The 72,089-nt window shown below is 38.3% G+C and overlaps 1 protein-coding gene and 1 pseudogene across 1 annotated transcript; both read right to left on the bottom strand.

Annotated features, from left to right (window-relative positions):
• Window positions 1–27,424: 27,424 nt before the first annotated feature.
• On the bottom strand, window positions 27,425–28,444 carry LOC118931250 (olfactory receptor 2T29-like). Its single transcript, XM_036923531.2, has one exon. It carries the CDS (start codon window positions 28,442–28,444, stop codon window positions 27,425–27,427), a length of 1,020 nt encoding a protein of 339 aa, XP_036779426.2.
• Window positions 28,445–38,224: 9,780 nt separating this feature from the next.
• On the bottom strand, window positions 38,225–39,195 carry LOC118931249 (olfactory receptor 2T3-like; annotated as a pseudogene).
• Window positions 39,196–72,089: the final 32,894 nt, after the last annotated feature.

Below are 72,089 nucleotides of genomic sequence, written 5' to 3'. Positions count from 1 at the left end.
AATGCCATATCTACCAGGTCTCTTAGAGGGGTCTGGGTACCATCAGCAGCCTTTTTAAGCTTGCGCCCGATGTCGGGAGCTGAATGAGTTATAAAATGCATGGCCAGGAGAGGAACCCAATGCTGAGGCCGGGTAAATCTTAGTAAAGGACCCTAGGGTTTCCTTGAGGCGCTTGAGGAATTCTGACGGGTTCTGATCAGGCCTCTGTGTAATCTCCCTAAGCTTATCATAATTGATGGCTTTTGAGCGGTTGAGTTCATACCCGCCAACAAGTAGTGAACTATGCGATGTCGGCCTGCCTTACCCTTGGGAGAATTATAATATTACAGGGGTTCTTGTAGAGGAACAGCTTCCCTGCCCATAGGTTTCTGTTCCTCTGTGGCATGGGCCTCATTGGCACAGTGCTGTGCGGCCACCATGACACAGTCATTTTCTTCCGGGATTAGAGTGGATTGGAGGACTACATGTACATCTTGCCAGGTGAGCTTGTAAGCTCGAGTGAGATATTTAATCTGTTCAGTGAACATTATAGGGTTGGAGGAAAAGGACCTCAATTTCTGTTCAACTTGGGACAAGTCTGCCATGGAAAAGGGAACGTGAAACTTCACGACCCCTTCAGCCCCTGCTACCTCTCTCAGAGGAGCCATCACATGAGCCCGAGACCACTATGACTTAGAGTGGGTTACAGGAGGGCTAGACCATTTGGGCACCAGCCGCAGTGAGTAGGACAGTGACGGGTTTGATGGAGGGGACAGAGGAGGTGACAATGGCAATGGGGGATACAACTTGGGAATCGATGCAGAACTTGAAGGCAAGGGACCAGGATATGGGGGAGTTTTATCCGTTTTTTCTGAAGTGGAGTCGGCACCTGTGGAGCAAGATGGTGGTGCAACCAGAATAGAAGGGGAACATGATGGTGGAGAAACTGAAAGAGAAGGGGAACAAGATGTTGGAGAAACCAGAAGAGAAGGGGAACAAGATGGTGGAGAGAGAGAGAGGAGGGGTGATCACATGAACATTGACGAAGGGAGCTGGACCCCATGGTGGGCCTGGAGGAGCAGGAAGGGGTAGCTGACATCCTCTGCTGAGTCCATCAGAGAAGATCCTCCCAGTAATAGGAGTGGTAGAGATCGGCGGTCCTTGGCAGAGGCCTGGGCTAACAAAACTTGGGAAGTAGTACACTTAACACATAGATCTGGGTGGGTGGGCAAAGTCCAAAAGGCCTGCACATATGGAATTTTTACTTTCTGCTCCAGTGGCAATGATTAGTCAAGTCAGTGAGGAGGCTAAAATCAAAAGTTCCTTCAGGGGGCCAGCGAGACTGGTTGTCCAAGGGATACTGAGGCCAGGTCTGAGAGCAAAGGAAGACTAGCTTCCATTTGTGAACTTCCTGGGACAAATATAGAGTAGCCAAATTAGAAATGAGACATCACAATGGGGTCTGAGTCTCTGCCTTTGAGGGCTGGTTCCCCATGTCTGTGCCACTTCCCAACTAATCCCACTGAGAGGAGCACCTAGCATCTCAAGCGCGCCAAGTTAGGGGAGATGGCCTGGGAGCCTGGGTGAGGGATGTCTCCCAGACCGCAGGGCCAGGAGAGAGTATCCCAGATTCCCGCAGCGGATGGGCTGGATGCCCCAACCTAGACATAGCTTCGATTTTGGATGGACCAGGTGAAACGGAGTTAGGAAGGGAAACAGACCGGGGGAACCTGAGGGTTTCACCAGAAAATAGTCCACACAGTGAAGAGCAGGCTGAGGTCCCAGGTCAGGGAAGGATGGGGCAGCTCTGCCGATGGCCAGTTGGGGCCCCACGCTCACGCTCCTTCCCGGGTTTCAGCACCAAATGTAAGATAAATTCTAGCCGAAATAAGCAGGTGATGAGAGGCAACAAAGGGCCAGGTAGTTTATTTGAGCACAGTCCTGGGCGAGGATCAGCAGTCTATGAAAATCGAGACTGGGGAAGTCACGCCTGGTCAGTTAGGTGAGGGCTTATAAGGGGTTAGGAGGGATAGGACTGGGCAAGCTATCCTAGGGGGTGTGGAGAGGTATGATTGACTAAATGTGACATAATAGACAACTAGAAACTTTCTTTCCTTCCAAGAGGAAGGAGGCTGAAATCCAGGTCTTTGTTGGCACATCAGAAGGATGGAAATCAGGAAGAGCTGTCCCCTTTCCATATAAGGCACGGACCTTGGAGTCTTGTCTGTTCTCTTTTTATAGTATCTCTCGGTTCTGTTTACATGTTTGCATGTCCTTGCTTTTCCTTCCTCTAGCTTAACAATTTCTGATTCTGTTTATGTGTATAGATTCTCCTTTTCTCTTGATAAGTCTGGCTAGGGGTTTATCTATTTTGTTTATTTCCTCAAAGAACCAGCTCTTGCTTTCATTGATTCTTTCTGTTGTTTTATACTTCTCAATTTTATTTATTTATGCTCTCATATTTATTATGTCCCTCTTTCTACTGACTTTGGGGCCTCATTTGTTCTTCTTTTTCTAGTTTCATTAACTGTGAGTTGAGACTGCTTATATGAGATTGTTTTACTTTCTTGAGGTAGACTTGCATTACAATACACTTTCCTCTTAGCACAGCCTTGGCTGCATCCCACAGATTTTGTGGTGTTGAATTTTTGTGATTTGTCTCCATATATTGCTCAATCTCTGTTTTTATTTGGTCACTGATCCATTGGTTATTTAGGAGCATGTTTTGAAGCCTCCATGTGTTTGTGTGATTTTTCATTTTCTTTGTGTAGTTTATTTCTAGTTTCATACTTTTGTGGTCTGAGAAACTGGTTGGTGCAATTTCAATCTTTTTCAATATATTGAGGCTCTTTTTGTGGCCTAGTATATGATCTATTCTTGAAAATGTTCCATGTGCACTTGAGAAGAATGTGTATTCTGCTGCTTTTGGGTGTAGAGTTCTGTAGATGTCTGTTAGGTCCATCTGTTCTAATGTGTTGTTCAGTGACTCTGTGTCCTTACTTATTTTCTGTCTGGTTTATCTGTCCTTCAGGGTGAGTGAAGTGTTAAAGTCTCCTAGAATAAATGCATTGCATTCTATTTCTCCTTTTAATTCAGTTAGTATTTTTTTCACATATGTAGGTGCTCCTGTGTTGGAAGCATAGATATTTATAATGGTTATATCCTCTTGTTGGATTGACCCCTTTATCATTATGTAATGTCCTTCTGTCTCTTGGGACTTTCTTTGTTTTGAGGTCTATTTTGCCTGTTATAAGTACTGCAACACCTGATTTTTTCTCCCTATTAGTTGCATGAAGTATCTTTTTCCATCCCTTCACTTTTAGTCTGTGTGTTTCTTGGGTTTAAAGTGAGTTTCTTGTAGGCAGCATATAGATGGGTCTTGTTTTTTATCAATTCAGCGACCCTATGTCTTTTCATTTGTGCATTCAGTCCATTTACATTTAGGGTGGTTATCAGTAGGCATGTACTTATTTCCATTTCAGGCTTTAGATTCGTGGTTACCAAATGTTCAAAGTTAACTTCCTTGCTATCTAAGAGTCTAACTTAACTCATTTAGTATGTTATTACAAACACAATCTAAGGATTCTTTTCCTTTTCTTCTCCTTCTTTGTCCTCCATTCTTTATATGTTAGGTATCATATTCTGTACTCTTTGTCTATTCCTTGATTGACTTTGGGGATAATTAATTTAATTTTGCATTTGCTTAGTAATTAGTTGTTTTACTTTCTTTACTATAGTTTTATTACCTCTGGTGACAGCTCTTAAACCTTAGGAACACTTCCATCTGTAGCAGTCCCTTCCAAAATAGACTGTAGAGATGGTTTGTGGGAGGTAAATTCTCTCAGCTTTTGGTTATCCAGAAATTGTTTAATCCCTCCTTCAAATTTAAATGATAATCTTGCTCGATAAAGTAATCTTGGTTCCAGGCTCTTCTGTTTCATTGCATTAAATACATCATGCCACTCCCTTCTGGCCTGTAAGGTTTCTGCTGAGAAGTCTGATGTTAGCCTGATGGGCATTCCTTTGTATATGATGTTATATCTCTCTCTGGATGCTTTTAGTAGTCTGTCCTTATCCTTGATCTTTTCCATTTTAATTACTATATGTCTTGGTGTTGTCTTCCCTGGGTCCCTTGTGTTCGGAGATCTGTGGATCTCCATGGCCTGAGAAACTATGCTTTCAGAAATTACCTAATCAAAACACTTTCTATCCCTTTATCTCTCTCTTCCTCTTCTGGTGCCCCTATAATGCAAATATTGTTCCATTTGAATTGATCACCCAGTTCTCTCAATATTCTTTCATTCTTAGAGATCCTATTTTCTCTCTGTGCCTCAGCTTCTTTGTATTACTCTTCTCTAGATTCTATTTCATTTATCATCTCCTCAACCATATCCAGTCTGCTTTTAATACCCTCCATTGTGCTCTTCAATGATTGGATCTCCAACTGGAATTCATTCCTGAGTTCTTGAATATCTTTCCATACGTCCATTAGCATGTTAATGATTTTTATTTTGAACTTCCTTTCAGGAAGATTCATGAAGTCCATGTCATCTTTTACAGGGGTTATATTTATTTTACTCTGAACCAGTTTCCTTTGACATTTCATTTTGTGTATGGTGCCCTCTAGTGTCCAGAAGCTCTACTGTCTGGAGCTCTTCAGCCCCTGAGGCAATGTTGGTGTTCACAGGGGAGTGGGATTGGTGCCTGGGGGGAAGAAAGAGCTATTTCTTGCTTCCTGGCTGCTATGCCTGTCTCCACTGCCTGAGCCAGTGGGATGAGCACACAGGTATAAACTTTCGCCCCAGAGCAGCTGGATATGGTTCCCTGCTTTCCACAAGTGGCTCAAATCTCAGTCTCCCCAGGATTTCTGACTGTCTTAGCTTTCCAAACCTGTAATCGTGAGAATATCATGAAATCACCATGAAATGTAGGTTTGTGCTTCCAGAGCAGATCTCTGCAGTTAGGTATTCAGCAGTTCCAGGCCTCCACTCCCTCCCTGCTCAGTTTCTCTTCCTCCAGCTAGTGAGCTGGGGTGGGGAATGGCTTGGTTCCCGCCAGGCCACAGCTTTGGTACGTTACCCTGTTCTTTGAGGTCTGCTCTTTTCTCCAGGTGTATGCAGTCTGCTGCAGTCCCCTTTCCTGTTGATCTCTCAGGATTAGTTGTATTAATTATATTTTTGAATTATATGTGGTTTTAGGAGGAAGCCAATGTCTCACCTCTCACACTGCCATCTTTAATCTTCCTTCTCCTTGGTTTCTTTTTTATGGCTGAATAATATTCCATTGTGTATGCATACATCTTCTTTATCCATTCATCTACTGATTTGCACTTAGTTTGCTTCCATATCTTGGTTATTGTAAATAGTGCTGCAATAAACATAGGGGAACATATGTCTTTTTGAATCAGGGATCCTGTTTTCTTCAGGTAAATTCCTGGGAGTGGAATTACTGGATCAAAAGGTATTTCTATTTTTAGTTTTTTGAGGAACCTCCATATTGCTTTCCACAGTGGTTGAACTAGCTTACATTCCCACCAGCAGTGTAGGAGGGTTCCCCTTTCTCTGCATCCTCATCAGCATTTGTTGTTTTCTGACTTTTGGATGTTGGCCATCCTAATTGGTGTGAGGTGATATCTTATTGTGGTTTTAATTTGCATTTCGCTGATGATTAGTGATGTAGAACATCTCTTCATATGCCTGTTGGACATTCAAATTTCTTCTTTGGAGAATTGTCTGTTCATATCCTCTGACCATTTTTTAATCAGGTTATTTGTTTTTGGGTCAGGTTGTTTTTGGGTGTTCTCCCTCACTCTTTTTTTTACAGGTTTTGCTTTAAAGTGTATTTTGTCTGATACAAATATTGCTACTTTTAAAGGGTTTTTTTATTCTGATTTGCCTGGAATATATTTTCCCATTCCCTCAGCTTCAGTCTGTGTATGTTTTTAGGTCTAATGTGAAACTCTAATATCAATTAGAATAGGTCTTCTTTCTTAATCCATAAATCCACCCTATTAATTTTGAAGTCTTTTGATTGGAGCATTTTGTGCATTTACATCAAAATGTAATTATTGCTAGGTATGTAGGTTTTGTTATTTTTAAAAATGTTTACTAGTTGTTTTGTTCTCTGACCTGTTCCTCCTCTTTTGTTCTCCCCTTGTATGTGATGAGTTGGTGGTCACTTGAGTCTGAACTCATTCTGACAATATTACATTTGTCACTACAGTTTGCTCTCATCCACACTTTATGTATATGTCTTTTATAACTTTTTATCTAATGATTCCCTTAACTAATTTTTAGATGTAATTAATTGTAGTACTTTTGTGGTTTTGACCTTCATACTGGCTTTTAAGTGATTGATCTCATACCCATGGTTCATTTAATTTTATCTGAAATTTTCACTTTCATTTCTTCTTGTTTCTATAGTCTTTTTCTTTCCTCTTAAAAAAGACCCTTTAGTATTCTTGCAAAGCTGGTTAATGGTGGTAATTTAATTTATATTTATCTGGGGAGTATTTTATTCCCTTCCTCTCTGAAGGATAAACTTGCTGGGTAGAATTTTCTCTTTTAGTACTTTGTACATATCATCCCACTCCTGTCTGGCTCACAGAATTTCAGATGAACAGTGTATAGCTTAGGTAGTTTCCTTTGTATCTTGTTCCTTTTACAATTCTCTGTTTTCCTCTGATCTTTTCCTTTTAATTATGATCATCTTGGTGTGGACTTCTTTGGTTTCATTTGTTTGGTGCTGTATCTGTTTCATGAACATGGAATTTGTGTCTTTCCCTAGAATTGTGAAGCTTCAGTTTCTATTCTTCAAATAAATTTTCTTCTCCTTCTGGGACTCCTATAAAATGAATTTTTAGAACATTAATATTTTCCAGAGCTCCCTTACCTATCTTCTACCTTTTTTTTCTGATGCTCAGCTGATGGCTTTCCACTATGTCATTCAAGCTGCTTATTTGTTCTGCAACTTTCACTCTGCTATTGATTCCCTCTAGTGTATTTTTCATTTCATTTATTGTTTTCTTTATCTCAGGTTCTGTATTATATTTTCTATCTTCCTGTAGATCTTCTTACTGGATTCCTCTACTCTTCTCTCAAATCTTGTGAGCATCTTTATAATCATTAATTTGAGATCTTTGTCCATCAGATTACTTAACTCAGTTTATTTTAGTTCTTTCTCTAAAGTTTCATTATGTTCATTTATTTTAGCATATTCCTCTTTCTCCTCATTTTGTTTGACTTTCTGCACTTGAATGTATGAATTAGTAGAAAGAGCTACCTCTCCCAGTTTTGAAGGGTTGGTATTGTGAGCTGAGGTTCTCTGTGTAGACTCATGTGTATGAGCAAGGGTTGTCTAGATTTTAAGGCTCTCAAGTCATGGCTGGAGGTGTGTTCAGTCACTGGGCCTGCTGAGTGGGTGCAAGTGATGTCCATGCTGGCAGAGAGGGAGCAGCCTTAGGCACAGTGCCTAGCAGTAGGCAGTGATTAGCTCCACACCCACAGTGTGGCCTTGAGGCTAGGTATGGCCCATAGGAAAGCCCACCTCTGTAGCTATCAGCTCCATGCCCATGGTGCATAAGTGACTGAAGTGCATCATTCAGGTGTGGGAAGCAATCAGCTATTCTGTGATGCAGTCCTAGGGTCTCATACTGTCCCCAAGAAAGCCCCATTCTCACAGTCACTGGTTCGGAGCCTGAAACCATGGTGCAGCACTGGCTCAGCTCACAGCAATAAGTGACTCATAAATTTTTTTCACTTTTAGTCTAGATGCACTTTAAAGTTGGTTTTTCTTAATCTGCTCCATGGCAAGGGACCTATAATATCCCTCCCCTCTGGAGGTCACTGTGTTGTGGGTGAGATTCCCTCTGTTACTGTATCTCCATCTCTCCTGTCATTTTTATGTAATCTTTCTATCCTTCATTTTGCAGAAGGTGCTCACTAAGTCCTCAGCTCCTCCTCAAGATAATATTGCAATGTGTATGATGTAGATTTGCTGTGAAGTTCGGAGGAGGTGGGTTCAAGCTTTGTGTACAATAACATCTCCCTAGAGTTCCCCTGCAATGCTTACTTTTTAAATATTCTTATTTTTGAAGAAAATATATATTCTCTATTTTGTATAAGATTGCATTGTTTTTTCTGTATAAATACATTATGTATGTTTAATAACTTGTACACTTAAAAATTATAAAACAGTGGTAATATAAATTAAAGATGATGCAAAAAGAAATGGAAAGATATCCCATGTTCATGAATTTGAAGAGTTAATAATGTTAAAATGCCCATACTATCCAAAGGAACTTATGGACTCAATGATATTCCTATCAAAATCTCAGTGGCATTTAAAAACATAGAAAAAGGTATCCTTTAATTCATATTGGAACACAGAAGATTCCAAATAGCTAAAGCAATTTCAAACCATAAGAACAAAGCAGTAGGCATAACGCTTACTGATTTCAAACTGTATTGCAAAGCTATACAGTAGTAGTAAAAACGAATATGGTACTGGCATAAAAACAGAGATTTAGAGCAATGAAACAAAACAGAGAGCCCAGAAACAAATCTATGCATATACAGTCAACTGATCTTCAACAAAGATGCCAATAATACTAAATGGGAAAGGGTAGCCTCATCAGCAAATGGTGTTGGTAAAACTAAATATCCTCATGTTAACAGAATGAAATTGGACTCATTTTACCCTACATATAATTAACTCAAAATGCATTTAAGACTGAAAATGTATAAGATCTGAAATTATAAAACTCCTAGAAGAACCCAGGGGAGAAGTTCTGAACACTGGCATTACTGGAGGCATCATAAAATAAACCATTAACAAAGTGAAAATTCAACCTAAAAAATGGGAGAAAATATTTGCAGGCCCTATATCTGATTAAGAGTTAACATATATAAGGAATCCATAAATTCAATAGAAAAAAGAAAACCAAAACACAATAATAATAATGATCTTATTTTTTTTAATGGGCAAAGGAACTGAATACGTACTTCTTCAAAGGAGACATGCAAATGCCCCACAGATGTATGAAAGATGCTGAACATTATTAGGGAAATGAAAATCAAAACTACATGAGATATCATTAATACTGCTTTGAATGGCTACTATAAAAATTACAATGGACAACAACTGTTAGTGAGGATTTGGGAAAAGAGGGTGTGTATATTGTTGGGGGGACTGTAAAATGGCCCAGCAACTTTGGGAAAAATATTTGCAGGCCATATATCTGATTAAGAGTTAACATATATAGGAATCCATTAAGTCAATAGAAAAAAGAAAGCTAAAACCCAATGTGAAATTTTCTCAAAAAATTAAAAACAAAATTACCATTTCACACACTGACACATTTCTGGGTATATCCAAAGGAATTTGTATCTGGATCTCAAAGAAATATCTGCACCCATGTTTATTGCAACGTTAGTCACAATAGCCAAGACATGGAAGAAATATAAGTATTCTTCAACAGGTGAATGGGTAGAGAAAATGTGTATTATACATAAGAAGATACACTATTCAGCTTTATAAAAGAAGAAAATCCTGCCATTTTACATGTAAAAGCCTGAAGGACATTATGCCAAGTGAAATAAGCCTGACACGAACTACATAAGAGTACTTACATGAGGAATCTAAAATACTCAAATTCATAGGTACAGACAGTAGAATAGTAATTTCCAGGAACTGTGGGGAGGGGAAAACAGGGTGTTATTAGTCAAAGGGTATAAAATTGTGGTTATGTAAGATTAATCAATCCTACAGCCCTAGTGTATATCATAATACCTATAGTTACCAATACTTTACTGTATACTTAAAAATTTTCTGAGGGTAAATCTTAAGTTTGATTATCACATCATCATCATCATTTCCATAATAATAATAATAATAATAAATAATAAAAAGTAATAAGTAGTATTAATGAAACTTTGGAAGATGGTTTTAGGGAGTATATTCATCTCCAAACTCATCCAGTTGTATTCACTAATTATTTACAGTTTTTTATCTCAATAAATAAGTAAATAAACATAAGAGGTTAGATCTCATGTTAAATGTTCTTAAAAAAAATTTAAAATGAGTGAGAGTTAGTGAGAGAGAGATTAGTCAGTTGTACCTAAACCTTTAAAACACAGCTTAGTACAGACATCGTTAGCCATCTGTGGGCACTGTTTGTGCTTGGGTTGTTTTTTTTTTTCTGTAGATAATTATTTTTTATTGAAGAGTAGTTGACACACAGTATTACATTAGTTTCAGGTGTACAACACAGTGATTCAACATTTATATACATGATAATTATAGTTACCAACTATCACCATACAAAATTGTTACAATATTTTGACTATATTCCTTATGCAATTCATTACATCACGGTTACTTATTTATTTTACAATTGGAAATGTGTACTTTTTTATTTGTTTGTTTTTGAGAGGGCATCTCTCATATTTATTAATCAAATGGTTGTTAACAACAATAAAATTCTGTATAGGGGAGTCAATGCTCAATGCACAATCATTATCCACCGCAAGCCTAATTTTCGTCAGTCTCCAATCTTCTGAAGCATAACGAACAATTTCTTACATGATGAACAAATTCTTACATAGTGAATAAGTTACATGGTGAACAGTACAAGGGCAGTCATCAAAGAAGCTTTTGGTTTTGCTCATGCATTATGAACTACAAACAATCAGTTCAAATAGGAATATTCATTTGATTTTTATACTTGATTTATATGTGGATACCACATTTCTCTCTTTATTATTATTATTTTTAATAAAATGCTGAAGTGGTAGGTAGATACATGATAAAGGTAGAAAACATAGTTTAGTGTTGTAAGAGAGCAAATGTAGATGATCAGGTGTGTGCCTGTAGACTATGTGTTAATCCAAGCAAGACAAGGGCAATAAAAGATCCACGGATGCAGAAGACTTCTCTCAGAACAGGGGGGTGAGGTTCTAAGCCTCACCTCTGTTAATCCCCAGTTTCTCACCTGATGGCCCCCCTGCGACTGTGCCTGTCTTAGGTTGTTCCTCCCTTGAGAAATCTTACCCGTCTCTGGCTAACCAGTCATCTTCTGGGGCCATACAGGGAAATGTAAAGTTGGTAACTGAGAGAGAAGCCTTATTGTTTGAAAAGGATAGCTTTTTACTTCTTTGCAGATTTATGCCCTGTATCTTCTATGCCCAGCATTTGTCTTGAGGTATCTTTACCACTTGGAAGAATTATGATACTTAGTAAATTAGATATGAGGCACGAATTCTATTTAAGGGTTGTAATTAGGAAGGAAGAAGAAAAGCTGTAGAAGTAGCAGGCGGAAGAAAACTTGGGAAATTGATTATTTCTTTGACATATCTTCTTGTAGAGTAACTTCAGCATGTATAGGTTTTAAACTAGTAATTAAATTGCGCACACACCTTAACATAATAGGAATACAGTTACATAACCAAAGCAGACCTATAATTACAAGCCATCTCCAGTGAAACCAAGAAAACCAGTTAAGCACCTTAGGCATTTGTGAAAACTTATCTATGATATAGTGGATATTGTCCAACTGAACTTGAACAGTCTGAGAGACATCAGACAAATTAAAACAACCCATTCCTGGGGAATGTTCACATCCCATATATTCTTTTAACAGTAGATAGTCTGTATTTGTAAGATTTTGGAGCGCTACAATTTGCACTTCTCCTAATTCTTGGTTGAGATCCAACAATATAGATCCAGTCAAATTTGTTGTTTTACTGTAGGCACAGGCCAGCTTAGATATCTCCTTCTTCATTCCCATGTCAAGTCCAGGAACTGGTGGGATGAGTGCATCTACAACTGTAGCAGCGTGTGGATCTTTGTTGGGGTTTTTTGATGATCATATTCTGGTATGAGTCTTCCAGAGATTGCTGATGTTGGAAGTTCTTTTTCATATCATGTCTTAGTTCATTTTCGGGGTAGCCAAATTAGGATTTGATCCTCTGTATAAACAAAAACAGGCCCTTTGCCTACACTTTTATATGCCCTTTGTAACAGTGTGTAGAACTCATTGGATGTCACACACAGGAACTGCTTTTTTTTTTTTTTTTAACATTTATCTACACTTACATGACGAATAATATGTTTACTAGGCTCTCCGCTATACCAGGTCCCCCCTATAAACCCCTTTACAGTCACGGTCCATCAGCATAGCAAAATGTTGTAGAATTACTACTTGTCTTCTCTGTGTTGTACAGCCCTCCCCTTTCTCCCACCCCACCATGCTTGCTAATTTTAATACCCCCCTTCTCCTTGCACCCATCCTCCCCAGTCCCTTTCCCTTTGGTACCTGTTAGTCCATTCTTGGGTTCTGTGATTCCACTGCTGTTTTGTTCCTTCAGGTTTTCCTTTGTTCATATACTCCACAGATGAGTGAAATTATTTGGTATTTCTCTTTCTCCTCTTGGCTTATTTCACTGAAAATAATACCCTCCAGCTCCATCCATGTTGCTGCAAATGGTAGGATTTGTCCTTTTCTTATGGCTGAGTAGCATTCCATTGTGTATATGTACCACTTCTTCTTTATTAATTCATCTATCGATGGACATTTAGGTTGCTTCCAATTCTCGGCTATTGTAAACAGTGCTGCAATAAACATAGGGGTGCATTGGTCTTTCTCAAACTTGATTGCTGCATCCTTAGGGTAAATTTCTAGGAGTGCAATTCCTTGGTCAAATGGAAAGTCTGTTTTGAGCATTTTGATGTACCTCCATAATGCTTTCCACAATGGTTGAACTAATTTACATTCATAGCAGCAGTGTAAGAGGGTTCACCTTTCTCCACAGCTTCACCAACATTTGTTGTTGTTTGTCTTTTGGATGGCAGCATTCCTTACTGGTGTGAGGTGATACCTCATTGTAGTTTTAATTTGCATTTCTCTGATAATTAGCGATGTGGAGCATCTTTCCATGTGTCTGTTGGCCATCTGTATTTCTTTTTTGGAGAAGTGTCTGTTCAGTTCTTCTGCCCATTTTTTACTTGGGTTTTTTGTTTTTAGTATGTTGAGGCGTGTGAGATCTTTATATATTTTGGACGTCAAGCCTTTATCGGATCTGTCATTTTAAAATATATTCTCCCATACTGTAGGGTTCCTTTTTGTTCTATTGATGGTGGCTTTTGTTGTACAGAAGCTTTTCAGCTTAATATCATCCCACTTGTTCATTTTTGCTGTTGTTTTCCTTGCCCGGGGAGATATGTTCAAGAAGAGGTCACACATGTTTATGTCTAAGAGGTTTTGGCCTATGTTTCTTTCTAAGAGTTGTATGGTTTCTAAGACTTACATTCAGGTCTTTGGTCCATTTGGAGTTTACTTTTGTGTATGGGATTAGACAGTTATCCAGTTTCATTCTCTTGCATGTAGCTGTCCAGTTTTGCCAGCACCATCTGTTGAAGACACTGTCATTTCGCCATTGTGTGTCCATGGCTCCCTTATTAAATATTAATTGACCATATATGTCTGGAATTATGTCTGGATTCTCTACTCTGTTTCATTGGTCTGTGGCTCTGTTCTTGTTCCAGTACCAGATTGTCTTGATTACTACGGCTTTATAGTAGAGCTTGATGTTGGGGAGTGCAATCCCCCCTACTTTATTCTTCTTTCACAGGATTCCTTTGGCTATTCGGGGTCATTGGTGTTTCCGTATGAATTTTTGAATTATTTGTTCCAGTGCAGTGAAGAATGTTGCTGGTAGTTTCATAGGGATTGCATCAAATCTGTATATTGCTTTGGGCAGGATGGCCATTTTGACGATATTAATTCTTCCTAGCCATGAGCATGGGATGAGTTTCCATCTGTTAGTGTCCCCTTTAATTTCTCTTAAGTGTGAGTTGTAGTTTTTCAGAGTATAAGTCTTTCACTTCTTTGGTTAGGTTTATTCCTAGGTATTTTATTTTTTTTGATGCAATTGTGAATGGAGTTGTTTTCCTAATTTCTCTTTCTATTGGTTCATTGTTGGTGTGTAGGAAAGCCACAGATTTCTGTGTGTTGATTTTGTATCCTGCAACTTTGCTGTATTCCGGTATCAGTTCTAGTAGTTTTGGGGTGGAATCTTTAAGGTTTTTTATGTACTGTATCATGTCATCTGCAAATAGTGACAGTTTAACTTCTTCTTTATCAATCTGGATTTCTTGTATTTTTTTGTTTTGTCTGATTGCCGTGGCTAGGACCTCCAGTACTATGTTAAATGACAGTGGGGAGAGTGGGCATCCCTGTCTAGTTCCCGATCTCAGAGGAAAACTTTCAGCTTCTCACTGTTCAATATAATGCTGGCTGTGGGTTTATCATAAATGGCCTTTATTATGTTGAGGTACTTGCCCTCTATTCCCATTTTGCTCAGAGTTTTTATCATGAATGGATTTTGAACTTTGTCAAATGCTTTTTCAGCATCTACGGAGATGATCATGTGATTTTTTTCTTTCTTTTGGTTGATGTGGTGGATGATGTAATGAACTTTCAAATGTTGTACCATGCTTGCATCACTTTGTTGAATCCCACTTGGTCATGGTGCACGATCTTTTTATGTATTTTTGAATTCGGTTTGCTAATATTTTGCTGAGTAGTTTTGCATCTACGTTCATCAGGGATATTGGTCTGTAGTTTTCATTTTTGGTAGGGTCTTTGCCTGGTGTTGGTATTATGGTGATGTTAGCTTGATAGAATGAGTTTGGGAGTATCCCCTCCTCTTCTATTTTTTGGAAAACTTTAAGGAGAATGGGTATTATGTCTTCCCTGTATGTGTGATAAAATTCCGAGGTGAATCTATCTGGCCCAGGGGTTTTTTTCTTTGGTAGTATTTTGATTACCACTTCAATTTCATTGCTGGTAATTGGTCTGTTTAGATTTTCTGTTTCTTTCTGGGTCAGTCTTGGAAGGTTGTGTTTTTCTAGGACGTTTTCCATTTCTCCTACGTTTCCCAGCTTGTTAGCATATAGGTTTTCATAGTACGCTCTAATAATTCTTTGTATTTCTGTGGGGTCCGTCATGAATTTTCCTTTCTCATTTCTGATACTGCTGATTTGTGTTGACTCAATTTTTCCTCTTAATAAATCTGGCTAGAAGTGTATCTAATTTGTTTACTTTCTCAAAGAACCAGCTCTTTTTTTCATTGATTTTTGCTATTGTTTTATTCTTCTCAATTTTATTTATTTCTTCTCTGATCTTTATTATGTCCCTCCTTCTGCTGACCTTAGGCCTCATTTGTTCTTCTTTTTCCAATTTCGATAATTGTGACGTTAGACCATTCATTTGGGATTGTTCTTCCTTTTTTAAATATTCTTGGATTGCTATATACTTTCCTCTTAAGACTGCTTTTGCTGTGTCCCACAGTAGTTGCGGCTTAGTGTTGTTGTTGTTGTTTGTTTCCATATATTGCTGGATCTCCATTTTGATTTGGTCATTGATCCATTGATTATTTAGGAGCGTGTTGTTAAACCTCCATGTGTTTGTGAGCCTTTTTGCTTTCTTTGTACAGTTTATTTCTATTTTTATGCCTTTGTTGTCTGAAAATTGGTTGGTAGGATTTCAATCTTTTGGAATTTACTGAGGCTCTTTTTGTGGCCTAGTATGTGGTCTATTCTGGAGAATGTTCCATGTGCACTTGAGAAGAATGTGTATCCTGTTGCTTTTGGATGTAGAGTTCTGTAGATGTCTATTAGGTCCATCTGTTCTAGTGTGTTGTTCAGTGCCTCTGTGTCCTTACTTATTTTCTGTCTGGTGGATCTGTCCTTTGGATTGAGTGGTGTGTTGAAGTCTCCTAGAATGAATGCATTGCATTCTATTTCCTCCTTTAGTTCTTTTAGTATTTGTTTCAGTTATTTTATTGTTCCTGTGTGGGTGCATATATATTTACAATGGTTATATCCTCTTTTTGGACTGGGCCCTTTATCATTATGTAATGTCCTTCTTTGTCTTTTGTTACTTTCTTTATTTTGAAGTCTGTTTTGTCTGATACCAGAATTGCAACACCTGCTTTCTTCTCTCTGTTGTTTCCATGATATATCTTTTTCCATCCCTTGACTTTAATTCTGTGCAGTCTTTGGGTTTGAGATGAGTTCCTTGTATGCAGCATATGGATGGATCTTGTATTTCTATCCATTCTATTACTCTGTGTCTTTTGTTTGGTGCATTCAGTCCATTTACATTTAGGGTGATTATTGAAAGGTATGTAATTATTGCCATCGCATGCTTTAAGTTTGTGGTTACCAAAGATTCAGGGTTAGCTTCTTCACTATCTTACTGTCTAAATTAACTCACTTGTTGAGCTATTAAAAACACAGTTATGATTCTTTGTTTCTCTCCCTTCTTATTCATCCTCCTTCCTTGTTCTTATGTTATGTGTTTTGTACTGTGTTCTTTTTAGGAGTGCTCCCATCTAGAGCAGTCCCTGTAGGATGCCCTGTAGAGGTGATTTGTGGGAGGCAAATTCCCTCAACTTTTGCATTTCTGGGAATTGTTTAATCCCTCCTTCATATTTAAATGATATTCGTGCTGGATATAGTAGTCTTGGTTCAAGGCCCTTCTGTTTCATTGAATTAAGTATATCATGCCATTGTCTTCTTGCCTGTAAAGTTTCTTTTGAGAAGTCTGATGATAGCCTGATGGGTTTTCCTTTAAAGTGATCTTTTTTTTCTCTCTGGATTCCTTTAAAACTTTGTCCTTCTCTTTGATCTTTGCCATTTTAGTTATTATGTGTCTTGGTGTTGCCCTCCTTGGATCCCTTGTCATGGGAGTTCTGTGTACCTCTGTTGTCTGAGAGGCCATTTCTTCCCCTAGTTTGGAGAAGTTTTCAGCAATTATTTCTTCAAAGACACTTTCTATCCCTTTTTCTCTTTCTTCTTCTTCTGGTACCCCTATAATTCTTATATTGTTCCTTTTCGATTGGTCACTCAGCTCTCTTAGAATTCTTTCATTCATGGAGATCCTTTTATCTCTCTCTGCATTAACTTCTCTGCGTTCCTGTTCTCTCTTTTCTAGTCCATTAATTGTCTCTTGCATCTCGTCCATTCTGTTTTGATGTCCTTCCAGAGTTTGTTTTATTTCTGTATTCTCCTTCCTTATTTCTTGCATATTTTTCTGCAAGTCCATCAGCATGGTTATGACTTTTGTTTTGAATTCTTTTTCAGGAAGACTGGTTAAATCTATCTCCCCATGTTCCTTCTCAGGGGAAGATGTAGCAGATGCTGAAGCTGTCTGGGTTAGTCTTGTCTGGATCATATTTTTTTGCCTTTTCATGTTGACAGGTGCTATAGACTGTCAGCTGGGAGGGCCAAACTTTTCACTTGCTACTGGCCTTTCTTTACTGGGACAACTGCGACCCCTAATGGCTTGTGTTGGGTAATTGTGTGTAGGCTGGGTCTTTGTGTCTTGCCTGGCCGGAGTGGAGTAATTTCCCTTTCTGTGGGCATGGTCTGCCTTAGGCTCCTTCTCTTCTTTTGCAGCACCGGGAAGGGTAATGGACGGGGGGGCTGTTTGGCTTTTTACCTCCATGAAGTGTCTCAGAGCTGTTGCCCAGGGGGTTAGTGCACCCGGTTGTCCCTGTAATTTCCATCGACTGGGCTGTGACCTGTGTTGTTTTCATCCAGCTGTTATGTCTGTCCCTGTCCCTTTAAGACTTTCAAAAAGCACTTGCTTTTCTTTGTCACAGGGGCATCAGCCTTGGAACCTGCTCAGAGGTCTTGCTGCCCTGTTTCCCTAGTTTCCAGCCCTCCACACATGCACTGTGTCTGCGCTCTGTTGCGGGTGGCTGGGGCTGGTTGTTTAGCAGTCCTGGGCTCCCTCTCCCTCCTGCCGGGAGCTGAGGGTAAGCATGCTCGTGTCCCGCCATGCTGGTGGTTGTATCTTACCCCTTTCACCAGGCACTGGGCTCTCACACGCGTGGATGTAGTCTGGCTGTTGTCCTGTGTCTTCTGGTCTCTCTTTTAGGATTAGTTGTATTTGTTGTATTTTCAAAAATATATTTGTTTTTGGGAGGAGATTCCCACTGTCCTACTCACACCACCATTTTGGCTCCACCCCCGCTTGGGTTGTTTTTAAAAATGTTTCACAGTCCTTTCTCGTGCATTGTCAAATGGATCCCTAAAACAAACCTACTTATTACAATATGTGTATCCCTTTTATTCCTGGGAAACTGGAGCTAAGAGAGAGTAGTTTTGATCTTATTAATTTGAGAATAAGACATGCAAATGTTTTGCTAAAATTACCCAGCCAATCAATAGTAAATGCAGACTAGGAAGGCAAAGATTTAAATTCAAAGTCACTGAGTTAAGTGAAAACGGACCTCCATAAAACAACTGGAAAGTTGAAAATCAGATGGGAAGAGGCATAGAACTCTGAAAACTGCACCTGCCTGCACAAGAAGCACCTTCCTGAGGAGAGACGTATTGCATGGTTAGGGTTTCCAGTTCCCTCCACTACCACTAGGTGGCAGCGTGGGCAGGTCGTCATCTCGCCTGTGTCTCCTGCATGGGCCAGAGGCGGCTTCACTTCCAGTCTAAGCCAGTTTAGAACATGTTCTCACCAGGGGCTGCAGGAAGAGCAATGTGACCCCAGGGCGACCACTTCCGCTGAGATGCAGGGTATTCTCCATGTGTGGCTGCTCAGGATGCTCAGGGGTCTGCACTGGACACAGAGTCCTTTCCTGGTTCAGTCAGTGACCCATTAGCAGAGCCTAGCCTGTGACCCAAAACGACAAAACGATCTTTAACAGAACTGTCAAAAAACAAAGGCAAAGAGTGAAATTTAAAAGGAGGAAGTAAAAATTCCTCACATTCAAGGGAACCCTCTAAGGCTATCAACAGACTTCCCAACAGAAACACTGCAGACCAGGAGAGAATAGGATGATATAAGATCTGAAAGACAAAATAACTACCAATCCAGAATACTTTACCCACCAAAGTTATCCTTCAAAAATGCCAAGATACTTTCCCAAATGAAACCTAATGGAATTGTTCATCAGTATCTAACATTACAAATAATGATGAAAATCATTAAGAGGCAATGAAAGAAGGCTAATAACATGAAAATATACAGAAATATATGACACACTGTTAAATGTAAGCACATATTTTAATTCACACCAAAACTGAAATTGTAGTGTTAATCACTGAACACTTTTAAAAGGTCAAAGGATAAAAGTATTAAATGTAACCATAGCTACATTTTTAAGGATATACAATATAAAATATAAATTATGCATCAAAATCACTAACTACATAGAGGGTAGAGTTTTTGATTGTGATCAAAATTAGGTAGTTATCAGCTTAAAATACATTGTTATGTTTTCTTTAGTCCTCAAGATAACCACAGAGTAAATCCCACTGTAGAAAAACAAAAGATGAAAAGAAGAGAATCAAAGTATACCAATTCAGAATGATCAATTTAATAAGGCAAGAAATTAGAAGAGTGGAACAAAAGAATTAAAAAGAGCCAGGAAACAATTTATGGAATTAGTAAGTTTTTACCTATCAATATTTACTTTAAATATGATTGGATTTAACTAGCTAACAAATAAACATAGAGTGAATGGATTAAAAAGGAAAGGTCCCAACTGTATGCCGCTGTAGGGAGACTCACTACCTGATGTTTAAAAACACATACAAGCTCACATGCAAATGGAAACTGAAAGAAAGCATGGATACACAAAAGATGTAGATTATAACATCTTATACAAAAAAGTGTGGAGGAGGAAGAAGAATAAAAATAGTACTTTCAGACTGTTTTTGAAATAGAGCAACCACCAATGAAATATAGACTGTCACATATTATAAACTCACCATTGTGGTAACCACAAATCAAAAGCCTAAAATTTTGTATAAAGATACACAAAATATTTTTTCTAAAGATATTCAACCATAGCACCAAAGAAAACCATGAAATAAGAGGAAGAAAGGAACTGAGGAACTACAAAAACAACCAGAAAACAATTAAAAAATGGATATAAATACATATATGTCAATAGTTGCTTTAAATGTTAATGCCCTAAACACACAAATCAAAAGACATAGGGTGGCAGAATAGATAAAGAAATAAAACCCATTATATACTGCCTGAAAGAGATTCATTTCAGGTCTAAAGACCTACACAGACTGAATATTAAGGGATGTAAAAAGATATTTCATGCAAATAAAAGGGAGAAAAAAACAAGCAATAGCATTACTTATATCAGACAAAACAGACTTCAAAACAAAGAAATGAGAGACAAGGGCCATTTCATAATGATATGGAGATCAGTTATAGTTAGAGATAGAGATATAGTCATATTCCAACAAAAGGATATAATGACTGTAAATATCTAAGCACCCGCCATAGGAGCCCCAAATATATAAAGTAAATACTAAGAGAATTAAAGGAGGAAATAAACAACACAATCACCATAAGGGATTTTAACACCTCAACAACATCAGTGGATAGATCATCCAGACAGATAATAAATGAGGAAACAGAGGCACTAATAACACATTACACAAGATGGACTTAATAGATACATACAGAACATTGCATGCAAAAGAAGAAGAATACATATTTTCCTCAAGTGCCATGCAGGGTTCTCCAGAATAGATGAGAAAATAGGGCACAAAAAGTCTCTCAATAAATTTAAAAAGATTGATATTGTAGCAGCATCTTTTCAGAAGACATTGATATAAACCCAGCTACATGAAAAACAAAATGACCATCTAAGATGAAGAAAAGCAGGGATTTCCAGTCTCCCACTTTTATTCAGCATAGTATTGGAAGTCTTAGCCATGGCAATCAGACATGATAGAGAGATAAAAGGCATCCAAAATGGTAAGGAAGAAACAAATACTCAGTAGTTGGAGATGACATGGTATCATAAATCAAAAGACTCCACTGAAAAACTATGAGAATAAACAGATTCAGCAAAGTAGCAGAATGCAAAATCAATATACAGAAATCTGTTGCACTTCCATATACTAACAATGAACTAGCAGAAAGAGAAATCAGGAAAACAACTCCATTCACAATTGCATCAAAAATAATAAAACACCTAGGAATAAAACTAACTAAGTGAAAAACCTGTACTCTGAAAACTTTAAGACAATGATAAAAGAAATAAAAGAAGACATGAATAAATAAAGATATAGCCCATGCTTATGGATGGAAGTGGTATACAACAGAACATTATTTAACCCTAAAAAAAGAAGGAAGTCTTGATATTTGTGACTATGTCTGGATAGGTCTGGAGGATTTCATGCTAAATGAAATAAGTAAGATACAGAAGCAGAAATACTGCATTATTTCACATATATGTAGAATCTAAATTAATCAAACATATATGATCAGAGAGAATATTTCCCATGATCTGGGTATAAGGTAAAATTGGGAGATATTGGCCAAAGGGTACACAGTTTTGGTTACACAAAATGATTAAGTCCTAGAGATCTAGAAATCAAGAGTGAAACATAAGTGACATAATTAACAGCACTGTATTATAAGTCTCAAAATTTGCAGAGTATAGATCTATAGAACTAATGTAAATGCTCTTACTATAAAGTAAAATCAAAATAAAACAAAAACTTGAGGTGGATGGAAACATTTGTAAGTAATGGGTAAGTTTGTTAATTGTGATGATGGTTTCATAGATACATACTTACAGCCAAGCCCATCAAGTTGTACATATTAAATATCCATAGCTTTTGTTTATCATATATAAGATAATTTATTGAAGTACATCACACACTATGAAAATTCCCCCGATCTCAAAGCAAACCAGTGATTACGTAACAACACAAGACCCAGAAGTCCAAACCCACTCAAATCTCAGAAGCCTCTCATGCAGTGTCTCTTCTATTTATTCCACCTCCAAGGGAAATCGGTCAAAACATTAAATATATGAATGCAATAAATATCATTTAAATTATATTTTATTAATTATATTTAAAAATTTAAAAAATATCTTTCAAAGATCTCTTAGAATTGACCGATAAAATCTGTTCCAAGCTAAACACAAAATATTCATATGCAGGACCCAAAGTTACGAGAGAACTAGGGTTGCAAATTTGTCCATTTAACAAATTGAACTCTAGTTATTCAAAGTAAATAAAAATAAAAATCATCTGACAATAAATAAAGCAGAATATCCCTATAATATGAAGGGGGATCATATTAGATTGAAGACCTTAAGTACCACTATGGGTTCTCAAGGAAGGAATTCTACATAAAGACTGTAAAATTGAAATACTGCCTACATTTCAAGTCTGCTGGATTGTCCTGAAGACTTAATTCTCAAGTATGCATCAAATATCATCTTATTTCCCACAACTACCTGCACTCACAAATAGACTTTCTAGCTCCCATAATCTTGCAAGCCAATCCCTGAAATTGATATGCATCCACCCAGCCTTCTCTGTCTCTCTTTTATCTCTTCCTGGGAATTTGATATTGGTGTTGTTTGAACAGCATTGTGAATGTACTAAAAGCCACTCAGCCATACACTTTAAAATGGTTTAACTGTTTACTTTTATTGAATTTACCTCAATAAATAAATACTACTATGTGTACACCTCACCGTATACTAAAAATAAATTCATGTAGATCAATGAGCTGTACATAAAAATGTAGAAATAGAAAACTTTAGTTACTGGGCTAAACGAGGCCTTTCTAAACAAGGTGTGAAATTCCAAACCAGGAAGTTGAATGATATATTCAACACTTTTAAAAATATCTGTACAATAAGAAAACTTTAAACATGCTGTAAGTCTCATCTGTGGAAAAGCACAACATATATAATAAAGGATTAATATTAGGAATAGGCAAGAGGCAAACAAGCTAGATAGCAAACTAGTCAAAAAGTAAGCAAAGGTATTAAAGACTCACTCAGAGCTTAAGAAATGATACAGGCTGATGAATGTATGAAGGATTCTAAATCAAAATTCGAGAAGTGTAAATATAAATCCTTATGCAATCAATAATATTGGAATTGTCTGCCACATACAGCCAGTACTGATGAGTGATTTTATCAGGATTGAGACAGAAGAAGGGTGAGCAGGGTAAGGATTTTCACCAGCAGGTGGAGAATGACCCAAAGGCATCCACACAGGGAAGCTCTCTCCAGCCTTGTTCTCCAGGGGCTGAAGGAGGAGCAGTGGTTTCCAGGACCCATGGCAGCTGAAGCTGCAGGGGGATGACCACTGGTGACACCTGGGCCCCTGGTGAAGGGACTGGGCCAGGTCAGTCTCATCTGGGCAGAGGTGGTGCTGAGGGAGTCAATACCCAGACCTCAGTCTGCTCTACTGTCAGGCACCTGCAGGGGTCTGTCATTGGACAAACCATAGAGAAGGCAGAGGACAAGCGGTGCCCTGTGGTTGCAGAGCAGACATGGAGGAGCAGACACTGGAAGGGGAGGATAGGGCAAAATGGGATTATGGGAAACTTTTCTTCTTACTTCATAGATGGTGGGAACTAAATTAGTGTGGAATTTTATATTGTTCAATTTAGCACTATGTGTTAGATTCATTGATATTTAAACAATAAACACCTGGGAATCTGTGCTACAAAAATGATATATGTGAAAAACAATGGATATAAAAGATAAAGTTTTAGCTAAAAAATGATCATGAATTTATTAGACAATGTATTATTATTATTATTATTAATGGTCAATTTTTTAAAATTTGATGACATGTTTTCTATGAAATAGAACCTGGTCTGTATGCATGGAACTGGTAAGATACTCAAGATAGATTGTTGAATTAAAAAACAAGCTCTAGGTAAATACTTGATTTTGGCATTAAAAGAGAAGTATGAATTACACAGCTCCAGGGTTCTTAGCTGTAACTTTATAAGTTTATATTTTAGTTTTTTATTGAGATATAGTTGACACACAATATTACATTGGTGTCAGGAATAAAACAATGATTCAACAGTTACACACATTATTAAATCCTCACCCCAACTAGTTCAATTACTATCTGTCAACATGGAAAGAGGTTATAGAATGATTGGCTATATTCTCCATTCTGCACTTCCATCCCCGTAACCAATTTTTCACTATGACTGAGAATTTTTGACTCTTTATCTGCTTCACACACCACATATTCACAGATTATATCCTTCCTCATGGTAACCACCAGTCACTTCTCAGAGTCTATGTGTCTACTGGTATTTTATTCATTTTCTTTTTTCAGTTTCTACATGTAAGTAAAGTAAAGTGGTATTTATTTCTCTCTGCCTGACTTATTTCGCTTACTAACACCATCTATGTGCATCCATGTTCTCACAAATGGTAGGATTTCTTTCTTTATTATGGCTGAATAATATTCCATTGTGAATATGTACAACATCTTCTTTATACATTCATCTATTAATGAACACATTGGTTGCTTCCATCCATATCTTGGCCATTGTAAATAATGTGGCAATAAACATACGGATGCATAAATCTTTTCCAATAAAATATTTTGTTTTCTTTAGGTAAATTCCTGGAAGTGGAGATACTGGGACTTATGATATTTCCATTTTTAGTCTATTGAGGAGCCTCCATACTGTTTTTGACAGTGGCTGCACCAACTGACTTTACCATGAAAGGTGTAGAAGGGTCTCCTTTTCTCCACATGTCCACCAACAATTGTTGTTTCTTGTCTTTTGGATAGTGGCCATTTTATCTGGTGTGAGGTGATATCTCATTGTAGTTTTTATTTGCATTTCCCTGATGATTAATAATGTGGAGCATCTTTTTATGTGCCTTCAGGCCATTTGTATTTCTTCTTCGTAAAAATGTCTATTAAGATCTTCTGCCTATTTTTTTAATTGGGTTATTTAGGGTTTTTTGGTCTTGAATCATATGAGTTCTTTAGATATTTTGGATATTAACCCCTTAACAAATAAGTCATTTAGGAATATGTTCTTCCACACTGTAAGTTACCATTTTGCTTTGTTGATGGCAATTTTTGCTTTTTAGTTTAATGTAGGTGTTCACTTACTCATTTTTGCTTGTGTTTCCCTGGCCTGAGGAGATGTGTACACAATATAAATTGCTCATGTTTATGTTCAAGAGACTTTTGCCTACGTTTGCTTCTAAGAGCTTTATGGCTGTATGTCTTACATTTTGGTCTTTAATCCATTATGGGTTTACTTTTGTATATGGAGTTAGACAGTAATCCAGGTTCATTCTCTTGCACGTAGATGTCCTGTTTTCCAAACACCATTTTTTGAAAATACTGTATTTTCCCCATTCTATATTCATTGTTCCTTTATCATATATGAATTGACCATATATGTGTGAGTTTATTCCTGGGCTTTCTATTCTGTTCCATTGTTCTATGGGTTTGTTCTTGTTCTAGCATCATACTGTTTTGATTACTATAGCTTTGTAATATACTTTTAAGATGTTTTCATTTTCTGAACTCACTGTCACACTGACACAGATGTATAAATGTTATGTTATAATTTATTAATAAATTTAGTTATAAAATAATAAAGAGGAAAAATGGCAATCAAAATTACATTAAATATGAATTCCAGTGTATCTAATTGTTTTTATTAAACCTTACTTCCTGAATAATCCCTAGAAAACTGATTTTGCTACTCCTTTTTCTTAAGACTTTTGAACACCCTTTAAAAGAAAACATTTGTGAAAAAAGCAACACAGTTTTATTCACCTAAGCTATGTTGGTTTACTCCTATTTGGTACGAATTTCAGTCTTAGTCTTTAATGCCCTTTAGTATATATAGGAACACTAAGGGCTAAGGGCTTGTGTTTACAATTAGAAGTTACTTGTTTGACCAAATGGTGGTGAGCATAAACAGGAATGCATTGTGAAGTTTGAAAATTTTAAACCACTTCAGTTTACAAATATTTTGGTGTCATTGTAAGCAAGTACATTTGAATGCTGGAAACTTCCATTTATTCTTTTCACCCTATATTCAAGAAATGTTGACCTGCAATTGTTCCTTTATTTCTAGGAAGTCAGAGTATTAAATGCCATACACAGTTTGAGTTTTCCCAACTGCACAATTCTTGTGAACCTTTATTAATAGAGGATATGGAAAGTTATATTTTGATCACTTTATTTAAGAAATGATTTGTCATTCTAAAAATATTTTTATCACAATCTTTTTATTCTCTGAGATATAGTAAATGTCATCTTTTAAGAATATTGATCAATACCAGATTTTGTTTTGTTTTATTCCATTCTGGTCCCCATGTCTAGGGCATTTTAAATGGAATCATCAAATGTATGTGTCACTATGGTCCAGCAAACTGAGGGTGACATGGGCATTTCTCATCCTTCTAAAAGTTAAGGATTGTATATATTTTATTCATTCTGTTTCACTGTAACAAAAATATTGTAAACTCCTTTTCCAATTTTGTTTCCCCAAATACTGTGAAATACTAATTGAGCTTATGAAGTAATGGAATGTGTCAAGAGTAAACAAAATCTGTACTTTTGAAACCACTTGAGAAATCACAAGTTGACACAGCCAACTGGAAACTGGTAGATGTAACTGAGTTTTTGGTTATATGGAACACATTCAATAAGGCCCTGCTTGCCCCAGATACCCCTAATCCATCCTGGAATTAATGGACAATCCACTCCTCTGACACTGACAACATTCACCTCATCATCCCAAATCACCTGGCCTCCTCACCTCCCATTTTGCACTTCTCAAATTGATCATTCACTCTAACATTTCTAAAATGTAGTTCTTATCATTTTACTACTGGCTTTGAAAACCTGGATCATAAAGGTGCAAGAGATGAGGCTATAAAGTAAAGTAGGAAAGGAGGTACCATTCCCTGGAACAGTCACTGGAATGTCTTTCCAATGTTATCTTTGGGCCCTTGGGTCCCAAGTCTACACCCTCTCTGTGCCTCAGGGAAGGGCCACGAAGAACGAAGAAGCCCCCATAAAGGCAAGTAGGTGACTGTGCTGTAACAGGGATGCTCAGCCACAATAACAGGAGCATCACGTCTAAGGTATGTCATTTACACTGACACCAAACAGAAAACAGGAGCTAAGTGAGAGAGAAAAGGATGACACTTTATCCTTTATTTTCAAGTAATTTCAAATTTACAGAAAAGTAGCATGAATAATATTATGATTGACTCTTACATGCCCTCTACATAGTCTCACTGATATCATTATCCCCCTTTTGCTTCATTATATCTCTTTATCTCTCTCCCTCTTTTTCATCAGTTTCACACCTCAGGATATTTGCTCTCTAAATATTTTCATTATGTATTTCCTATGAATATTAATATGCTCTCACAGAATCACAATGCAGGTATCAACTTCTGAAAAATGTAACATGGACCCAGTACAACTGTATAAATATTTTGAATACAGGTGTGTACAAAGACCTTACCAGTTCAATGAAACAAGTCCTCCAAAAGGTATAAATGTGGGATGGCACATCGTGGTTTGAGAATCTGAGGAACACCATTGGCATAAGACCATTCTCATGTTAGAGTGAATAAAAAGAAAGCATCAGTACAAAAATGTCTAACTTTATAGTTTCCTGAAAGACAGGTCCCACCCTCAACATTTTCTTTCGAGCCCCTGTGACATCCTTATTTCTGAGAATATAGATTAATGGGTTTAACACAGGAGTGAGTATGGTGTAAAAGACAGACACCACCATGTCCTTCTCAGGTGTGCGGTAGGAACTGTGGAGCATGTAGGTGTAGACGGCAACCCCATAGAAGAGGGTGACCACAGTCATGTGGGAGGAGCAGGAGGCAAAGGCCTTCTTCCGGCCCTCTGCTGAGTTCATTCTGTGGATGGTGAGGAGGATGAAACCATAGGAGCCTGAATTGATGGTCACAGGGATGAGCAGCATGAGGATGCAGCAGAGGTACATGAGTGTCTCATACAGAGAAGTGTCTGAGCAGGAGAGCTTCAGTAGAGAAGGGACCTCACAGAAGAAATGATGGACCTCCCGGGATCCAGAGAAGGGGAAGGTCATGGTGACAGGGGTGAGCATGAAGCCATCCATGGATCCTAAGACCCAGCAGCCAGACACTAAGAGGAGACACACCCTGTGGTTCATGAGGACAGGGTAACAGAGAGGATGGCAGATGGCTGCATAGCGGTCATAGGCCATGGCGGCCAGGAGTAAATATTCTGAACCTACCAGTGTCAAATAGAGGAATATCTGCATCTCACATTCGGGGGCTGAGATCGTGTTCACACCCGTGATCCGGTCCACGAGCATCTTAGGCACAGTGACGGAAATGTACATCACGTCCATGAGAGACAACTGGCTGATGAAAAAGTACATGGGGGTGTGGATGCGGGTTTCAGAGCGTATCAGAAGGATCAGGATGCTGTTTACAGACAAGGCCATCAGGAAAACTATGAAAACAACCACATAAAGGAGAGCTGGATACTGGGATTGATTGAAGATTCCCACCAGGATGAACTCTGACCATCCAGATTTGGGGGCCATCCAGGTGTTGTCAGCCATCCAGTTGGTGTGCTCCATGAGGTTTCACTTACACCACGAACAGCTTTGCGATTAATAGGTCATTCATGCAATGTGACCGACTGAGATGAATGTTTGCTGAGTGTGTATATTTGCATTCACAACAAACCAGTTGTGCTAACAGGAAGAAATTTCATTGGCGGGTAAATTCTTGGATTATAAATTACCTGTAATTCAACTTTAATTACCAGAGATTTAATTTAATCTCAATTTTGATTACTTCAATTCAACCATAATTAACAGAGAACTAAGAATTCACAATTGTGGATCAAAAGAATTGGTAATATGCACTAAGTTTGCCATAGTTCAAGGTTATGTGATTTCCTGACGTTTGTCAACAAATACAGAGATCATCTCTATGCAGACATAGAAAGTGAATCATAAAAAAAAATAAAAGTCCTTATTGCTAGGGGCTAGTTTCTGTTGTCATTGTTATAGAAGTCAGACTTGAATCAACTTCTCTAGTTTAAAGATCCAACTGGATCTTCACAACTCTTGGAGATGTATCCCGTATAATAAAGATTTAGAAAGTAACTGAAAAATAATTTGGGGAAAATCCATACCGAAATGTGAATACCTTTCACCTATAGGACCAGGCCATGCTGTGAGACTCAGTGGTTGTGCAGAGCAAGCCACACACCCACGAGTGCAGAACAGGGTCAAGGGACCCTCACTTTAGATATCCTGGGAGCATGGGAAGCTGCCCAGACTGGGGCTGGCCTGCAGCTATGGCTCGAGTTTATCCTTTAGCCACCATTCCTCTGCCCAATGCTCATGAAAAGAAGTCAATACTATTTGATCTCAAGTATGGTCAGGATTAAATGAGTTGCAATAATGGAAGTCCTTGGGTTATTATCAGGTACAGATGAATAAACACACATATTATTAAAGGGTTAATATCTATAGCATTTATTGTGAGAATTGATCATTTCTATAGTGCCATACAATAGTTATATGTATACATATATATATATAGAATCACAAACTTTATATAAGTAACACAAGCTCTATATAAACCTGTGTGTCTGTCTATAAATATGTTTCTTTTTGTAACCTATAAGCAGAGCTTTACGGAGAATCCCATCTCAGTTCTGTCTGTCTAGCACATGCTTCTTCAGCTTCACCACCTGAAACCTCCTACCATTTGTTCTAAATCTCAGAGAGAAGAACTAGCATTTAGAAGGTCATTGTCATTTACAAGACAAAGCTTTACTTGTTTCCACAAACATCATCTGCTTCTGTCTATGGCAAATTTTTTATGGAAACTGAGATGCAGAGAGGAAACCTGAGCACAGATGTCCCTGCCTTCAGTTTGCTGCCCCTTCCTCTACCCCAGTGCTCACAGCCTACATCTGTGTGAGAGGATGAAGGCAAATTTACAAAAATTAAATTTGGTTACACTTAAGGAGATGTAACCTCCTTACACAGGAGGTTGATTTGGGGAGAAATATTATGTAAATGTGATTTAAAGTAGAATTTTTAAACAAGTACAAAATAAATAAAAAAGAACAATAGAAGCAAAACACACCAGGACATACTGAAGGTGTGTTTTGAAGCCTTTAGAAATGGCTTCTTCTCTATTTCTCTTATGGAAATCAAATCATTGAAACTCTTAAAATTTCTGTCATATTCAGTGTTGAATTTTAAAAGGTCTTACCAACAAGAAGGAAATATTGTATTCTCTCTCTAGAAAGAGTTTAGAAGTGGTTATGATGCAGGAGTATTTCAGAAAAAAATTGCAAGTTTCAAGTATATTTTATACTTTTTTAATATTCCAAAGACTAATAATTATAATATTCAGCTTAATAACAGCCCTAACTTCTGGAGTCCTGATGAAGCAGAGAAGACTGAAAATATATGTTATGCCTTAATATAAATATCCAAAAAATCTGGGAAACATTGCATGAAAATAAAGTATAACCTTATGCCAAATTTCACCCCCGCTAGGAGGTGAATGTTGCACTCTGTGCAAATATAAAAACAGTCCAATAAACGTGAAGCACTCCTGCTGACCAAGTCTATATTTGGGGTCAAGGTGAAGCAAGGACTGGTGCAGTGACCACCTCATGTGAAGACCTCAGAGATGTTTGCCATGTGAATGGAGGGAGAGCAGGGGGGCCAGGGGGAGGCACTGTGAAAGTCTCTGTGCACTTGGGTAAATGGGAATCACGGTGACCAAGCCACACCGAACAGCATGCCTGGGACCCCAGAGACACAGAGGAATGCTGTCGGCACCACATAAGGTGACTGCTATCCCTTTCCACTCTTATTTTCTCCACCCAGCTGCCTGAAGTTAATAGAAACTGAACAGTGTATACTTAACTTGGAGAATTAATAGGTGGTGGTAGAATGTCACATTTTCCTTGCAGCTGGCAGTATTGCAGGATCCATTCTTTTACTTTAGCATATTTTATCTTCCCCAAGAACCTATGAGGTACTCGCTCATTATATTTTATCCTTTCACAGATAAATAATTGAGGTTCCCAGGGAATCTGACAAGCATCACAATTCACCTGAGGGAGGATTTGGGCCTCAGCTCGAGCGCTGAGACCCGGAGTGTGTGAAGCCGCCTTAGATCACCGTCCCCCGGACACTGCCCTCCCTGCAGTCTGCAGCTTGGGCGCTAGTCAGCCCCTGTCACTTTCACATCGGAAACAAGAGTATGACTGACACATTTGTTTCAGTATTCTATCAGAAATAATCCCCACTCAAAGAAAAATGAGTCCTTTTTCTTCTGTAAAATTCCAGTATCAAGAAAACAAACTCATCATTCATTAATATAGGAAGAATGTATATTCTTTTGTCCACTGAAAAATGGAAATAAAAACCCGTATAATATGTTGCAGTAAGTAAAACAGTCAAGAAGAAAATAAGCGTATTTGCATTTCTCCATAAAAGTAGTTGATAGGGGAAAATGGAGGAAACATAATCGAAAATTAATAAGAGTGTGTCAGAAGCAAAACAAGTCAAAAACAGCGATTACCCTTCTGCTCCTGTGGCTCTGTCTTGCTGTCTGATCGAAAGGTCTCCATCAGACACCACAAACCTCAACCAAAGGGGCTAGCGGAGCACAGCCATGGTTACCTATATAAAGACAGACAGGAGGGTGACCTCATCCTGATTTTAACTGGTTTTACTGTGCTCATTAGGGAAGTGGCTGAAGGTGTTCTGTTAGTAAATCCCCTCTGGGAGTTGGAAGAAGAATGCAATTAAGAGGGCTAAAAAGTAGGTAATAGATTCCTCTGTTGCACTTTTCTGGTTTTCTACTCATGTCTTTTTTAAAGTTTCCTTTTTTCTATTATGCAAGAAATCTTAACCAAATTAAAAATATCCTCAAATCAATAAAATATTATCTATGATATAGATGTTAACTTACATATGGCCTTAGTCTTTTACACATTACAAAATATTTTTCTTATAAGTGCATGTACATATCCTTATTTAGTCTTCAGGAATATTTTCTGAGGTACTAATATTCTTATTTTTCACACATACAGACTGTGGAACTCAGTCTGATTGATGTCAAAAACAGTGCCACTCATCGTGGTTGTTGGAACTAAACCTGAGGTGTTCTCCTGTACGCCGTCATCTGGATCGCGCCTCACTGAGTTCCAGATTGCAGGCTTATTCTATCATTTTCAGTTTCAATCTGTGTTGCTTTACTGTCACATTACACTGTAGGGTATTTGTCTTTAGCTTAAATTTTGACATGCTAATTATAGAAAAATATAAAAACACAGTGTACTACGAAGTAAATTTTAAAATAAACCATATTGTAGTCTCCCAGACACAATCATACTTTAAAAGTTAAAAGGCATTTGTCTTTCTCCACCTGGCTTATTTCACTGAGCGTAATGCCTTCTAGATCTGCCCTTGTTGTTGAAAATGGCAGGATTTGTTTTTTATGGCTGAATTACCATGGGGAAGTGTTTGGGATGGGAGGGGTGGGAACTAGAAGTTATTATGCTAAGTGAAATAAGCCAGGCAGAGGAAAATATATATTGTATGATTTCACTTATATATAGAATCCAAAAATAAAAATGAAACAAATGAAACAGAAATGACATAAATACAGAGAATAAACTGGTAGTTGCCATAGAGGAGAGAGGAAGGGTGGATGAGCAAAATAAGCGAAGGGGATCAAGCAGTACAAACCTCTCATCCTGAAGGGGATAAAAAACACAGCATAGGGAATACAGTCTATAATATGGTAGTAACTTTGTGTGGTGACAGATGGTAACTACACCTAGTGTGGTGAGCATTTCATAATACATATAACTGTCAAACCACTACGCTGTTCTCCTGAAACTAATAAAATATTGTATATCAAGTCTGCTTCAATAAAAATATAAAAATTCATCATAAATAAATAGATAAACATATTAAGATTAAACAAGTGAAATAAAAATCTGGAGAAGTAGTCCATATGAAAGGTGACTATAGTAGCATAAATAAGTATAATGCATTATTCTCAGTTGAATTTGAATCAAAATTAAGAATTATAAAGATTTTGCTACATATTCTTAGTCAGTAAATGTATATCTTGGTAATAAAGGGCATATTCAGACAAACCAAAGCTAAGAATTTTACACCAGTAGACCCCCATATGCAATAAAAAATGAAGAACAAAGAAAACAACACATAGAAGGAGGTAAAAACAACATTTAGTACAAAGACAGCAGTCTTTGTAATTAGGGTTTATTTATAATTAGGGTTATTTCTAGTAAGTGTTTCTTTATGAAAAAAGAGAGATAAAAATAGCTGACATAAATAACACATAAGCTGGAAGGGAACAATATGAGTTTAGATATTTTACATCCTACCTACCCTTTACATAAGGTATGAGAAAGTTTGAAGTTAAGGAAAATTGGGAAAATATATTCCTTATAAGTCTAACCTAAAGAAAGTTGGTTAACAAGAAAAAAAATAGGGGAATGAAGGAATTAATAAGAACAATGAAAGTCACTTAAAATTAAAATATACTATTAGATTTAAATTTTTTATTTACTTAATGCAATGTCCCTAAGCATATCAACAGAATGAAAAGCACTAAAGAGGATAAAAGTAGAGGGAGTTCATAACACATTTCCCTCTCTATAACTGATATAAAATATAGGTGAAAATTAACAAAACTTATACACCACCATTCCTAATGGACAGATGAAAAATACCCCACTCGACAACAGTGGAACATATGGGATATATACAAAAACCAGTCACACAGGGGCCAAAAAATTACCACAGCACACCTCAGAGGATTGAAGTCTCTAACCACATGTTTGGATTTGTAATTGAATTTTTAAAATGAATAAGAATGTCTCAGGTGGTTATAGGTGGACTAATAACATTTGGGTCAAAATAAAGAAGTTCACATAGCTAACCTATAGAATACTTCAAAGAAATGACAAGAGAAAGTTTAGAGGCTTAAATATGTATATTAAAATACTTTTTAAAATTCAAAATTGGTGAGTTAAAATCTTTTTTAAAAATATAAAAGAACAGCTAATGAAAACCAAAGAAAGAGAAGCAAAATATAAAGTAGAGAAAATCAACAAGTCTAGATGATCATTCTTTTAAAAATATTGATAAACTTCTGCTGAAAATGATGAAGAAATAAAGGAGAAGGCAAAAGTAAACATTCTCAAAAACAGAAACAAAGTAATCATCAGACATTTCAGGAAATTACATACATAATAATGGGACACTTATTAATTCTGTGGTATGTCAATTTATCATGAGATACAAAAATTCCTACCAGCAGGATACATGTACAAAAAAATGGATATAAATATTAACTGTAACTGCTAATGAAGACAAACATATATGTATTTATCAACAAAAGAATGCATAAATTATAGAATAGTCTTGAAACAAAATCCTATACAGCAAAGAAAAATAATTTATCAATAGTTTGTTGAAGTATAGTTGATACACAATATATTATTCAAGTATACAACATAGTGATTCAACAGTTGTATACATTATTAAAGTCACCCAACTGGAGTAGTTAGCATCTGTCCATACAGAAAGATGTTACAGAACTATTGACTATATTCTCTGTGCTGTACTTTCATCCACTTAAGTAATTTAAATTATGTTGAGATTTTTGTGCCACTTTATACCCTTCACCTATTCCACCCAACCACCTCAATACCTCCCTCATGGTAACGACCAGTCACTTCCCAGTATCTATGGGTCTATTTCTTCTCTTTTGTTCATTTTGTTTTTAGATTCCACATAAAAATCAAATCATACAGTATTTTTCTTTCTTTGACTGGCTTATTTCATTTAGCATAAAACTCTCTATGCCCATCCAAGTTGTTGCAAATGGAAGGATTGCTTTTGTTTTTATGGCTGAATAATACTCCATTGTGAATATGTACTACATCTTCTTTATCTGTTCATCATTGATGGATAATTTTGTTGCTTCCATATCTTGGCTATTATAAATAATGTGACAATAACATAAAGGCACATATATCTTTTCCAATCAGAGATTTTGTTTTCTATGGGTAAATTCCTAGAAGTGGAGTTACTGGGACATAAAGTATTTCTAATTTTAGTTTTTTGACGAACCTCCATATTGCCTTCCACAGTGCCTGCACCAATGTATACCAACAGTGTGGGAGGATTCCATTTTCTCCAGATCCTCACCAGCACTTTTTATATCTTGCCTTTTGGATGGTAGCCATTCTGACTGGTGTGAGGTGATTATCTCATTGTGGTTTTGATTTGCATTTTCCTGACAATTAGTGATGTGGAGTATCTTTCATGTGCTTGTTGGCCATCTGTGTTTCTTCTTTGATAAAATATCTATTCAGGTCCTCCACCCATTTTTTAATTGGGCTGTTTGCTTTTATCGTGTTGAGTCATATGAGTTCCATTTTCTATAGGTGTGTTAGCATCTGTCTTGTCCTCCTCCAATCTTCAGTTACTCTGATTCAAGAGTAAATGTCATAAGATCAATATTAATATTTAATATGTTTAATATAAATTTAACTATATGTAAATGAATCATATATTTAAAAATTAAATGTATACTATTCACTGTAGGTTCAGAGTATTGGAAATTGGAAGAGGAGAAGAAGCATTATATATAAAATTAATAATTTTATTAAAATTGTAATTATAACATATAAATATAAATGCTAAGAGCTTCCCTTTTCATTCTAAGCTATAGTCACACTTAATTTGCTATTTGTATCTTCCTGCATTAACCGTTGCCTGTTTTATACTCATGTGTGTTCATGTGCTGGTCCTCTTTTTGGAATGTTCTTTTGTTTATTTCCATGTATATAATCTCCTTCAGGATCAGTGCTCAATGCTGAGACTCCCTCCTAGATGCTGCAGGCTCTCTGGGTGGAGTCTTCTCATTGTGCTTCTGCCTAGGATCTCATGTCTGCTCACCACTTCCCTGCAGCAGCAAAGAAACCTCTTGAGATGAGGGTACGTGTGCTGTCCACTCTGTGCCCCTGATGAAGTGCTGAGCATCTGCAGCACAGAAAACAATCCACTTGGTTGAGTAATGGGTGGAGTGATGCCGGAGTCTAGGAAGGTTTGCATTTCCAAAGAGTTTGCAAATCAAAGGATGTTGGATAAACAATAGATTTGTAAGAAAAAGATGAAGTAAATTTAATACAAAATAATTTTACAGGTTGATTAAATACTAATGTGGAGCTATATAATTGGAAGATTACAATGGTCAGAAATTCTGTTCTTTAATTCAGCAGACAGCTGATGAGCTCCTCCTGTATGAGAGCATCTACACTGTCTCCCCTAGCGCCCATGAGGGACCAGAGAAGACACAGAGTCATGGGCAAAGCCACCTTTATCTAGCTGCCCTTGAAAGGGGGAACAGCTATCTACACCTTTTGAGGGGCCAGGCCCTGGACTGGGCAGTGTGAATATTAAACACCACATTCAAATCCCCTCAATAATACTTATGTTTCTAGTTCTATTTTAGTGATAGAAAATGAGAGCAGTGGTGGGGCAATTTGCTCATACAGCTGCTGAGCAGCAAAGCTAGGATTTAGCTGCAGCCTCTTTGACGCTACAGTTCTCATACCTCCATGACTTGAAGGCAAACGAGGAATGGAAAATATACAAAAGTGGGAGGACTCCCAGTTTGATGCAGGTGTAATGGGCTCTCTATGCATATCACCCCCACTCACTCCTCAAGGAACTTGATTAGGACTTTCCGCCTTTCCCATCTCAAATGTGATGGAAGGAAGCTTGGGCAAGCTCACAAGGATTGCACGACTCTTTGCAAATGAGGCAGTGTGTCCACAACTAAACCTTATTTCCCATCCCCAATCTCCTGGTAAATTCAACCTTAAGACTTTAGGTTTTCTTTGCACTTTGTGCTCCAGAATGACAGATAGATAAACCAACCACTCATTAAAAACAAATAAAACCTATGGAAAGGGAACACAGAAGACTTACCTAATAATATCAACAATGTAATAATAAGGACAACATTGTTTAACTAGCTTTTCTTATATAGCATCCATTTGGACTCTTTGGCTTATTTCTCTACTTTAATCACATCAATATCTTAACTAAAATTTTATGTACCTCTAGAAAGCTTATCTTTTAGATGTCACTTTTTTCCTGGTTTCATGGCATCATTTCCAAATGCAGACAGATTCATGCAGTGCAATAACAATCACCCATGGGAAGCAAAATTATTCAGTTGACTTGCCATGTAAAAAAGAACTTATAAGTCTATGGAAATGCTGCAGGCCTGGGAACACCTAGTACCTGTCCTGTGATGATAAATAAGGCAAGTTCAGGGTTCTGTGCCAAGTGGTAGTAACTTAACAATTTGGGACGCAAGTATCCTTGCATATTAATAAGAGCAAATGTATTTTTCCTACTTTTTCATGTTCCAGAAACACTAAACACATGAATTCTTCTGTTCATGAAAACAATAGTGTCTTAATGCTTATACATTTACAGACATTCTTTTTGCAGTGTGATATACAACAGGGGAAGTAAAGACCTGTGACAAATCCAAAATATTTTACTTCCTTTTACAGTTTCAGAAGGAAAAAGCTAAAGAGATTAGGATTCCCTAAATGTCTATCCTCCCCCAAGACTGCTCTATTTGGTCTGAGTTATGGTAGATCACACCCTGTAATAGACAGCAGAAAGAAGCTAAGTGTGGGATCAGTTTTACTTGTGCCCTTATGACCTGTGATGTCAGAGGAACCTGATCTCTTTGGAACATTGATGTGGATGGAGATTTGGTCCAAGTAGTTTCAATAGCCAAATAATATGGAAAGCATTGGTATTTACACTATGAATCTCACTTTTAACATTTGGGGAAAATGTGTTTATTTGTTCTGACAGAGATGTGATTGCACACATTAGAAGCCACACCTTAGAGGTCCCACATGTGAACTATGACTTCAGGGGTGTTGTAAAGCAGGGGACCTACAAGTGTCCCTCCAGGAATCCAAATGAGCCACTTTTAAGGTTGGGGCTTTCACACCCAAACCTCACACTAAAATGATCCCTGAACTTGCGATGGGTGATAAGATGAAAGACACTCTGTATGGCTTACTCTACAGCAGCCATTGCCTCACAGATAAAAGTATTATGCAAGTTCATTACATATCATGAGATAAATTAGGATGAGCAAGCAGTGTGGATAAATGCCACGTGGGTGAGAAAGGCAAAAGATATGGATGGGCTTGGTGTTGGAGGGCCTGAAACCAGCAGGAAGAAGAGAGGAGAAAATGGGGGGGGGAGGTAGAAAGGGGGAGAGTGACGTCGTTCTCAGGCTCTCCTGTTTCCAGCTTTTCTCAGGCTCAGCCCCAATTGCATCGTGCTTCTCAGTGCCCCTGTGACGTCTTTATTGTGGAAGCTGTAAATAAGTGGGTTCAGCACGGGGGTGATGATGGTGTAGAAAGCTGACACCATCATGTCCTTCTCTGCCATGTGGTAGGAAGTGGGAAGCATGTAGGTGTAGATGGCAGTGCCAAAGAAGAACAGGCCCAAGATCATGTGAGAGGAGCAGGTGGCAAACGCCTTCCTCCAACCCTCAGCGGAATTCATCCTGTGGATGAGGCACAGAATGGGGGCGTATGAGCTCGAGATGACCACGACGGGGACGAGCAGCATGAGGACGCAGCACATGTACATGAACGTCCTGTAGAGGGAGATGTCGGTGCAGGAGAGCTTCAGCAGGGCAGGGGCCTCACAGAAGAAGCTCAGAATTTTTCTGGACTGACAGAAAAGGAAGCGCATGATGATGGGGGTAAGCAGGAAGCCATCAGACATTCCCAGGAGCCAGCACCCAGACAGCACTCACAGACCCTCTGGCTCATCAGCAGTGGGTAATGGAGAGGTCTGCAAATGGCAGTGTATTGGTCAGAGGCCATGGCCGCCAGAGGGAAACACTCCGCTCCAGCCAGGGTCAGGTAGAAGAACATCTGCACCCCACAGCACGAGGGGGAAATCGCACGGTCGCCCGCGACGTGGCCCACGAGCATCTTGGGCACGGTCACGGAGATATACATGAGGTCCATCAGTGAGAACTGGCTGATGAAGAAGTACATGGGGGCATGCACGCAGGGCTGCACGAGGATCAGGACGATGGGCAGGGTGTTCCAGGCCAGGGCCTGTAAGAAAAAGATGAAGGTCACCACGTAGAGGAAGGTGGCACGCTTGGTCTCACCAAAGAGCCCCACAAGGACAAGATCGGCTTTTGCTGTTTGATTCTGAAAGGCCTGATCCCCTGGGTTCATGATCTGGCTTACAGTTCTCACCCAAGGAAGAAAATAACAGTCATTGTTTTTGAACCATTCATACGCACATGATTTTCTTAACCTTTTAACAGCAGTAAAAGCCTTTTGAGTTATTTTTTCAAATACAGGGTTGTATGAATGAAAACTCAAAAGTTCAGATCCCAGAGAGGCCAGGCTGCATGCTGGGCACAAGTCTGCCATGGAATTTCAAACACACCCGGGGAGGCGACTGCTCATGGGTCATATAAATAGACAAGGTGCTTACACTCTTTCTTACTTGTTTCTCCCAAAGTTGAGAATGTAAAAGAACTCATGAGATGATTAGAAAGCTAAAAGAGGAATCGCACATTAAGTCTGTGGTAACAGTTTGACCGTTGCACGAAGCTCCTCACTAACACTCCCTCTCCTCTTTGGACCCAGTACCTTACCCAGCGCTCACTGATGAAAGTTAGAGCTGATGCTGATGTCAGGATTAATACTGCCAATGTTACTAATATAACTGAAGTTCTGCATAAACTTGAAATCTCCTTAAATATCTTCTACCATCATACATTTCTATTACTTCCCCTTCCCTTATTAAATAGTTCAACTTACTCAACTGTTCCTTGCATAATGGAGTTTCATAAGCAGCAGCTTTGGGAGCACCAGGGACAGCCCAGCCTTCCTGGGGGAAGCAGGTGCAAAGCAGAAGGGCACTCGGGGTACCGACCTGGTGTAGGGCCCTCAGGGTGCAGACCTTCCACACGTGGATGGTTCTCAGGGTGCAGACGTTCTACAGAGCCTGAGGGCACTTGGGTCTAAGGACAGCAAGGAATGGCATGCCAGAGGGTTGCCCTCACAATCCCAGAGCAAAGTCTATGACATTGACTGTATCATCTTCCATGCAGATAACTTTGTGCAAGAAATAACAGAAATAAAAGCTATGATTGCACTAAATAGCAAGCATTTAGTTGAAATATGAATTTACTTACTTTTCCTTTTGCATATGTCATTAAAACCACCACCCCAAAAAAAGTGCCTACAATATTAGGAATTCCATGCACAATGAATGCATGAAGTTAAAGGAACTGGATGGAGCAGTGAGTTAATCAAACCCAAAGCTGAAGCCCCACAATCCAGCTGAAGGATCCCTTTAGTGATGCATTTTAGTGTTCATAGAAAACTAGTAAAATTTTCCCAATAAATTAGTAGTTCTGCTCAGCAAATGTTTTTCCTGATATGTTAATTTTTGTTTCCCTAGTTGAATTGCTTGTGATATACTTCACACAATTGTCCTGAAATTATTTAAGTTAAGAAGAGATGAAAGAGAATTAACTTCTAGGCAATGGTAAAGTTTGGGGCTCCAACTGACTGAGGTCTGGCCAGTATACAGGTTCTTGTACCCCAGGCTAGAGAAATATGCAGAGCAAAAATCCCATAGTAAGTGAGACACAAAGAAATGTGAAGCAAAATATAAGGTACTGTACCTAAAACACAAATGTGGGACTTCAGTGAATCAAAAGGCGGGATTCCATGAGAGACAACAACATGTATCAGATATCCTTGCTCCTTATTTTGCACCTTTATAAAGCTCTGAAGAGACATGTAAACAAGCCACATGCCAGTGAAAAAGACAAAAGCAGCATGTGAGTGTACACATTTTGCTCCCCCAGAGAGTAAGCCTGACACCATTCGAAGGTCAGTGTGACCAGGTTTAAAGGGAGCAGACAAAATGGAAGTTACACCATCAGCTTCTTCACATTAGGGAATTCATATGAGTTTATTCTCTTTAGTCCTTTGCAGTGTTGAATCAGCATAAAACTTACATGACAATGGAAGCCAGGAGGAATTTTCCAATCCTTCATCCATTCATATCACCTAACTTGACATGAGCACCTCTCTGGAGCTGTTCCTTCCTGTAAGACCACCTCAGACTCCAACATGTTTGAATTTTATTTTCTATTTGTCTTTGTAGATATACTAATATAATTTCTACCCACAGTACAACTGGAAATTGAATATATATGCCACTTAAGTGCTGCAGGTACCAAAGAGCAAATTCATCTTTTTCATGAGGATATTGCACATTTTTATGCTTAAAATTCTATTTCGCAGTTTAGAAACATATTTTCCTATTTGATATTTTTTGGGAATGCTCTCTCTTTGTAAAAACAAGTCTGAATTTCAGAAAGGCAGTGTCATGAGGAGCACAAACACCAGAGCCAGAACCTGATCCAGAACTGACTTAAAACACTATGTTCCTCCCCAAATCCATCCCCTGGCTGAACACTCTGCACCACTGGGCCATATGGTGGTGGCTTCAGGCACTTTTCTGTATAACAAATACATTAACCCTCAAATATCTGCATTTCACATCCTTTCTTCATGACACAGAACAAAGTTAAGAGCCCATTTTAGGTTCATATGTAACGTGTGTTTACTATATAGGGATTTTCTAATTGTATTAAGTTCACTAGCATGAGGACAGATTTTTTAAAATGTATTTCAAGTTCTATCAGCAACTCTGATTTCAGTTTTGTTTCACTTTCCTAGTTCCGTGTATTTGGGACAGCCTGGGGCAGGCCAAGTGGCAGCAACTGGAATATAACAATAGAAAACTACGTTTGACTTAAAGTTCCAGAACTACTGCTCAAGTGTCATTTTTGCTTCTTACTGTGTAATCTTAGTCATTAACATATCTGGGAATCATTCTTTTCAGAATCAAAGAACAGAAGCAACATTATGAACTTTCTATGCTTCCATGAACCTCAAGACATCTGTAATTCTAATGTCCAAATGTGGTCTGATGTTTCTCCATGAGAGGCTGATCCTCCTTCCTCTTTGCCCCTATCCTCAAAATCTGAGAGAGTCCCCCTGTGGACAGATTCGTTGCATCAAGCTCAGATCATATAACTTGGGAAAGGCAGCCGTGTGCCAGGCACTGTGCTGAACCTTTCCCAGCATGTCGCGGGCCAGCCCTGCGTCACAAATCCATCCCTGTGTACAAGGAGATCCTGACTCCAGGAGTGAGAATCAGCTCTTGACTGGAGTCCATCCTGTCCCCCAAGTTCTTGCTTCCCCCAAAGTCTCAGGCTGCCTTCAAACTGACAACTTCGTATTTCCTTCAAATCTTCAATTGCTCTTTCCTTGCTGTAAATTTTCCACCTTGGTTCCTGTCTGTCAGCTGAAACCAACATGGCTATTGCACTAAGATAATTTATTCAGGATCAAATTCATGTTTATAACTTGGGCATTTAATCAGAAATTTCTAGTGACTGCTCTGTAGCTCTTTGTTTGCAGAAGGTTTACATGCTATTAACAGCAGGGCATACAGCAAAAAAGAGATGACATTGATTACTACATCAAGCAGTGTGTCAAGGATACATTTGGTTACTGTCTTAAAAGAACAGACCGGTCACATTCTGGTGCTGTGTGTGAGAGGAGGCAAGGTTTAGGATGTATTCGTTCTCCTACAGAATTCCATCGAGGATGTGAGCAGAGATTCCCATGCAGTTGTCTGCTTGGAGAAGTCCAGGCTATTTCTCTCCTTGGGTGAGGGGCTGTGGCACTGGCTGACACAGATGAGAATGGCTGCAGGACCACCTTACTGCACAGCACGAGTCATCCTGGCCGACTTGGGGCCTCTCCTTGCATGTGGGAACCATGTAGGAACATAAATAATTTAATTTTATTCCACAAGTTTCCCCTTATTGTCAGTTACCAACCCTCAGTTTCATATCATGAACATAATATCTCAATGTCATTGGGGATGATGTTCACTGAGTCAGGAGTTTTCTTTTGCTTCGTGTCTGTCCCTAACTTATTTATCAGACTATGCATTCTGAATCATCTCTGACCTTCTAGATAACAAAATTTGGCTTTTTCCTGCTGTTGCTTAGCACCCAAATGCTAAAATAAAGACTGTAATTAATATGACACTAGTGGTTGCAGTTCCTAAAATATCAATGTGTGTAAAAGAATTTAAAAAGCAAGAAAATCATCCAATAAAGCCTTTAAAAATCAGGATATTCTTTGATTAGTTTGACTATTCTCCCTGTCATCTATGGTCAAACACTGTGACATAGATTTTCAGATTTTATAATGTTTCCCTGAAATCTTGAAATGTCATGACCAGTTTTTCCTTTGATCAATCATCCTTCAATATTTTGACCTGGGTTGGAAGCCTTAGTTCAAGCTCCAGTATAAGCATAATGTTCTTCTCCTTATTATCATAAGTTCTGTTAACCTCAGGTAAGTATATATTCCCCATAACAGCTGTACAATGACATATATCAGAAGTGTTAATTTTAAACTGTTTGCCCAAAACAGTGATTGGGTAACTGGACAGTCTGATTCTGAATTCCTTCCCAACAAAACCATCCCTTTCCCATATGCCATATATGGTTGTATGTAGGAGTTTTTAACACTGGCCAAATTAAGGTAATCTCTGGATCCCAAATTCCTGAGGTCACAACCAAATTCCATTGCCTTGTTCATAGTTTAATACTGAGATGGGTTCCTATCAAGGTGGTGTCTTTTTTCAGTAAGGTTATCCCATCATCTACCCATGGAAAGTTGGAGTTATTTCCATGAGCGATGTCTATTCCCCTTAGAGGTGCTACTTTATGGGCTTTCTGCTGATTAAATTAGGAATCAGTGCCATTAGACAGCAGCGGTGTCAGTTACCAGTTCTCCTGTTATGTCCCATTAATTAGGAAGACTATATGTTTCCCATAAGTGAGCTCAAGCAGGTAATGTAGTTGGCCGTCGCTTCATAGCACCTGTTTTCACCTGCAGTCAGTCAGCTCCTTCTCCTCCAATGATGCCTCCCACCCTTCCCCTTCTTTCTGCGATACTGTCCCATGAAGCTTCTGGATTGAATCTCTTCTCTTGGTCCCGGTGCTGTTCATTATGCGCTGCCTCTGCTCAGCGTACACAGGCCAACCCCTCGGTCACTTGGAAGGTAGTGCCTGGCTGGGCCAGTTCAGTGCTGAATTATTCACCACTACGCTGGTTCCACTGAGGTATAATCATCTGGTTTTCAATCTGGATACAAAGCCCTGACCCACAAAGATTGAATTCCCTGGATGGGGTTCAAACGGACTGCTGTAACCCCTAGCTATGGACTGGTGGACCAGAAGGCTTCCCAAAGCTGACCTTTGTGAATCTGGGGAGTATGAGTGGCTATGCTTCCCCACCATATTCCTCCAACATAATTTAATTGAGCTGATGACTTTTTCTCCTTTTATGGGGTTGGGACCCACCCATAAAGTTCAGGTGAAGGGAAGCAGTTTTGTGACAGGAAACAAAGTGTAGTCAAAGGATTTACTTCAATCACATCCCAGTAAACTTTTAAGAGGTCCATCGATTCCTGTAGCTGCCCAAAGTCTCTGATATCAAACTGTATGTTTTGTCCATGCAGTTTCCCTCCCAATGATGTCACCTGGCAAGAGTTCTATGAAGTTATTCCTAATTAATTCTCTATGTAATAAACATACCCCGTGAACTTAGAACTGACAAGGAGATTGCTTAGGTTCATGTAAAGTAGACCTCAAGCTCTGAGCCCTGCCATTATATATGAATACTTGGCAATGAATTTAAGTTATTTTCTTATTTGAGATTCCATAAGATGTCTTTTTCTCCAAAATTTAATTGCAATTACTTTAGGAACCAACAAATATGGGAGTTTAGGCAGACATATGGGTTGATACCAGTCCCATAGAGGAAATATAGAAGAGAAGCAATATTTCAAGTGTCACTGGCCTGGTCCAGATTCTCAGGAAAGCTGCCACATCAGATGCTGGCTCCTTCGCATCCTGGCCTCATCAGTACAATTTCAGTCTTAGATCTGACATTTCCTCTGTTGACCATTCTGAGTAGGCATCCTTTTTTAGTGGGAAGCAAATAAGCAGTCAACATCCTGCAATTGTGTTGCACAGAAGATAGGAAGACTTGGAAAGGTCCTTTACATTTGTAATGTAAGGAATTTTTCATTCACCTGGTGACATTTCCAGTGTACATACACACCTATCTGTAGATCATGAGACTGAATTACTTCTTTTTCTGGTAAATTTTCATTATAACAATCAATAACCAACTTTGAGTGTTCCTTCAGTAGCTTAGTTAGCTCTTTAAAATATTGCAATATATCCCCTTTAATAATGTAGGTTCAAAAACTCAATGAACAAAACATCAGTAGACCTATAGACACTGAGAAGTGGCTGGTAATTACCAAGGGAGAGTTAGTGGGGTGGGTGGGTTAAGTAGGTCAAGGGGATAAAGAGGCATAAAATCGCAGTCACAGTATAAATTAGTCATGGGGATGAAAGTACTGCATAGAGAATACAGTCAATAATTCTGTAACATCTTTCTATATTGACAGATAGTAACTGCACTAGTTGGAGTGAGGATTTAATCATGTACATAACTGTTGAATCACTATGTTATATACCTGAAACTAATATAATATTGTATATCAACTATACAATAAAAATTAAAAATAATGTGTTCATATAACCCTTCATCTTTTCTCACAGCTCTGCCCATAATAATTTCAGATGATTGTGGATGTTTACCAACTCAGGCTGAGCAATACCAAGGGAGTCTTTAGTCAAGGCAAAGAGAACGTATCGGTTAAATTTGCCAATTGGGTTTTAATTATATCATTTGTTGTTTCCATTAGGCCAGATGACTGTGGCTATAAGTCAGTGGAAATGCTAAGCAGTAGGCCAACTTTTACAAATTTCTTTGATAATCTGTCCTGTGGAATGAGTCCTTTGATCACTTTGCAGTTCAGCAGGAACCCCCCCCCCATACCACAATAATACATTCCAGTAATAATGTGTTTACCATTTGGGCCACTGCCTTCTGGCAAGGAAATACTTCAATCCACTGAAAACATGCATATAATAACAAGAACATGAGTATAACTTGTATAAAGCAATAATTGAATGAAGTCCAGCTACAGGTGTTCAAAGAGCACAGCAGGAGGAAGTCAGAGGCCACTGGGAACTGAAAGAGTTTTCCTTAAATGCATTAAAGTGGGTGAATGAGTGCAAAAAACAAAAACAAAAACAAAAACAAAACAGTTGTTTCCAGGGACCCAGGAAGAACCATGTGGTCATCTTGGGTTCCCACAGCCCTGACTGTTGGTCTGATTTACAGACATTGTTTACTCATCTTCCCTTTTTGTTCCTGCTTGTAGTTTATGCTTCTTTCAACTTAGAGCCCATTTTCAAATGCATCCACACCGGGAAAGTGGGTCTAACATGGTCACAATAGATGGACGGGCTGAGATAAAGTTGAAAAAAACAATAACCATGACCATGTATGTTTATTAAACTCTTCATGAGGGAAGTTTAAGCACATCTAAAAATATAGAGAATAATACAAGAAATCCCAGGTTTCATCATTCAATATGAGCAATTGTCAACTCAGGGCCCATCTTGGCCCATGTCTCTCCACCTTTACTAGATTTTTGAGTCAAGTTCGTATATTATTGAAACAACATTTTTTGCATTCCTGATATTTGTTGATTCAAAGTTATGTTAGTATGCATCGATGAAGCATAAGGACCGTTTTAAACAAACATCATTAATAAACCTAAAAACATTAACAGTAATTTAACAGTAATATGATATGACATAATATAATATGGTAGAACATAATAGGTATAATATAATGTAACAGTTTAAAATTCATTTCACTTATTTTTAGGGTTCATACCAGTAGGTATGTGTCATCAGATTGCCATATTTAGTCACTTGAAATACTTCCTCTTTCTGTGCTAATACCATCAACTGGATGAAAAGTTAGGTTTCTTTATTTCATTTTGCTTTGATTTTTAGGGGTTGCTTTTCAAAGACCTTAAATTAAAATTAGTTACACTTGCCTATTATAAATAATGAGATGCTAAACATAGGGGTACCAATATCTTATCAAATCAAGGATTTTTTTTTCTCTGGGTAAATTCCTAGAAGTGGAATTGCTGGGTTGAATGGTATTTCTATTTTAGTTTTTTGAGGAACCTCCATATTGTTTTCTACAATGGCTGTGCCAATTCACCTGCCCACCAACAGTGCAGGAGGGCTCCCATTTCTCCACATCCTCAAAACACTTCTTATTTCTTGTCTTTTGGATAGTGACCATTGTGACTGTTGTGAGGTGATATCTCACTGTGGTTTTTATTTGCAATTCCTGATAATTAGCAATGTGGAGCATCTTTTCATGTGCCTGTTGGCCATCTGTATTTGTGCTTTGGAGAAATGTCTTCTCATGTCCTCTGCCCATTTTTTAATAGGGTTATTGTTTTCTGGATGTTGAAGCATATGAGTTATTTGTATATCTGGAATGCTAACCCCTTATCAGATGAGTAATTTATGAACATATTTTCAAATAGAGTTGGTTACCTTTTTGTTCTTCTGATGGTGTCCTTTCTGTACAGAAGCTTGATAGTTTGATGTAATCCCACTTGTTCATTTTCTGTTTTGTATCCCTTTGCTGAGGAGATGTGTCCAGGAAAAAATTGCTCACACTTATGTTCAAGAAATTTTTGCCAGTTTTCTTCTAAAAGTTTTATGGTTTCATGTCTTACATTCAGGTAGGTATTTGATCCATTTCTTTTATCCTTTTGTGGATGGAGTTATACAATAATCCAGTTTCATTCTCTTGCATGTAGCTCTCCAAATTGGAGAGCCAACACCAATTGTTGAAAACTCTGTCTTTTCCTCATTGTATCTTCATAAATCCTTTATGATATTAATTTATCATATATGCATGGTTTTGTATGTGGGATCTCTAGTCTGTTCCATTAATCTATGGATCTCCTCTTGTACCAGTACCTCACTGTTTTGATTACTGTTGCTTTATGATATAGCTGGAAGTCAGGGAGTGTAATCCCCCAGCTTTACTCTTCTTTTTCAGGATTGCTTTGGCTATTCAGGGTCTTTTATGGTTCCTTATAAATTTTAGAACTATTTATTCTAGTTAATTGAAGAATGCTGTTGGTATTTTGATGGGGATTGCATTGAATCTGTAAATCACTTTGGGCAGGATGGCGATTTTGACAATGTTAATTCTTCCTATTTTTCACTTCATTGGATAGGTTTATTCCTAGGTATTTCATTCTTTTTTATGAAACTGTGAATGGAATTGCTTTCCTGATTTCTCTTTCTGTTAACTCATTGTTAGCATATAGGAATGCAACAGATTTCTGTGTATTAAATTTGTATTCTGACACTTTGCTGAATACAGTTATTAGTTCCAATAGTTTTGGGTAGTCTTTAGGATTTTCTATCTGTAATATCATATCATCTGCAAATAGGGACAATTTAACTTCTTCCATAACAATTTGGATGCCTTTTATCTCTTTTTCTTGTCTAATTGCAGTGGCTAGGACCTCCAGTACTGTGTTGAATAAAATGGTGTGAGTGTATACACTTGTCTTGTTCCTAATCTTAGAGGAAAAGCTTTCAGTTTTTTTCCATTAAGTATGATGTTGGTTGTGGGTTTGAATAATGGTCCTTATTTTGTTGATATATATATATACATGTTGTTCAGAGTTTTTATCATTAATGGATGTTGAATTTTGTCAAATCCTTTTCAGCATCTATTGAGATGATCATATAGTTTTATCCTTCTTTTTGTTAATGTGGTGTATGATATTGATTCATTTATGATATTATACCATCCTTATACCCTTGTAATAAATTCCACTTTGTCTTTTTTATGTATTTTGAATTTGATTTGCTAATATTTTTCTGGGGGCTTTTGCATCTATTTTCATCATTGATATTAGTCTATAATTTTATTTTATGTGGTGTCTTTGTCTGGTTTTGGTATTAGAGTGATGCTGGCCTCATAGAATGAGTTTGGAAGAATTCCTGCCTTTCCACTTTTAGGAATACATTTAAAAGGATTGTTATTAAGTGACTTCACTCATTTGTGGAGTCTAACAACAAAGCAGAAATGAAGGAACAAAACAGCAGCAGATTCACAGACTCCAATAAGGGACTAGTGATTACCAAAGGGAAAGGGATGGGGAAGGTAAGTGGGGATGGATGGAGAAAGGGATTAAGGGGACATTATAATTAGCACACATAATATAGGTAGGTCATGGGGAAGGCAATACTGCATGGAGAAGACAAGTAGTGACTCTATAGCATATTGCTATGCTGATGGACAGTAACTGCAATTGTGTGGGGGTGAGGGACTTGATAGTATGGGTGAATGTTGAAACCACAGCGTTGTTTATGTAAAACCATCATAAGATTATATTTCAATGATATTTTAATTTAAAAAGGTGAAGGGTGGGTATTAGCTCTCTCTAAATGTTTAGTAGAATATGGCCGTGAAGCTGTCTGATTCAATGCTTTCATTTGTTGGGAGTTTTTTGATTAGCAATTCAGTTTCATTGCTGGTAATTGGTCTTTTCACATTTAATGTTTCTTCCAGGGTCAGTCTTGGAAGGTTGTATTTTTCCATGAATTTGTCTATTTTTTTAGGTTATCCAATTTATTGGCATATAAATTTTCATAATGTACTACAATAAGTGTTTTTCTTTCTGTGGTATCTGTTGTGACTATTACTTCTTTGCTTCTGATTTTGTTTATTTGTGTACTCTGTTTTTTTCTTGATAATTCTAATTAGGTGTTAATCTATCTTGTTTACTTTTGCAAAGTACTAGCTCTTGGTTTCATTGATTTTTTCTATTTTATTCTTCTATATTTATTTTTGCTCTGATCTTTATTATGTCCCTCCTTCTACTGACATTGAGGTTCATTTGTTCCACATTTCTAGTTTCTTTAATTGTGAGTTTAGACTGTTCATTTCTGACTGTTCTTGTTTCTTGACGTAGGCCTGTACTGCCTTGTACTTCCATCTTAGGACCACTTTTGTGGGGTCCCACAAATTTTGAACTGTTGAATTTTTGTTTTCACTTTTATCCATGTATTGCTTGATTTCTGTTTTAATTTTTTCATTGCTTATTTAGAAACATGTTGTTCAGCCTAAATGTGCCTGTGGGCTTTTTTGTTTTCTTTGTGTAATTTATTTCTAGTTTAATACCATAGTGGTCTGAAAAGTTGCTTGATAAAAGTTCAATCCTTTTTAATTTGTAGAGGCTCTCTTTGTGGCCTATTCTGGAGAACATTCCATGTGCACTTGAAAAAATTGTGAATCCTGCTGCTTTTGGATGGAATGTTCTGTAGATATCTGTTAAGTCCTTTATCTAATGTGTTGTTCAGTTCACTTGATTCCTCATTTAATCTCTGTCTGGATGATCTGTGCACTGATGTAAGTGGGGTTTTAAATTTTCCTAATATGATTATGTTGCTATTTCTCCCATTAGGTCTGTTTTTTGTATTTGTTCTACATACTTAGGTACTTCTATGTTGAGTGCATAGATATTTATAGTTATTATATCCTCTTGTTGGACTAACCCCTAACATTGTGTAATGTCCTTCTTTGTCTCTTGTTACTTTCTTTGCTTTGAAATCTATTTTGGGGGGGGGCGGAGCCAACATGGCGGCGTGAGTAGGACAGTGGGAATCTCCTCCCAAAAACATATATACTTTTGAAAATACAACAAACACAACTAGCCCTAAAAGAGAGAACAGAAGACGCAGGACAGTGGCCAGACTGCAGCTACACCAGCGAGAACCCAGCGACTGGTGAAAGGGGTAAGATACAAGCCCCGGCCCTGCGGGACCCGAGCGCCCCTCCCCCCAGCTCCCGGCGGGAGAACAATAGGCAGAGCGGGAGGGAGACGGAGCCCAGGACTGCCGAACACCCAGCCCCAGCCATCCGGGCCAGAGCGCAGACACAGTATATGCCCAGGGGGCCCTGGATACTGGGAGAACAGGGGGTAAGACCTCAGAGCGGGTGCTGAAGCTGATGCCCCAGTGACAAAGAAAAGCGGGGGCTTTTTGAAAGTCTTAAAGGGACAGGGACTTAACAGCTTGACGGAAACAACCCAGGTCACAGTACAGCAGCTGGAAATTACAGGGAAAACCGGGTGCACTAACCCCCTGGGCAACAGCTCTGAGACCCCTCACGGAGGCAAACAGTCAAGCAGCCCCCCCATCCATCACCCCACCGGGCGCTGCGAAAGCAGAGAAGCAGCCTGAGACAAATTCCGCCGACAGAAAGGGAAATTTCTCCCTCCCGGCCAGGCAAGACACAAAGACCCACTCTACACGCAATTACCCAACACAAGAAACTAGGGGTCGCAGTTGCCCCAGTAAAGAAAGGCCAGTAGTAAGTGAAAATTTTGGCCCTCCCAGCTGACAGTCAATAGCACCTGTCAACATGAAAAGGCAAAAAAATATGATTCAGACAAGACTAACCCAGACAGCTTCGGCATCTGCTACATCTTCCCCTGAGAAGGAATCTGGGGAGATAGATTTAGCCAGTCTACCTGAAAAAGAATTCAAAACAAAAGTCATAACCATGCTGATGGACTTGCAGAGAAATATGCAAGAACTAAGGAAGGAGAATTCAGAAATAAAACAAGCTCTGGAAGGACTTCAAAACAGAATGGACGAGATGCAAGAGACCATTAATGGACTAGAAAACAGAGAACAGGAACGCAGAGAAGCTGATGCAGAGAGAGATAAAAGGATCTCCAGGAATGAAAGAATTTTAAGAGAGCTGAGCGATCAATATAAAAGAAATAATATAAGAATCATAGGCATTCCAGAAGAAGTAGAGAGAGAAAAGGGGATAGAAAATGGCTTTGAAGAAATAATTGCTGAAAATTTCCCCAAACTAGGGGAAGAAATGGCCTCTCAGACCACAGAGGTACACAGAACTCCCATGACAAGGGATCCAAGGAGGGCAACACCAAGACACATAATAATTAAAATGGCAAAGATCAAAGACAAGGACAAAGTATTACAAGCAGCCAGAGAGAAAAAAAAGGTTACCTACAAAGGAAAACCCATCAGGCTATCATCAGACTTCTCAACAGAAACCCTACAGGCCAGAAGAGAATGGCATGATATACTTAATGCAATGAAACAGAAGGGCCTCGAACCAAGACTACTGTATCCAGCACGAATATCATTTAAATATGAAAGAGGGATTAAACAATTCCCAGACAAGCAAAAGTTGAGGGAATTTGCCTCCCACAAACCACCTCTACAGGGCATCCTACAGGGACTGCTCTAGATGGGAGCACTCCTAAAAAGAGCACACAACAAAACACCCAACATATGAAGAAGGGAGGAGGAGGAATAAGAAGGGAGAGAAATAAACAATCATCAGATTGTGTTTATAATAGCTCAACAAGCGAGTTAAGTTAGACAGTAAGACAGTAAAGAAGCTAACCCTAAACCTTTGGTAACCACAAACTTAAAGCCTGCAATGGCAATAAATTCATACCTTTCAATAATCACCCTAAATGTAAATGGACTGAATGCACCAATCAAAAGACACAGAGTAATAGAATGGATAAAAAAGCAAGATCCATCCATATGCTGCTTACAAGAGACTCACCTCAAACCCAAAGACGCGCACAGACTTAAAGTCAAGGGATGGAAAAAGATATTTCAAGCAAACAACAGAGAGAAGAAAGCAGGTGTTGCAATTCTGGTATCAGACAAAACAGACTTCAAAATAAAGAAAGTAACAAAAGACAAAGAAGGACATTACATAATGATAAAGGGCTCAGTCCATCAAGAGGATATAACCATTATAAATATATATGCACCCAATACAGGAGCACCAACATACCTGAAACAAATATTAACAGAAGTAAAGGAGGAAATAGAATGCAATGCATTCATTCTAGGAGACTTCAACACACCACTCACTCCAAAGGACAGATCCACCAGACAGAAAATAAGTAAGGACACAGAGGCACTGAACAACACACTAGAACAGATGGACCTAATAGACATCTACAGAACTCTACATCCAAAAGCAACAGGATACACGTTCTTCTCAAGTGCACATGGAACATTCTCCAGAATAGACCACATACTAGGACACAAAAAGAGCCTCAGTAAATTCCAAAAGATTGAAATCCTACCAACCAACATTTCAGACCACAAAGGCATTAAACTAGAAATAAACTGTTCAAAGAAAGCAAAAAGGCTCACAAACACATGGAGGCTAAACAACACGCTCCTAAATAATCAATGGATCAATGACCAAATCAAAATGGAGATCCAGCAATATATGGAAACAAATGACAACAACAAGACTAAGCCCCAACTTCTGTGGGACGCAGCAAAAGCAGTCTTAAGAGGAAAGTATATAGCACTCCAAGCATATTTAAAAAAGGAAGAGCAATCCCAAATGAACGGTCTAATGTCACAACTATCAAAATTGGAAAAAGAAGAACAAATGAGGCCTAAGGTCAGCAGAAGGAGGGACATAATAAAGATCAGAGAAGAAATAAATAAAATTGAGAAGAATAAAACAATAGCAAAAATCAATGAAACCAAGAGCTGGTTCTTCGAGAAAATAAACAAAATAGATAAGCCTCTAGCCAGACTTATTAAGAGGAAAAGAGAGTCAACACAAATCAACAGTATCAGAAATGAGAAAGGAAAAATCACAACAGATCCCGCAGAAATACAAAGAATTATTAGAGACTACTATGAAAACCTATATGCTAACAAGCTGGGAAACCTAGGAGAAATGGACAACTTCCTAGAAAAATACAACCTTCCAAGACTGACCCAAAAAGAAACAGAAAATCTAAACAGACCAATTACCAGCAACGAAATTGAAGCGGTAATCAAAAAACTACCAAAGAACAAACCCCCGGGCCAGATGGATTCACCTCAGAATTTTATCAGACATACAGGGAAGACATAATACCCATTCTCCTTAAAGTTTTCCAAGAAATAGAAGAGGAGGGGATACTCCCAAACTCATTCTATGAAGCTAACATCACCCTAATACCAAAACCAGGCAAAGACACCACCAAAAAAGAAAACTATAGACCAATATCCCTGATGAACGTAGACGCAAAAATACTCAACAAAATTTTAGCAAACCGAATTCAAAAATACATCAAAACCATCGTACACCATGACCAAGTGGGATTCATTCCAGGGATGCAAGGATGGCACAACATTCGAAAGTCCATCAATATCATCCACCACATCAACAAAAAGAAAGACAAAAACCACATGATCATCTCCATAGATGCTGAAAAAGCATTTGACAAAGTTCAACATCCATTCATGATAAAAACTCTCAGCAAAATGGGAATAGAGGGCAAGTACCTCAACATAATAAAGGCCATCTATGAAAAACCCACAGCCAACATTATATTGAATAGCGAGAAGCTGAAAGCATTTCCGCTGAGATCGGGAACTAGACAGGGATGCCCACTCTCTCCACTGTTATTTAACATAGTACTGGAGGTCCTAGCCACGGCAATCAGACAAAACAAAAAAATACAAGGAATCCAGATTGGCAAAGAAGAAGTCAAACTGTCACTATTTGCAGATGACATGATACTGTACATAAAAAACCCTAAAGACTCCACCCCAGAACTACTAGAACTGATATCAGAATACAGCAAAGTTGCAGGATACAAAATCAACACACAGAAATCTTTGGCTTTCCTATATACCAACAATGAACCAACAGAAAGAGAAATCAGGAAAACAACTCCATTCACAATTGCATCAAAAAAAATAAAATACCTAGGAATAAACCTAACCAAAGAAGTGAAAGACTTATATTCTGAAAACTACAAGTCACTCTTAAAAGAAATTAAAGGGGACACTAACAGATGGAAACGCATCCCATGCTCATGGCTAGGAAGAATTAATATCGTCAAAATGGCCATCCTGCCCAAAGCAATATACAGATTTGATGCAATCCCTATGAAACTACCAGCAACATTCTTCAATGAACTGGAACAAATAATTCAAAAATTCATATGGAACCACCAAAGACCCCGAATAGCCAAAGCAATCCTGAGAAAGAAGAATAAAGTAGGGGGGATCTCACTCCCCAACTTCAAGCTCTACTATAAAGCCATAATAATCAAGACAATTTGGTACTGGCACAAGAACAGAGCCACAGACCAATGGAACAGACTAGAGAATCCAGACATTAACTCAGACATATATGGTCATTTAATATTTGATAAAGGAGCCATGGACATACAATGGCGAAATGAGAGTCTCTTCAACAGATGGTGCTGGCAAAACTGGACAGCTACATGTAGGAGAATGAAACTGGACCATCGTCTAACCCCATATACAAAAGTAAACTCAAAATGGATCAAAGACCTGAATGTAAGTCATGAAACCATTAAACTCTTGGAAGAAAACATAGGCACAAACCTCTTAGACATAAACATGAGTGACCTCTTCTTGAACATATCTCCCCGGGCAAGGAAAACAACAGCAAAAATGAACAAGTGGGACTATATTAAGCTGAAAAGCTTCTGTACAGCAAAAGACACCATCAATAGAACAAAAAGAAACCCTACAGTATGGGAGAATATCTTCGAAAATGACATATCCGATAAAGGCTTGACGTCCAGAATATATAAAGAGCTCACACGCCTCAACAAACAAAAAACAAATAACCCAATTAAAAAATGGGCAAAGGAACTGAACAGACGGTTCTCCAAAAAAGAAATACAGATGGCCAACAGACACATGAAAAGATGCTCCACATCGCTAATTATCAGAGAAATGCAAATTAAAACTACAATGAGGTATCACCTCACACCAGTAAGGACGGCTGCCATCCAAAAGACAAACAACAACAAATGTTGGCGAGGCTGTGGAGAAAGGGGAACCCTCCTACACTGCTGGTGGGAATGTAAACTTGTTCAACCATTGTGGAAAGCAGTATGGAGGTACATCAAAACGCTCAAAACAGACTTACCATTTTACCCAGGAATTGCACTCCTAGGAATTTACCCTAAGAATGCAGCAATCAAGTATGAGAAAGATCAGTGCACCCCTATGTTTATCGCAGCACTATTTACAATAGCCAAGAATTGGAAGCTACCTAAATGTCCATCGATAGATGAATGGATAAAGAAGATGTGGTACATATACACAATGGAATACTACTCAGCCATAAGAAAAGGGCAAATCCAACCATTTGCAGCAACATGGATGGAGCTGGAGGGTATTTTGCTCAGTGAAACAAGCCAAGCAGAGAAAGAGAAATACCAAATGATTTCACTCATCTGTGGAATATAAGAACAAAGGAAAAACTGAAGGAACAAAACAGCAGCAGAATCACAGAACTCAAGAATGGACTAACAGGTACCAAAGGGAAAGGGACTGGGGAGGATGGGTGGGTAGGGAGGGATAAGGGGGGGAGAAGTAGGGGGGTATTAAGATTAGCATCCATAGCGGGGTGGGAGAAAGGGGAGGGCTGTACAACACAGAGAAGACAAGTAGTGATTCTACAACAGGTTGCTACGCTGATGGACAGTGACTGTAAAGGAGTATATAGGGGGGACCTGGTATAGGGGAGAGCCTAGTAAACAAAGTATTCGTAAGTATTCGTCATGTAAGTGTAGATTAATGATTAAAAAAATAAAATGCAGTTCCTATGTGGTGACCTCTAATGAGTTCTACACAATGATATAAAGGACATATAAAAGTGTAGGCAAAGGGTCTGTTTGTGTTTATACAGAGGATCAAAGCCTAATTTGGCTACCCCGAAAATGAACTAAGAAACGATATGAAAGAGAACTTCCAACATCAGCACTCTCGGGAAGACTCATGCCAGAAGATGATCATCAAAAAACCCCAACAAAGATCCACGCACTGCTACAGCTGTAGATGCACTCATCCCACCAGCTCCTGGACTTGCCATGGGAATGAAGGAGATATCTAAGCTGGCCTGTGCATACAGTAAAACAACAAATTTGACTGGATCTATACTGTTGGAACTCAACCAAGAATTAGGAGAAGTGCAAATTGTAGCGCTCCAAAATCTTACAACTACAGACTATTTACTGTTAAAAGAACATATGGGATGTGAACAGTGCCCAGGAATGGGTTGTTTTAATTTGTCTGATTTTTCTCAAACTATTCAAATTCAGTTAGATAATAACCATCATATCATTGATAAGTTTTCACAAATGCCTAGGGTGCCTAACTGGTTTTCTTGGTTTCACTGGAGATGGCTGGTAATTACAGGTATGCTTTGGTTATGTAACTATACTCCTATTATGTTAATGTGTGTGCGCAATTTAAGTAGTAGCTTAAAATATATACATGCTGAAGTTACTCTACAAGAAGATATGTCAAAGAAATAATCAATCTTCCCATGTTTTCTCCCGCCTGCTACTTCTATAGCTTTTCTTCTTCCTTCCTAATTACAACGAATTCTTAAATAGAATTCGTGCCTCATATCAAATTTACCGAGTATCATAACTCCTCCAAGTGGTAAAGATACCTCAAGACAAATGCTGGGCATAGAAGCCACAGGGCATAAATATGCAAAGAAATAAAAAGCTAACCATTTCAAACAATAAGGCTTCTCTCTCACTTACCAACTTAACATTTCCCTGTATGGCCCCGGAAGATGACTGGTTAGCCAGAGACGGGTAAGATTCCTCAAGGGAGGAACAACCTAAGACAGGCACAGTCGCAGGGGGGTCATCAGGTGAGAAATTGGGGATCAACAGAGGTGAGGCTTAGAACCTCACCCCCCCTGTTCTGAGAGAAATCTTCTGCATATGTGGATGTTTTATTGCCCTTGTCTAGCTTGGATTAACACATAGTCTACAGGCACACACCTGATCATCTACATTTGCTCTCTTACAACACTAAACTATGTTTTCTACCTTTATGTTGTATCTACCTACCACTTCAGCATCTTATTAAAAATAATAAAGAGAGAAATGTGGTATCCACATATAAATCAAGTATAAAAATCAAATGTGTATTCATATTTGAACTGACTGTTTATAGTTCATAATGCATGAGCAAAACCAAAAGTTTCTGTGATGACTGCCCTTGTACTGTTCACCATGTAACTTATTCACTATGTAAGAATTTGTTCTCCATGTAAGAACTTGTTCGTTATGCTTCAGAAGATTGGAGACTGACGAAAATTAGGCTTGGGGTGGATTAATGATTGTGCATTGAGCATTGACTCCCCTATACAGAATTTTATTGTTGTTAACAACCATTTGATCAATAAATATGAGAGATGCCCTAACAACAACAACCAAGAAAAAGTACACACTTCCAATTGTAAAATAAATAAGCAACCGGGATGTAATGTATAGCATAAGGAATATAGTCAAAATATTGTAACAACTTGGTATGGTGATAGCTGGTACTTAGAATTATCATGTATATAAATGTTGAATCACTGTGTTGTACACCTGAAACTAATGTAATGTAATACTGTGTGTCAACTACCCTTCAATAAAAAATAATTATCTAAAAAAAAAAAAAAAAGAAATCTATTTTGTCTGATATAAGTACTACAACTCCTGCTTTTTCTCCCTATTATTTATATGAAATATCATTTTTCTATCCCTTCACTTTCAGTCTGTATGTCTTAAGTCTGAAATGAGGCTCTTTTATGCTGCATATGGATGGGTGTGGCCACCTTCTTGTATGTCTGCTGTAAGTGATGTCAGTCCACTGAGGCCAGCAGTTTTCCTCAGCCAGTCTTTTGTGATCAGAGCAGTGGGTTCTGCTGGGAATCTCTGTAAGTAGGGTCGTGTGCTTCAATGGCAGGGCTGCAAGTTAACTGGTGGGGTGCAGAGGGTTGAATGCAAAGCTCTTGGGCAGGGTGGGGCATCCTTCACTGGGCTTGGCCACCCCGTGGGATGAAGGAGCCCTTGAAGCTGGCTATTGGAGGCACATTCCCATTTGGGCTGAAACTGGCTTGAGAAAGCTGAGAGCCTCCTGGGCTTGCCAGGCAGCAAAATCTGACACTGCTGGGCTGAGTGGGCAATAGTGTCTGTGGTACGCAGGGAAGCACCTTGAGGATGCACCACCAGTGAAGGGGGATGGAGCACTTGCGGCTCCCAAGAGTGCCCGATCTATTTGGCTGAGGGAGGGGAGCTATCCACTGCCTGCCCTTTCTGCCAAAGAAAGAGCTTCATCCGACCCTCACCACTCTGACACCCCTCCCACCTCTGGCAAATCCCTCAAAATGCTGCCTCTGCTTTGGGTCCCAGATGGTCCAGTGGAGTACGCCTGTCCTCCACAAACAGCTGGATTCTCAGCCTCCCAGAGTGTTTCTTCTCTCCCTGGTGTCCAGCCCTGATAGTCACCAGGACTTGTGCTTTCAGAGCAGATCTCCATAGCCAGGTGTGAAGAGATCCTGAGCACCAATCCCCTCCCTGATCTGCTCCTCTTTCTCCAGCCTGTAGGCTGGGACTGGAGAAGGGCTGGGGTCCCACTGGATCATGGTTCTGCCACTTTAAACTTCTCTGTGTGGTCTTCTCCTCTTTTCCAGTTGTAGGTAGTCTGTTCTACTGTCTTCAGGTCATTGTCAAGTTTAGTTGTATTTGCTGTAGTTTCTTCCTTTATGTGTTTGTAGGAGGAGTTTTCTGTCTTGCCTTCCTACTCTGTCATCTTTTTCCCAAAACCCATTGCTTCCTCACCTTAATTTCTCTCATTCAGGACAGATTGTTGTGATGTGCAAGAATATCAGGATTTTTCAGAAGCAGAGTGGACATCATCCATATGCACTGTGACCTTTATAGATCCCATTTCTGCTACATTTGCAGGAAAGTAAGTCATGGCAAAGGTTCAAGCCTTTATTGCGATCTTCAGTTTTAATAACAGCAATTTCAGAAGGCAAAAGTATTATAAAAGACAACTTTATATCAGTATATCACAGACTTCTAAGAATTTATCAAGATGGCTTTTAAATACTTGGTCAAATAGGGTCATACATCACTTTGAAACAATATTAATTATCTACTCAAGCAAAATGACATCAAAGTTTCCAATGGAAAATAACAAAGGTTACATAGTTGCTAACAAAATTTATTTTTCAATTGGGAAGGTACAGCTATTTTCTTAGTATTCAAGTACTTGATAAAGAACATATGAAACTCAGAAAGCATTTTCTTAAGACATAGGGTCTTTGTCTCCCATGCAGATCACATTAATTGCAAAGAAACTTTGTTTATGCTTTCATATTAAGAGCAGAACAATAGTTCAAGAAAAATTTTTCCTTTTAAAAAGGAAAACTACATTCTATTCTTGCAGTGTACTTTCAATACTAAAAACTGATTCTTCAAAAAATTTTACTCTTATGCACCATGAATCAAGTGGGATTCCTCCCAGGGATGCAAGGATGGTACAATATTAGAAAATCCATCAACATCGTCCACCACATCAACAAAAAGAAAGACAGAAGCCACATGATAATCTCCATAGATGCTGAAAAAGCATTTGATAAAATTCAACATCCATTCATGATAAAAACTCTCAAAAAATGGGTACACAGGGCAAGTACCTCAACATAATAAAGGCCATATAAGATAAACCCACAGCTAACATCATACTGAACAGTGAGAAGCTTAAAGCTTTTCCTCTGCAATTGGGAACAAGACAGGGATGCCCACTCTCCCCACTGTTATTCAACATAGTACTGGAGGTCCTAGCCACAGCAATTAGACAAAACAAAGAAATACAAGGAATCCAGATTGGTAAAGAAGAAGTTAAACTTTCACTATTTGCAGATGACATGATATTGTACATAAAAAACACTAAACACTCCACTCCGAAACTACTAGCGCTAATATCAGAATTCAGCAAAGTTGCAGGATACAAAATCAACACACAGAAATCTGTGGATTTCCTGTACACTAACAATAAACTAATATAAAGAGAAATCAGGGAGACAATTCCATTCACAATGGCATCAAAAAGAATAAAATGCCTAGGAATAAACATATCCAAGGAAGTGAAAGACCTATACTCTGAAAACTAAAAGACAACCTTAAGACAAATTAAAGAGGTCACTAACAAATGGAAACTCATCCCATGCTCCTGGCTAGGAAGAATTAATATTGTCAAAATGGCCATCCTGCCCAAAGCAATATACAGATTTGATGCAATCCCTATCAAACTACCAGCAACATTCTTCAATGAACTGGAACAAATAGTTGAAAAATTCATATGGAAACACCAAAGATCCCGAATAGCTAAAGCAATCCTGAGGAGGAAGAATAAAGTTGGGTGGATCTCACTCCCCAACTTCAAGCTCTACTACAAAGCCACAGTAATCAAGACAATTTGGTACTGACACAAGAACAGAGCCACAGACTAACGGAACAGAATAGAGACACCAAACATTAACCCAAACATATGGTCAAGTAGTATTCGATAAAGGAGCCATGGACATACAATGGGGAAATGACAGTCTCTTCAACAGATGGTGCTGGCAAAACTGGACAGCTACATGTAAGAGAATGAAACTGGATCACTGTCTAACCCCATACACAAAAGTAAATTCGAAATGGATCAAAGACTTGAATGTAAGTCATGAAACCATAAAACTCTTAGAAAAAAACATAGGCAAAAATCTCTTAGACATAAACATGAGTGACCTCTTCTTGAACATATCTCCCCGGGTAAGGGAAAGAAATGCAAAGATGAACAAATGGGACTATATTAAGCTGAAAAGCTTCTGTACAGCAAAGGACACCATCAATAGAACAAAAAGGTGTCCTACAGTATGGGAGAATATATTCGTAAATGACAGATCCGACAAAGGGTTGACATCCAAAATATATAAAGAGCCCACCCACCTCAACAAACAAAAAGCAAATAATCCAATTAAAAAATGGGCAGAGGAGCTGAATATACAGTTCTCCAAAGAAGAAATTCAGATGGCCAACAGACACATGGAAAGATGCTCCACATCGCTTGTCATCATAGAAATGCAAATTAAAACCACAATGAGATATCATCTCACACCAGTAAGGATGGCTACCATCCAAAAGACAAACAACAACAAATGTTGGAGAGGTTGTGGAGAAAGGGGAACCCTCCTACACTGCTGGTGGGAATGTAAATTAGTTCAACTATTGTGGAAAGCAGTATGGAGATTCCTCAAAATGCTCAAAATAGAAATACCATTTGACCCAGCAATTCCGCTTCCATGAATTTACTCCAAGAATGCAGCACTGCAGTTTGAAAAAGACAGATGCACCCCCTATGTTTATCGCTGTGCTATTTACAAATGCAAAGATATGGAAGCAACCTAAATGTCCATCAGTAGATGAATGGATAAAGAAGAAGTGGTACATATACACAATGGAATATTACTCAGCCATAAGAAAAAAACAAATCCTACCATTCGCAACAACATGGATGGAGCTAGAGGGTATTATGCTCAGTGAAATAAGCCAGGTGGAGAAAGACAAGTACCAAATGATTTCACTCATATGTGGAGTATAAGAACCAAAGAAAACTGAAGGAACAAAACAGCAGCAGAAGCACAGAACCCAAGAATGGACTAATATTTACCAAAGGGAGAGGGACTGGGGATTAAGGGTGGGAAGGGAGGGATAAGGGGGTGAAAAAAAGAAAGGGGGCATTACGATTAGCATGTATAGTGTGTGGGGGGGGCACGGGGCGGGCTGTGTAACACAGAGAAGACAAGTAGTGATTTTACACCATCTTACTATGTTGATGGACACTGACTGTGAACAGGGATGTCAGGGGGACTTGGTGAAGGGGGGAGCCTAGTAAACATAATGTCCTCCATGTAACTGTAGATTAATGATACCAAAATAAAATTTAAAAAAAATTTACTCTTAGCCAGCTTCCCCACACATTAAGATTATTTTAAGCATTCCTTTTCCACAAACCTTTTACCACTGTTTTTGAAATCCTGATTTATTTGATTTTCTTTATTCATGGAATTCCATCCCAATTTGTAACAACTTATAATTAGGACAAAATTATTTTCTTTTTACTCAATAAAAACACATTGCCATCTCTCATACCTTCTTTACCCAAAAGCACATAGCTTACTTTTCTTGCATACTTAGATGTTTGTTTATCTTTTAAAAGTTTCCCTTGTACTAGAATTTTTAGTAGCTTTAATTACATTTATTAGAATTCTTAATTTTTAGGAATGATTATTTCTAGTGAAAACTAAGTAGTATGCAATTTTAAACTGTCTATTATATCAGAATTCTTTAGATTGGCAAATTCATGAATACATTCACAATTTTTAGAAATGTGTTTCTTTATAGTACAATTTTTTCAATAAAACATTAAATATGTTTATTAACAGACCCAAATTCACCTTTAGTTTCTCTGTAATGCAATAACCAAAAGTAGATAAACTTATGTTCAGTAATTAATACTGAATTATTTTATCTTATTTGGAAAATATCTCTAAAATTTAAGATTTCAGGTTATCAGAAAATTTCAGGCTACTTTTAGGTAATATACCATAGCACACAATTATTACCCAAAGTTCACCTACAGTTTTTAAATCTTAGTCACTTCTGTTTAATTTACTTGTTCTTAACAATTATAATTATCCACAAAAAAACTTCCCAAGGCAAAAAATCAGCCATTTTTCTTGATAAATTTTGTAACAGATATGACATGAACTTAGGTAGAATAAGGGTGTATTTAATGTTGATAACTCTATAGACATGTCTATTTTATTAACAAAAAATTTAACCTAAACTTTGCATTTGTCTTTGACAAATAACCTTATAGAATTTGTGGGCTAGATTTCAGGGAAGGGTGCTATTTTCATTTGTTTTTTTAAAAGACCTCTTTTTCCATTTTTCAGTTGTCTAGGAATTGGAAGGAGATCTAAATAGTTCCCAGCAAGGTTCAAATCTTTTGAGATAAATAGGGGTTGGTGGGTTAGTGAAAATAGGTAGGGTTTGACCTTTTTCTAGAGTTGTATTTACGGTTTGCAAAGACATAAGGTTATTATGGCTGTTTTCAATTCCTTAAAGAATTGGGTTATAACTTAAATGACATCATAGATTGATCCATTTATTCAACTATATTATTTGGGGTTTTCCCCCCTCTGAGTATATAGTTCTTAATTTCATGCTAGGGAATAAGACCTGAAAATAATTTTTATTAGGCCCTAATTATCAGCTTCCAGTCTGGGCAACTTTTTAAAGATCCTCTTTATAGGCTGTTGTCTGTCAGAGTTTCCCCTTACCCATTTAAGGGAATAAAATCGTGGTTGGAGTTAAGTCTTGTAGTCTTCTGTTTTAGGTACTTCATATCTTTGATTTCTCATTAGCATTTTGCAATGAAACTTTTAACAGAGTTTTTCCGGAATTTTGAAGATTTGTTTTTCTTAAATGATTTTGTCTAATTGGAATGTTCCTCATAATGGCCATATTTATATTAGGTCATCATCCCCCTCAGGACTGGTAACAATTTGGTAAGAACTTAGCTGCAAATGGAATTTAGCCCTTATTTCAATCCAACCATAGGGTCCCCAACCTGACAGTTATTAAGCTAAGTTCTCAGGACACAAAACAATTTGAGGAAGATTTTTCATTTCTGCTGTACATTAACAACTTCCAGAACCATAGTTTTAATGCTGTAATCTATATGAAATATTCACAGCACTGTGAGAGTTTTCCTGGCTGACTTGGGGCCTCTACAGCTTGCATAGCTTTCCTTGCCTGTGGGAACACCGGGGGGGGGGGGAACATAAATATTTCATTTCATTTCACGTGTCCACATTGTAATAGTACATAAGTATTCAGCTAAATCGAAAACTTCCACATGAAGCCTTTCCCTGCTCTAAACCAGCAAAAACACTCAACCTCTGGAGCATCACAGCACCCTGTCTATACTCCTCCCACAATCTTTCTGTCATTTATTCCTAGTAGTTAGTTTTTCTTTTTAAGTTTCAGCAAAGATTCAACATAAATGACATATGGATAAGATGAAAATGATGAGCAGACTGCTTAAAGGGTATATGAATGCTGTCCAAGTAGGAAAATAAAAACATATAATAAATATTAAATATCACAAGTAGAAGAATAATATATTTGACTAAATGAAGATGTAAAATCCTCTTTAAATTTTAAATGCTATTATAAAATAATGAATGAAATCTTCACTATGACATGTATATTTTTATGAATATAACTCTTCAATTGAGGGTTTTATAATCACAAATATAAACAGATCCAAGAAAATAAAATGATAAGGGTGTCTGATGAATTTGATTAGCAGAACCCAGTCCCATTGGAAAGAACCACAGTGTAGACATTATGTACATACTCTCCATTCAGACTGACCCATCAGTGTACTTTAAATGGCAACACTGTCTCCCCTTATTCCTCACCTGCCTGCCTTGCTTTATTCTGTTTTCATTATACATATCAGCATCTGACATGATGTTTTGTCTTCCATATATATTGCTGTTACTCCATGAGGAGGGGGTTCCCTGCTTCGGACAAATTCACTATGAATTCAGTAAGACTGAATAAAGACAAGAGCGTGTGGACATTAAAGATAGGGGTATGAGAGGAGAGACAGATACTTCCTTTTAAAACCACATATAATATGAAAATATAATTAATACAACTGATCCTGAAACAGCAACAAGAAAGAGGACTACTCCAGACTGCATACACCTGGAGAAAAGAGCAGACCTCATGGAGCAGGGTAACATACCAAAGCTGTGGCCTGGCAGGACACAAGCCCTTCCCCTACCCCAACTCACTGGTGGAAGGAAGAGAAATGGAATGGGGAGGGAGTGGAGGCCTGGGTCCACTGAATACCTAACTCGGGAGATCTCTGGGAGCCCAAACCTACATTTCAAGGTGCTTTAATGATACTCTCATAACTAGGATTTGGAAAGCTAAGACAGGCAGAATTCCTGGAGAGACTGAGATTCGAGCCACTCGTGAAAAGCAGGGATCCATATCTGGCTGCTCTGGGACAAAAGAAAGGTAGGCAGTCTGAGAGACTTCTTACCAAGGAAGCCCTTAGCAAGAGGGCTGCTAAAGGGGCAAGGATTGCACAGAGCTTTATGCTCAGGAGAAAGGACAGGTAGACAAAATTTTCTGGGTGCACTCTGCACAGCAAGCTGGGAGCTTTCATGATTTCCAAGTGCTCCAGCTCCCTGGCAGGCTACAGAGCTCCAAGGACCCCATCCATGATATGCAGCCTACTGCACCTTTCTCCCAGTCAGCCCCACCTGGCTCATAAACTGGCAAACCATATCCTGTCATTAGACCAGTCATAGGGAAGATCTGTCTACAGCAACTACAAAGGCAAAGCATAGAGGCTTATACCTGAGTGCGTGGCCCACTGGTTCAGGCAGTTTAGACAGGCATAGCAGCCAGGAAGTAGGAAACAGCTCTTTCCTCCCCCCAGGCACCAATCCCACTCCCCTGTGACCCCCAACATCCCATCAGGGACTGAACAGCTCCAGAGAGTAGAGCTTCTGTACACTCAAGGGTGCCATATATAGATATGAAATGCCAAAGGAATCTGGTTCAGAGTGAAAATATTAATATAACTCCTGAGAAAGATGATATGGACCTCATGACACTTCCTGCAAGGGAGTTCAAAATAAAAATCATTAACATGTTAATGGAGGTACAGAGAGATATTCAAGAACTCAGGAATGAATTCTGATTGGAAATCCTATCTTTGAAGAACACAATGGAGGGTATTAAAAGCAGATTGGATATGGTGGAGGAGAAGATAAATGAAATAGAAACTAGAAGAGGAATACAAAGAAGCTGAGGCAAAGGGAGAAAAAAGGATCGCTAAAAATGTAAGAATATTGAGAGAACTGTGTGACCAATCCAAACAGAAAAATATCCACATTATAGGAGTATCAGAAGAAGAAGAGAGAAATAAAGGGATAGAAAGTGTCTTTGAGGAGGTACTTGCTGAAAACTTCCCCAATCTGGGGAAGAAGATAGTCTCTTAAGCCATGGAGATCCAACGATTTCCCAATACAAGGGACTCAAGGAAGACAACACCAAGACATATAGTAATTCAAATGGCAAAGAACAAGGATAAGGACAGACTGTTAAAAGCACCCAAAGAGAGAAATAAGATGACACAAAAAGGAAAGCCTATCAGGCTAACATCAGACTTCTCAACAGAAACCTTACAGGACAGAAGAGAATGACATGATGTATTTAATGCAATGAAGCACAAGGGCCTGGAACCAAGATTACTTTATTGAGCAAGATTATCATTTAAATATGAAGCAGGGATTAAACAATTTCCAGATAAGCAAAAGTTGAGAGAATTTGTCTCCGACAAACCATTTCTAAAGTCTGTTTTGGAGGGACTGCTATAGATGGAAGTGTACCCAAGGTTTAATAGCTGTCACCAGAGGTAATAAAACCACAGTAAAGAAATTAGAACAGATAATTACTAAGCAAATGCCAAATGAAATGAACTATCCCCAAAGTCAATCAAGGGATAGACAAAGAGTACAGAATATGATATCTAACATATAAAGAATAGAGGACAAAGAAAAAGGAGGAGAAAAAGAAAATAACCTTTAGATTGTGTTTGTAATAGGATATTAAGTGAGTTAATTCAGACTCTCAGATAGTAAGGAAGTTAACCTTGAACCTTTGATAACCATAAATCTGAAGCATGCAATGGCAGTGAGTACATCCCTATTGATAATGACCTTAAATGTAAATGAACTGACTGCACCAATCAAAACACACAGAGTTGCTGAATGGTTAAAAAAACAGGACACATCTATATGCTGCCTGCAGAGACTCACTTGAAACCCAAAGACATACACAGACTAAAAGTGAAGGGATGGAAAAAGATATTTCGTGCAACTAATAGGGAGAAAAAAGCAGGAGTTGTAGTACTTCTATCAGACAAAATAGATTTCAAAACAAAGAAAGTCACAAGAGACAAGAAGAATATTACATAATGATAAAGGGGTCAATCCAACAAGAAGATATAACCATTATAAATATCTATGCTCCCAACACAGGAGCACCCAAAAATGTGAAACAAATACTAACTGAATTAAAAGGAGAAATAGAATGCAATGCAATCATTCTAGGAGACTTCAACACTCCACACACTCTGAAGGACAGATCAACCAGACAGAAGATAAGTAAGGAGACAGAGGGACTGAACAACACAATAGAACAGATGGACCTAAAAAACATCTATAGAACTCTACACCCAAAAGCAGCAGAATACACATTCTTCTCAAGAGCACATGGAACATTTTCAAGAACAGATCATATACAAGGCCACAAAAAGAGCCTCAATATATTTAAAAAGATTGAAAATGTACAAACCAGTTTCTCAGAACATAAAGGTATGAAACTAGAAATAAATTACAAAAAGAAAGTGAAAAATCCACACAACACATGGAGGATTCAAAACATGCTTGTAAATAACCAATGGATAATTGACCAAATAAAAACAAAGAACAAGCAATATATGAAGACAAATATCAATAATAATTCAACACTGCAAAATGTGTGGGAAGCAATAAAGGAACATATAGCAATACAGGCCTACCTCAAGAAAGAATAACAATCCCATATGAGCAGTCTAAACTCACAATTAATGAAACTAGAAAAAGAAGAACAAATGAGGCCCAAAGTCTGTAGAAGGAGGGGCATAATAAAGATTAGAGAAGAAATAAATAAAATGGAGAAGAATAAAACAATAAAAAGAAACAATGAAAGCAAGAGCTGGTTCTTTGAGAAAATAAACAACATAGATAAACCCCTAGACAGACTTATCAAGAAAAAAAACAATCTACACACATAAACAGAATCAAAAACGAGAATGGAAAACTCACTATGGACACCACAGAAATACAAATAAATATTAGAGAATTCTATGAAAAACTATATGCTAACAAACTGGATAACCTAGAAGAAATGGACAACTTTCTATAAAAATACAACCTTCCAAGGCTGACCAAGGAAGAAACAGAAAATCTGAACAGACCATTTACCAGCAATGAAATTGAACTGGTAATCAAAAATCTACCTAAGAACAAAACCCGTGGACCAGATGGCTTCACCGCTGAATTTTATCAAACATTTAGTGAAGTCTTAATACCCATTATACTTCAAGGTTTCCAAAGAGTAGAAGAGGAGGGAATACTTCCAAACTCATTCTATGAGGCCAGCATCACTCTAATACCAAAACCAGGCAAAGACACCACAAAAAAAGAAAATTAGAGACCAATATCCCTGATGAACATAGGTGCAAAAATACTCAACAAAATATTATCAAACTGAATTAGAAAAATACATCAGAAAGATCATCCATCATGATCAAGTAGGATTTATTCCAGGGATGCAAGGATGGTACAATATTTGAAAATCCATCAACATCATCCACCACATCAACTAAAAGAAGGACAAAAGCCACATGATCATCTCCATAGATGCTGAAAAAGCATTTCAAAATATTCAACATCCATTCATGATAAAAACTCTCAAAAGGAGGCGGAGCCAAGATGGCAGTGTGAGTAGGACAGTGGGAATCTCCTCCCAAAAACATACATATTTTTGAAAATACAGCAAACACAACTATCCCTAAAAGAGAGACCAGAAGTCACAGGACAACCGCCAGAATTCATTCACACCTGTGAGAACCCAGTGCCTGCTGAAAGGGGTAAGATACAAGCCACAGCCCCTCGGGACCCGAGGCCCCTCACTCTAGTTCCCGGCAGGAGAAGATAAGTCAGAGCGGGGAGGGAGAGGGAGCCCAGCCTGCAAAACACCCAGCCCTAGCAATCCGCACCAGAGCGCACACACAGTGTATGTGTGGTGTCCTGGATACTAGGGAAACAGGACAGTAATACCTGTGAGCGGGTCCCGCAGCTGGTGCCTCTGGGACAAAGAAAAGCGAGTGCTTTTTGAAAGTCTTAAGGGGACAAGGACCGCACAACTGGACGGAAGCATCCCGTGTCACAGTCCAGCAGCTGGAAATTCCAGTGAACTCCGGGTGCACTAACCACCTGGGAAACAGCTCTGAGACCCCTCACAGAGGTAAACAGCCAAACAGCCCCCTGTCCATTACCCCTCTGGGGACCCGCCATAGCAGAGCAATAGCCTGAGGTTGGCCCTGCCCACAGCAAGGGAGCTTCCTCCATACCGGCTGGGCAAGATACAGAGACCCACTCTACACGCAATTGGCCAACATAAGCCACTAGGGGTCATAGTTGTCCCAGTAAAGAAAGGCCAGGAGTAAGTGGAAAAAGTCTCGGTTCTCCCAGGTGACAGACGCATCAATAGTATACCACTGCACCTATCAACATGAAAAGGCAGAAAAATTTGATCCAGACAAGACTAACCCAAACAGCTTCAACATCTTCTACATCTTCCCCTGAGAAGAAACCTGGGGAGATAGATTTAACCAGTCTTCCTGAAAAAGAATTCAAAACAAAAGTCATAACCATGCTGATGGACTTGCACAGAAATATGCAAGAACTAATGAGGGAGAATACAGGAATAAAACAATTTCTGGAAGGACTCCAAAGCAGAATGGACGAGATGCAAGAGACCATTAATGAACTAGAAAACAGAGAACAGGAACGCAGAGAATCTGATGAAGAGAGCAATAAAAGTATCTCCAGGAATGAAAGAATACTAAGAGAGCTGAGTGACCAATAGAAACGGAACAATATCCGCATTTTAGGGGTAGCAGAAGAAGAAGAAAGAGAAAAAGGGATACAAAGAGTCTTTGAAGAAATAATTGCTGAAAACTTCCCCAAACTAGGGGAGGAAATGGCCTCTCAGACCACAGAGGTACACAGAACTCCCATGACAAGGGATAAAAGGAGGGCAACACCAAGACACATAATAAATAAAATGGCAAAGATCAAAGACAAGGACAAAGTATTAAAGGCAGCCAGAGAGAAAAAAAGGTCACATACAAAGGAAAACCCATCAGGCTATCATCAGACTTCTCAAAAGAAACCTTACAGGCCAGAAGAGAATGGCATGATATACTTAATTCAATGAAACAGAAGGGCCTCGAACCAAGAACACTGTATTGAGCACGATTATCATTTAAATATGAAGGAGGGATTAAACAATTCCCAGACAAGCAAAAGTTGAGGGAATTTGCCTCCCACAAACCACCTCTACAGGGCATCTTACAGGGACTGCTCTAGATGGGAGCACTCCTAAAAAGAGCACAGAACAAAACTCCCAACATATGAAGAATGGAAGAGGAGGAATAAGAATGGAGACAAATAAAGAATCATCAGACAGTGTTTACAATAGCTCAATAAGAGAGTTAAGTTAGACAGTAAGATAGTATAGAAGCTAACCTTGAACCTTTGGTAACCACAAACTTAAAGCCTGCAATGGCAATAAGTAAATACCTTTCAATAATCACCCTAAATGTAAATGGACTGAATGCACCAATGAAAAGACACAGAGTAATAGAATGGATAAAAAGCAAGACCCATCCATATGCTGCTTACAAGAGACTCACCTCAAACCCAAAGACATGCACAGACTTAAAGTCAATGGAAGGAAAAAGATATTTCACGCAAACAACAGAGAGAAAAAAGCAGATGTTGCAATACTAGTATCAGACAAAATAGACTTCAAAATAAAGAAACAAAAGGTAAAGAAGGACATTACATAATGATAAAGGGCTCAGTCCAGATCCACCAGACAGAAAATAAGTAAGGACACAGAGGCACTGAACAACGCGCTAGAACAAATGGACCTAATAGACATCTACAGAACTCTATATCCAAAAGCAACAGAATACAATTCTTCTCAAGTGCACATGGAACAGTCTCCAGAATAGACCACATACTAGGCCACAAAAAGAGCCTCAGTAAATTCCAAAAGATTGAAATCCTACCAACCAACTTTTCAGGCCACAAACACATAAAACTAGAAAGAAATTGTACAAAGAAAGCAAAAAGGCTCACAAACACATGGAGGCTTAATAACATGCTCCTAAATAATCAAAGGATCAATGACCAAATTAAAATGG

Source organism: Manis pentadactyla, chromosome 13 (genome assembly GCF_030020395.1).
Source record: "Manis pentadactyla isolate mManPen7 chromosome 13, mManPen7.hap1, whole genome shotgun sequence".
Classification (NCBI taxonomy): Eukaryota; Metazoa; Chordata; class Mammalia; order Pholidota; family Manidae; genus Manis; species Manis pentadactyla.
The sequence above is the reverse complement of the archived record's forward strand: the minus strand, read 5'-3'. Positions and strand labels throughout refer to the sequence as shown.

What these genes read in the sequence shown, in the direction of transcription:
- LOC118931250 (XM_036923531.2), bottom strand. Translation starts at nt 28,444, where the DNA reads ATGGAGCACACCAACTGGATGGCTGACAACACCTGGATGGCCCCCAAA.